General features: G+C 37.7%; 2 protein-coding genes and 2 long non-coding RNA genes across 4 annotated transcripts; 3 read left to right on the top strand and 1 right to left on the bottom strand.

Moving 5' to 3' along the window:
- Nucleotides 1-4197: 4197 nt before the first annotated feature.
- On the top strand, nt 4198-4854 carry LOC149680170 (uncharacterized). Its single transcript, XR_016365607.1, has 2 exons — nt 4198-4441; nt 4512-4854. It is a non-coding gene; the product is annotated as an uncharacterized LOC149680170 (long non-coding RNA).
- Nucleotides 4855-15725: 10871 nt separating this feature from the next.
- Nucleotides 15726-16338, bottom strand: LOC149680171 (uncharacterized). The gene is made up of 2 exons (XR_016365608.1): nt 16134-16338; nt 15726-15891 (listed from the first exon to the last, which is right to left on the bottom strand). It is a non-coding gene; the product is annotated as an uncharacterized LOC149680171 (long non-coding RNA).
- Nucleotides 16339-42503: 26165 nt separating this feature from the next.
- Nucleotides 42504-44095, top strand: LOC149680172 (uncharacterized). Its single transcript, XM_089834553.1, has 5 exons — nt 42504-42656; nt 42741-42833; nt 42900-42962; nt 43029-43124; nt 43206-44095. Exons 1-5 carry the CDS (start codon nt 42641-42643, stop codon nt 43991-43993), a joined length of 1056 nt encoding a protein of 351 aa, XP_089690679.1. The 5' UTR covers nt 42504-42640; the 3' UTR covers nt 43994-44095.
- A 1971-nt stretch (nt 44096-46066) lies between these two features.
- LOC149680173 (uncharacterized) lies at nt 46067-46760 on the top strand. The gene is made up of 3 exons (XM_089834643.1): nt 46067-46222; nt 46295-46454; nt 46527-46760. The coding sequence occupies exons 1-3, from the start codon at nt 46067-46069 to the stop codon at nt 46697-46699; spliced, it is 489 nt and encodes a 162-aa protein (XP_089690769.1). The 3' UTR covers nt 46700-46760.
- The last annotated feature ends 25329 nt before the right edge of the window (nt 46761-72089 follow it).

Raw genomic sequence — 72089 nt, forward strand, 5'->3', positions numbered from 1 at the left:
GGGAGGATGTAACCAGGAGCCCGTTACTAGGGTTCACCACCAGAGGGAGTAAGCTATACCGATACCGGAGTTTCCTGCTAGATGGCCCAGAAAGCTGAACCTTGGACCTGTCATCTGCTCACCTCCGGATTGGCTGATCCCCGGAGTCCCGAGGGGATATAATTCAAAGGTAGCTCGGGAATCAGGGCAGTTGGAGGAGTACCGGAGTTAGAACCAGTTAATGTTATTTTATAAACTAATTGACTTTATTACTTGTTTACTGCTATTAACGGAATATATATTAATTATTTATTTACTAACGGAATGCATATTTAAATTAACCGGATTAACGTTATAATAAATACATTTATTAACTTAATTACGTAGTCGTGTGTTTTCGGGTCTCTGTGGAAAGCGCGCGATTACAAATTATTATGATATCATAGAAAATTATATTGTGCCAAAACTTTTACTGGTAATTTGAAACCGTTACGCCTTTGAGTAAACCCCGGTGGGCTCTTTAAACCTCGGGTATAAATCAAACCATACCAAACCTATCCTAAGCCTAACGCACTACGAATACTATGTGTTAATCTCTACGCCTACTCTAAATCCCGAAGTTGACTTTCCAAGTCTGGCGCCGTACGTTTCCTATTTGCATAATGATTCTTTCGGTATGTTTAGTATTCTTGGCAGGAAATTTGAATTTTCCAAGCCTTGTACAGTTTCGTTTTCTTTATAGTTCCTATTTTTCCCGAGTCTTAAAAATAAAGTCAGACAGTATGTTTTCCAGGGCATTAAAATGAAGTTTCTGTGATTAAACTAGATGAGGAAGAGAGTTACAACGGTATACGTGCAATTTCTAACCAACACAGATTAAATCAATGCTTTAGAATGCAAATTAAGCGTAAATACGAACCGATAATGGGCAGTGCCATCCTAAGGCATGAGTTATATGGGCTAAAGCCCAGGGCCCCGCATGAATTAGGGGCCTTAAAGTTCTTCTTCGAGAAGTAGGCAATACATAACTATCACCGTTACGATTCGAGGAAAAATTAAGTTGTGAACAAACTTTCTAACCAAATGAAGCTCATAGCCTACACTAGCCTCACTAGGTACCATGGCTAAATCCACCCTTCACAGATAGATTCGCACATGTGTACAGAAAGAAAAGTATACCTAGCTCAAGCTGAAGTCATGTAATCGTTCTTTTCTCTTACTCCGTTGATTTTAATATGGGAGAGCAAAAGTTTTTAAGTGTCCCGACCGACTGAAAAATCAAAACCATAGTTCCCGTTCGTAACTTCAAAGAATAACTCTGATTAGTAACAAGTCACCCTATTTGGCTTTAGCCTAAAAAAACGGTTAATTAAATTCAATCAACTGAATGTCTTTCAATCCCAACCGTTTTTTGACTTAATGACTTCACTTTACCTATTCTGGTAATTTATACGTTGCCTACGTTAATCAAGGCCTGTGCACGGTGCCGATTTTTATGTTTCGTTTGGCAATTGAAGTTTCCGAATTCTCTCACCGAGAGCGCTGTTAGCTGGACTTGAATTTGAAATGTTGATTTTCGGGCACGTTTTGGTCCAGCTCGTTATGCCATCTCGCGGTAAAATAGATAGAAAATAAGATGTTGCGTTTCTTAAAAGTCGTCCAACTACCGCGCACAGGTCTTGATTAACGTAGATAGCGCTTTATACTTTAGCATTAATTTTTCTGAGGTATCGAAATCTTTTCTAATTTTTTATTTTTTCTTCATATCTAAACCAGGGATAGATTTAATTTTAGAAGTAGGAATGGAGAACGTTTAGTATTTACTTCAGTCCAACTAACAGCCCCGTAGAAAACCCCTCCCTCAAACACGTAAAGAAAAGATTAAATTATCTTATTGCCACACTTAAACTACGTTCTTGTGATGTTGTTGACGGGGATGGTGAAAAATAGGTAATTCCTTTTTACCTCTGTCGCTATGACCCGCCTCTTCTTTCATACCCGCCGTCCCAAGGAAGGAGGTCCAGGACTTTGGCGCGCGCCCAGATTACTCTGTTCTTCATTCCTACTTCTAAAATTCAATCTATCCCTGCCTAAACTTCTAAATCGGGTAATATTCTCAATTTTTATTTTGCTGAATAATCTAGCCTCTATTTTTTACGTTTTTATTTCAAACACTGAACTTTTTAAGCGAGTTATCGCAAGTAATAACTATCGTCCAAAGGGTTGATGCCAACCTCGTGTGTTCTATGAGAGCGCGAGATCTGAATAGGCTATTATTTATGTATGCCATCAAACCTTGACAATCGTTGGATGTCTCGTGAATTCCGCTCGTGCTTATAAAAAACAAGGTGGGCTAGTTTATTTTTTAACGTCTTTAATATTCAAGAGAGTGATAACTTATCGAAAGGGTTAAACTGGTCTGACGACTTATTTTTAAGACTCGGGAAATATAGGACCTATAGAGAAAACGAAACTGTACAAGGCTTAGAAAATTCAAATTTCCGGCCAAGAATACTAAACATACTGAGAAAATCATTATGCAAATAGGAAACATACGGCGCCAGACTTGGAAAGTCACCTTCGTGATTTAGAGTAGGCGTAGAGATTAACACATCACTTTCAACCTCTTTTTAGTCATTTATCAACACTTTCAACCTCTTTTTAGTCATTTATGAACACTTTCAACCTCTTTTTAGTCATTTATGAACACTTTCAACCTCTTTTTAGTCATTTATGAACACTTTCAACCTCTTTTTAGTCATTTATCAACACTTTCAACCTCTTTTTTAGTCATTTATCAACACTTTCAACCTCTTTTTTAGTTATTTATCAACACTTTCAACCTCTTTTTTAGTCATTTATCAACACTTTCATCCGATTTTTAGTCATTTATCAACACTTTCAACCACGTTTTAGTCATTTATCAACACTTTCAACCACGTTTTAGTCATTTATCAACACTTTCAACCACGTTTTAGTCATTTATCAACACTTTCAAACTCTTTTTAGTCATTTATGAGCACTTTTAAGCACTTTTCAGTAATTTAACGTCATTTTCTATCATGTTTAGTCATTTAACGACATTTTCTATCATGTTTAGTCATTTAACGACATTTTTATTAATATTGAAGTCATTTAACGACATTTTTATTAATATTGAAGTCATTTAACGGCACTTTCAACCACTTTTTAGTCATTTACAAACACATTCAACCATCTTTTTCTCAACCCTTTCATAACGTTTTATTCATTTAGCAACACTTTCAAGCACGATTTAGTCATTTAACATCACTTTCAACCACTTTTTTGTCAGTTAATGAAATTTTTAAATCACTTTTTAGTCCTTTAGTGACATATTTAACCACTTTTTAGTCATTTAACGACATTTTCATCAAAGATCCGAGGCTTAATATTCCGCTTATAACAGTGTTTACCAAGTTTTAATTATTCTTATGCTTCGTTTCGGAATCGAGAAAGGCACACTTAAATTTTGCTTAATTTAGAATATGTGGTTTATTTAAAAAATATAATAGTTAATTGGCTTCATCCCGAGTTCGACTAAAGTCCTAATCAAACAGTTTGGACAGAAAACAGAAATTCCTATCGCATCACATTTCTGCTTCGGCGTGAGATTTGAAAATAACAACTTTGGGTTTAAGTGTAGAGATTTAAAGAGAGTATTCGCAGTGCGATAGGCTAAGAATAGGGTAGGCTAGGTTTGGTTAGAGTAGGTTTTATATCCGAGATTTAAATTACCCACGCAAAGGCTTAACAATTTCAAATTTCGCGTCAAAGTTTTGAAGAAAGTGTTTTGAATTTCCAGTTTTTCTAGAATATTTTAATAAACGTAATTAATATTAATTATTTTCTTCGACAATTATTTAAGTTAGCGTGTGTTGCAACCTGTTAAGTCAATAAAATTATTATTAATGCATTAATTAATATTAAGGTTTGAATCCGAACGTATGCCGTCTGTCACCATTCCCAAAATATCGTAGGATATAAGACGTTCAATTTCTAATATATTCTAGGAGAGCGATAGCTCTCTTAGATAAGACCTCATACCGACTTTAATGTATAAGGATGGTTTTTTGATTGGTTATAACTTTTTTTGTATCGTATTAACTGCTTTTGTATCGTATTAACTGCTTTGAAAAAATTCCACAGAACTACAATTCGGGCCCTCAATATGTGGTTAAAATTTCCACCACCCATTAGTTTATTGTATAAAAAATAAAGTTGCTAAGGGTGGTTTTCATTTCCATAAAATTAATCAGCCCTTTTGGTGAAAAAGTTAAATTTTCCCATAGAAATAACATGGAGTTTTTTTCAAATTTAGCCATTTTGTGGCCACCTTTTTGACATGAAATATTCGTTTGTTACGTTTGGGAACGGTTTGATATCAAAATTTAAACCTTTTTCTAGGACCATTTTTAAGGTTTTTGAGAAAAATTAATTTTAAGTATGTTTAATTTTAAATTTTAAAAACTACCCCAATCTGCGATATTTAGATGGATACACTGTTTTATTAGGAAATATCAGCGCAGCCAATATTGGCCTTTTTTAACGTATAGTTGCCTCATAATAATCCGATTGTTTCTTCTTAATGCCTTTTGGTTGGAATGGCCTATCGATAGTGAGATAAGACGGCTTTAATATTGCTGCAGTGACGTTGACGCGGCCGCTACAGCGACGCCATCAAAACACACGGGTCTAAATTGTCGCGGATATAGTCAAATTCAAACTAGCTTAATGGACATTTTAACTTTTCCCTGCTAATTATTCTGGATTACCAATAAAAGATAATTAAACTAGACTCCCAATTAAAGATAAATAAACTAGATTACGAATTTAAATAATTAAAGTAGTTTACCAATTAAACGTTCTTAAAATAAATTATCAATTAGAGTTAATTAAACTAGACTACAAATTAGAGGTTATTAAACTAGATTACGAATTAATGGTTACTAATTAAATTACGAATTAATGGTTACTAATTAAATTACGAATTAAGGGTTACTAATTAAATTACCAATTAAGGGTTACTAATCTAGATTATCAATTATGGGTAATTAATCTAGATTACCAATTAAGGGTAATTAATCTAGATTACCAATTGAGGGTAATTAATCTAGATTACCAATTAAGGGTAATTAATCTAGATTACCAATTAAGGGTAATTAATCTAGATTACCAATTAAGGGTAATTAATCTAGATTACCAATTAAGGGTAATAAATCTAGATTACCAATTAAGGGTAATTAATCTAGATTACCAATTAAGGGTAATTAATCTAGATTACCAATTAAGGGTAATTAATCTAGATTACCAATTAAGGGTAATTAAACTAGATTACCGACGACTGGTAATTAATTCAGATTACCGACGAATGGTAATTAAACCAGATTACCGACGACTGGTAATTAAACCAGATTACCGACGACTGGTAATTAAGCTAGATTACGGACGACTGGTAATTAGGCTAGATTACGGACGACTGGTAATTAAGCTAGATTACGGACGACTGGTAATTAAGCTAGATTACCGACGACTGGTAATTAAGCTAGATTACCGACAAATGGTAATTAAGCTACATTACCGACGAATGGTAATTAAGCTAGATTACCGACAATCGGTAATTAAGCTACATTACAGACGAATGGTAATTAAGCTAGATTACCGACGACTGGTAATACCGACGACCGGTAATTAAGCTAGATTACCGACGACCGGTAATTAAGCTAGATTAACGACGACCGGTAATTAAGCTAGATTACCGACGACCGGTAATCAAGCTAGATTAACGACGACCGGTAATTAAGCTAGATTACCGACGACCGGTAATTAAGCTACATTACCGACGAATGGTAATTAAGCTAGATTACCGACGACTGGTAATACCGACGACCGGTAATTAAGCTAGATTACCGACGACCGGTAATTAAGCTAGATTAACGACGACCGGTAATTAAGCTAGATTACCGACGACCGGTAATTAAGCTAGATTAACGACGACCGGTAATTAAGCTAGATTAACGACGACCGGTAATTAAGCTAGATTAACGACGACCGGTAATTAAGCTAGATTAACGACGACCGGTAATTAAGCTAGATTACCGACGACCGGTAATTAAGCTAGATTACCGACGACCGGTAATTAAGCTAGATTACCGACGACCGGTAATTAAGCTAGATTACCGACGACCGGTAATTAAGCTAGATTACCGACGACCGGTAATTAAGCTAGATTACCGACGACCGGTAATTAAGCTAGATTACCGACGACCGGTAATTAAGCTAGATTACCGACGACCGGTAATTAAGCTAGATTACCGACGACCGGTAATTAAGCTAGATTACCGACGATCGGTAATTAAGCTAGATTACCGACGATCGGTAATTAAGCTAGATTACCGACGATCGGTAATTAAGCTAGATTACCGACGATCGGTAATTAAGCTAGATTACCGACGACCGGTAATTAAGCTAGATTACCGACGACCGGTAATTAAGCTAGATTACCGACGACCGGTAATTAAGCTAGATTACCGACGACCGGTAATTAAGCTAGATTACCGACGACCGGTAATTAAGCTAGATTACCGACGACCGGTAATTGAGCTAGATTACCGACGACCGGTAATTAAGCTAGATTACCGACGACCGGTAATTGAGCTAGATTACCGACGACCGGTAATTAAGCTAGATTACCGACGACCGGTAATTAAGCTAGATTACCGACGACCGGTAATTAAGCTAGACTAACGAAAAAAAGTAAGATAAGAATTTTTTAAAATAATTGATGTTTTATAATGATGTCTTCAAAAGTGAAAATTTTAATATCTGTACTTCAGGCAGTTCATTTTCAAACCTTATCTTTTACACTTTCCAGTCTTTGTCTACAATGACAGATTTTATTAATATTAACAGTGATATGACATCCTAATCTTTGATTGCTTGCTTATCAGCAAGCCAGGGATTTTGAATATCACAATTTACTTTGACCTTGCTTATCTGATTGAAGTCCGACAAGGCTTAATATTTTTAAACTTTCCGCCAGCAATTTTCGATAAAAGATGACGTCAGAGAAAAACAAAATGGCGCCCAGAAAATAATACCACCGAGAAAAAAATGGCGTCGATAGGCCGGGAGTGTGGTGCACTCCTGTAAGCCAAGCTTCTGGGCGGCAAAGTTTGAGGGAATACGACACATGTCGGCGATCCTACCCTATAGGTGCCGGCTGTCCCGTGTCCGCCGGAGGTGACTTACCCCAATTTCACCTTCCGTCACCTCCCAAGTAAACCTCATTCCTTCCCTGCTTATACACATACGACCTAGCGGCCCTCGTCAGTGCTGGGCCGCGTAGGGTCTCCCGCTCAATTCTTCCTGGTGCTCAAGGCCTAACGGCTAAGCACTAGTGTTAGTAGGTGGTAAAAAAAAATGGCGTCGATGCCATTGAATACCACTGAGTTAGAAACGCCATTTACTACCTACTTGTTTGGTTCATTTCTGTACTATTATAAAAAGAGATAATCGTGCCAAACTGAGAAAGATTTGTACAGTAGGAACAACTTCATTAATTCTTTAACAAAAGCGAAGAAAATTTTTAAAATCCTCTTAATGCAGTATGCTCAGAGCACTGTAAACATCAACATACATTAAACTTCCTCTACTAAAAGACTTTAATTTTCTTCGAAGTATTTCTGGTTAAAATTGGTCTTTAATCTAAAACATTAATCCCATATTTGTTCACTAGGGAGGGTATCTGCTGTCGTGTTATAAGGATTGAAGCTACAAATAGTAGCCTCTGTACTTTGATTCAAACTAATGTCTAGAAAAACCAACAAGGTAATTTTAAGAAAGATGGTTACGGATACATGGCACCAGCGAATGCAGGACATAATGCCGTTTTATCAGGGTCAAAATGCCCTGGACAATATCCCTCCGTATACCCCCAGCTACAGGAAGACACCCCAAAAATGTGTTTACGACAATGAAAGAAAACATGTTTTATAATAGAGTAGCAAGAACTCCTATTTCACCAATGACAAGTATATTCTTAAAGGTTTTAAGAAAATTCTTAAAGGTGTTAAGAAAATTCTTAAACGTGTTAAGAAAATTCTTAAACGTGTTAAGAAAATTCTTAAAGGTGTTAAGAAAATTCTTAAACGTGTTAAGAAAATTCTTAAACGTGTTAAGAAATTATCCAAACTAAAGCCTGCCTAACCAAACCTAGATTAACACGAATAAAATTAATATTTCTCCTTTAATATCAGAAAACTTTAAAATTTCTATTTTAGAGTTGAAAAAATTTCGCGAGTTAAGCAAAAAAGCTGGAAATTTTTGTGTCAGAAAATAATAAATTTTATCTTCTTTTAAATTTAACATGATATATTAAAATTAAATAATAGCTTTATATCTTTTCCTGTAGATAATTGTTTGTTGTTTTAGTTTCATTGATTTTAAATAAATTGTTACTAACATCGGTTAATTTACGATATTGGCCAATTTCAATTAAACGGTTCAAAACCTTTAGGATAAGCTTAGTTTTATAATGAGTAAAATTCTAATTTTAAATAAATTTATGGTACATAATATACCGTAGATAATTAATTTATCGTAGTGTAATTTATGCTGAAATAAAAATACGCAATGAAAGCGGAAGTGACGTACATATGGGGTGGGTAAATGTTCGGCAAAAGATTCAATTGTCGATTTGGATTTGGGTTAGAAAAATAAGAAAATACGGTTTTAAGCACCCTCCCCATATGGACTGGATGTTGTGCTCCTCATAACAGCTGTCATATTAAACATGGCCGCGCTTTCAAAAGATCTCTCCACACAATAGCCCAGAAATATATATTCTTTGGCATAGATGGCGTTACTGTTAACAATAATTTTACAGTGGCGGGAAATGTGATTGCATCAAAACATAAGGTGAAACTATCAGACCAAAAATACAAGACCTAACAAAAAGTTAACAAATAAACAAGTAAGACCGAACTGAGAGAAATCCAATGCGTCCCATTTTGGTTGTTGTTTTAACAAAAGTATACACCACAAACTGCATTTGTCATTTATCCGAAAACAACATCTCTACTCCGCTCTTATAAACTATACTACTCGCTCTATATAAACTATGAAATGTGTACAGTCTATCGACTTCATACCAATCATCATTACTCGTCCTATACTAACATTGACAATTAAAATTTAGATAAACCCAGGCTTTTCTTAAATAATTTAATAAATATTATTGATATTAATTATTTTTACCGTCAAATATATTTTGCCTTTCTAGTTAAATTGTTTAAAGAAACGTTACTTCGATATCATTTGACACTATGCTAATATTGACAATTTCTATCTAACGAAATAAGATATTAATTAATTTTCCTATACTGACTTCAGTATGTACCGCAAGCTGCTTGAGGCAATATTTCTCCTCCTATATTAACCCTAGATAGAGTTTCCATGGTTTTTAATACAAAAATCTAACGTTTTACTGTTACTCGCTCGTTATTAACTGTGATATTTACAGTATACCAAACTCATCACGTATTAACTACTCTCTCTTTATTAACTGTGATATTTACAGTATACCAAACTCATCACGTATTAACTACTCTCTCTTTATTAACTGTGATATTTACAGTGTACCGAACTCATCACGTATTAACTACTCTCTCTTTATTAACTCTGAAATATAAACAGTGTATCGACTTTATTCGCAGCCTTCATTACTTGTCCTATATAAACTTTGACTATATGGTTTCAGAGCTGTGCTAATTAGCTGACAACTAATTGAATTAGAATTAGCAATTAGGGAAATATTAATGAACTAATTAACTAGCCAATTAGCAATTGGGGAAATATTTATGAACTAATTAATTAGCCAATTAGCAATTGGACATAGAAACTAATTCAATTCAATTAGAAATTAGACATTTATTTATCAAACTAATTAATTAGAATTACCATTTTCTAATTAAGGTAAAAAAGAAACCATAAGTAAACATAAAAGTTTAAAAGTGCCCATGGATTTAGTACTTTGGTAATGCAAAGTTTAATGTTTTAATGCCATTGAAAAACGAGTACGGAAGCCATGAATTATTCTCGAAAAATGAGACAAGCCTCGAACCTTCCGTCATGTTAAAATTTTTCTCATTTCTTCATTTTCTTGCCACAGTTCCTATAATGGACTACTGAGTAGTAAATACATGCGCACTGCTATTAATTCGAGTAGGTAAAACAGTTGAAATTTCGAAATGGGGCAGTTGCGAACTACGAAATTTTCTACTAGTACTAGTATTCTCTCATATTTGAGGAGCTGAAAAATTTAGAGTTGCACTAAGCTTTCCTCATTGATATAATAAGGCCGTTTTCATATTCAAATAGATGAATCAAGAGTTAATTCCTCGATTTTTTTACAACAAATTGGCGTAAAAGACTAATTGAAAATCCAATTGGCTAATTAGTTAATCCTAAATCTAATTAAATTTTAATTAGATAATTACCTTTCCGATTCATACTAATTAATTAGAATTACTTCTCAATTAGCACTAAGGTAATTAAAATTCAATTACCATTTTCAATTAGTAAATGTTGCTAATTAATTAGAAATTCAATTAGCTAACTAATTAATTAGCACAGCTCTGTATGGTTTTAGTTAACACAGGTTTTTCTTAAATAATTTGAAAAATATTATTGATATTTATTATTTTAATCGTCAATTATGTATTGCTATTCTAGTTAAATCATTTAAGGAAACGTTAATTCTATTATCATTTGAATCTTCGCTAATATAGACGTTTTAAGTGCAACATACGCCCTTTGTTTCGCCCTACACAATTAGGTAGTATATAAAGCTGTCGAACCACAGTTAAAAGTAAGAATAACCGCAATTGCGAAAACCTTTGGTGGCCAACCCACCTTTGGGAAGCTAGACGTTTCATGTAACCCTAGCTGCTCCCCGTGAATGTCTTCAACCCGAAGATGGAGTTAGAAGCCAACGAGACAGATTGGTGTCTATGTGGAATAGACGGAAGACCAGTAGATGGTGGTGTTTAGAAGCCAGTAAGTACAGACTGGTATCCGTGTGGGATGGGCAAAGACCAGAAGATGGTGTTAGTATAGGGCGCTGTCGGTTAGCTGTGGCATAGGGGCTAGCCACCACCCCTCTATGCATTGTAAAGGCGTTAGATAAGTGACACTAAGTCGCAAGATGACTTGGTCCAATTAGCTAGCTGAGCTTATAACTCAAGTAGAGGAGCCATTTCCGTGACTGCGAATGCAGTTCGGAAATGGCGAACACGTTTGCTCCGATTTGGAAACTGCGAACGCGGCCACGTGGGTGTAACAACAGACACACACACACAGACAGACAGAAAAACAGACACACACGATCGTTACAGAACCTCTCCGTGACATACGTCACTCAGAGAGGTAAAAAGATGATAAAAGTCCCTCTTTTGTATTCGAATACTTAAATAGTATAGACCGCTTGTAACATGTATTTAATTACTATATTATTTGAAAATTAAAACACGTTCTCCTTAGAAAAAAATAGATTTCATGATAAAATGTTTTAGGAAAATGGGATTGTTGAAAAATCTGAGGTAAGTAATTATTTATTTCAATCAATATATAGGAAATAAATCCATTACTAGTAAATCAGGAGATTGAATTAAATTCTAAAGAGTAGAAAGTTCAATAGAAAAAAAATAATACCCGCGCTTCAGTCAACTGGAAAAACTCTAATCGTTTTGTTTTTTAGGCTTGGGTAAACCGAGTCTTTTTTATATAATAATATTTGAACTCAGAGTTTACAACTTAATTTATTTATAATGCATTTACATAATCAAATCGCAGATTTAGGCGTAGTTTAAAGTAAGTTTAATTTCATTTAAGTCATAGATTTAGTATTGCATTGAATTGTACCCAAGCCAAAAGAAACGATTAAAATCGTCACTGACCTTTAATTGTACCAAAGATCTCGTAAGATTAGTCTTGGAACTACTTGTTAGAAAACAGCTTATCATCTCACGCATTAGAGAAAAAAATACTGACATACGTAAAATTTAAAAATTATATTAAAATTTCTGTAAATTTAGGGTATATAAGGCGATTGATTCACAATAAATGATAAGAAAACCAGCAATTAATCCTAACGATGGGATTAGAAGCCAACTTCGAAGTGCGAACGCAGTGACAGACGCAATGCACGGACACATCCAGTTTAATACCTCTCCGTGACGTCATCGTCACTCAGAGAGGTAAAAACGGGGACGAGATTGACAGAAGAAAAGGGCCACGTAATGTAACCCCCACACATATGACGCTTTTATAGGGAGCAAACTCTGTGATAATTTTAATTTAAACAAAGAGTCATAAGTTACTTGACTAAAACGATCGATATAAAGCAATTAACGTTTTTTAGGGCTTGCTTTTCCTTTTCAGTTGATTGCTAATAACGTATGTATTCTGAATGATATAAATGTCAAGCTTTATTATAATAAAAATAAGTTGGAAAACAAAAATGAATCTCTCCGAGACGAGACAAGGGCTATATACCCACTTGAATTTCTCAAAACTAAAATCAATTGGTCTATAAACACTACCCTCTCGTTACTCCTCAACAATATTCTTAGTAATTCGTCATGATTGTTAACGTTTCTTAATATTAAAGATAAATTATCTCTAAACGCTCAAAAGGGAACGTGCAACAAAAAATGGTAGCTTACCAGCGGCAATCTAATTGCGGCCACGACTCTTGGTTCTATCACGTGGTTCTATCATAGAGAATATACAATTGAACCTTTAACAGATGTTGAATTCATTTCTCTTTACATTTTTTTGAAACTGCTTCCGGCACGCGGTTTCTTGAATGATACGTGGTTAACTTTGTCTCAATATAACTTCGAGTAATATTGTCTGCTCCTCTACCGTATATACTCTATGGTTTTATTGAGGACATAGTATTATTATTTAGTTGTGAATTTAACTTTCGTTTCACTCTGGAACCTTTAGGCTTCACTAAAGATAGGACGAAACAAAGCCATTTCTAGTTTGGGCCTGAGGGTGCGCCTTCAATTCTAAATCTAATCCGAACCAATATAACAGCCATGGAAGGATTACAATAAATCATTAATTTTCATTGCATCTAGCTTTGTTTAAGTCTACATTTAGATTACATAAAAATGTAGTAAATCTAAATTAAAACGTAAACACCGCATTGGAAATATTAATATCAAAAGATGTTCTTGAATTATAGAAATGAAACAGAGCTTTATAGCTACAAAACTACGAAAAGAATCGTAATGCCGAATCAAGTTAATAGGTACAGATTGATGTGTATGTAGGATAAATTATAAATATTAGGTGAAAAAATTGGAGGATAGCTTGCCCATGCAATGGCTAGTTAGTAAGTGGAGTGTAAGTGAGATAGATATCGTATTGTAGTATAATATTTTCCGAATTTCTGTGAACAGCGAACGCGGTCCAGAATTTGTGAACAAAGTTTTTATTTTTCTCCATTTTTTAGCCAACTGGGAACGCGGTGACTAATACACAGACAGACACGTCCAGTATTATACCGCTCCTTGACGTCATCGTCAGTCGTAGAGTAAAAATTGACGAAGAAAAATTAATTTGGGTCAGAAAGGGACGCTTGACTGTCCTACGATTTAAAGTACATGTTTGACATCTGATACTTGAGATTGAACGGCAGCAGAATAAAGCAGAGTCTTCATGGAATGTCGCAAAGAAGACAAGTTGAGAAAACAAAATAAACCTCTCCGAGTTGAGACGTAATTAAGAGGTTTTTGATAAATAATTAAATACATTTAATTGATATTAACTACTTTAATCTTCATTAATTTACCATAGTTTGTGGGAAATCGTTTTATGAAACTTTATTCCTGAAATAATTTTAAGTATAGCTATTGTTGACTTTTTAATTGAAGCGAATGCCTTTTAAACAATTTTTGTAAATTTAGGGTACATAAAGCGATTGATTAACAATAAATTATAAAAAAATCAGCAATTGCGTGAACCATTGGTTGAAGTCGTGCCATTGGGAAGCTAGACGTGTCTCGTTAACCTAGCCGATTTACCGCGTACTTCTTAATCTTAAGGATGGTAGCAGAAGCCAAAAATTGCTTTCTGCGAACTAGTTTGCTCCGATTTGCCAACTGCGAACGCGGTGACAGACACACACACACGCATGGTGTAATACCTCTCCGTGACGTCATCGTCACTCTGAGAGGTAAAAATGTTTCAAATAATATTTTTCAAATCGGGATTGTCAGACATTTCTAGTTTACGAAAACTTTGCTAAGCGTAGGTTAGTTTACGCACGAGCATCATCATTACTTGAAAGCACGATAGAGCGTAACATACAAAATAAGTAGAAGTGATTTTCAAAGAGAAGTTTTTGTATTTTGTCATTGTTATTGTACATTTACATTGTGACTAGTGTAACTCGCATAGAGACTCGTTTATGTATCCCTTGGCATCCAATATACATTTCTAATTAAACCATGTTTGTTTTGACTAAGCTTCGAAGGCTGGCTTAAAATTCCATGGGACGAATGAGAGAAACTTGTTCAGCTCGAGATATAAACGGATATTCAGAAGCTAACGCTGTTTATAACGAAAAGTATGAACTTAAAAAAATGGAACGAATCTTGTGAATGCCTGGGAGGTAATAAATATTTCAGTACTTTTAAAGTCGCGCAATGAATTTTCTGTTGTTAGTTAGATATTACCACTCTGCAACAGAGTACAAGTACAACCACTTTAGAAGATTTTTTCGACTTACGTAAAATAATTTACATTTTTGCTCCAAAGAAACAGTATCATAATGTTTTTAAGATCCATAATTTACTACGCCATTTAAAGCGACTGTATTCAGATTTAATATTTTTTTTTACATTTCTTATACTCGTTGTTATATTATAGTTAATTTTCGTAGTTTCATTAGTTATATTAATTACAATAATTTATATATTTAACTGCATATTTAGTTATCTATGTAATTGTTTATTTCATTAAATCCTTTTGCTATAGCTCTTTCAATAAATTTCTCTCTTCGTGGTTTCCCCCCCGACACGAGAGAAGAGGGGAAACTTTGATAGCAAATTTCTGGCATAGCGCACCCGACCACGCGCTTCACGAGGCAAGCTGCTCGCGCCACCGTCGGTTAAAAAAATCGGTCGCGCCATGCCGAAAATCCAGTTTTTAACGGGTTCTTCTTTGGGAAACCGATGAAAACTTATATTTTTATTTGAAAATGTGTAGCTATTGCATTCCCCGGGAATGCGACAGGTATTTCTCCTAACACGGTTGCACTGCTTGAGTCTGTGCTTGAAGTTTACATATTTCAAGTTTTTCTTCAATATCTCACTCCAGAATGAGTAGCAGACGACGCGTTCTTCAAAACCACAAAGATAAATATGTTGTCTATTCTGCCGCGAAGCTGCATCTCCTGTCCTCGCGTTAGATTATTACTCCTACTTGAAACTTTGATAGAAAATTTATTGAAGCAGCTATTAGCCAGGAGTTTTTCTCGTTTTTAAATAAATTGATAGTTTTTCACTTTGAAAATATTAATTAAAATGGTTTTTGCATATAATTGCCGTACAGAGAATACTTTATATTCATTATACAGTGCAAATCTAGGTTCTAATCGATGTTTTTTTAAACAAATTCTGATTAATTGCTTTGCATCTTTTCCAATGGACCAATATACAGGGTGTATATGAAATGGACGTAGGAGCGGAAGTATTTGGGTTCCTGGGGCCAATATGAGGCGAAACTGTGGTATGACATTTTTTCGTACGCCAACCCATTTGGAAGTTACTTGAACCTAACACTTGCTAGTTTGCATAAATCACAGCATGTTGACTTCATCTAAAACAGTAGGAATTAAGTTCAAGATAGGATGATTATTGCAAATTAGTGGTTGCCAGCTAAAAGAAAAAAGCCTCATAGCCATAGAGTCAATTTTCAAGGAGTAGAAAGTTGTACAGTTGTTGACTTATAACGAACATCGTTGTAAAACAACATGTTACGATTAGTTTGTTGAAACAACTGACCGATACTAACGGGAAACTGACAGCGATAACTAGCGGAAACTATTAAGGAACACCTACATATTGCTTCATTCTTCAAGCAATCGAAAGGTTGTAAATGCGTTCATTTTATTTTGTGTACAAGACTACATATCCGGCGACGTCTTGTTTCCATTAAATTAGCAAATAATTTTTACATGCTTTAAAACACTTTGAACCTTTAAAAGAAGTACCTTTTTTACCGTTTTTATTGGCAAATTTCATAGAATAATTCTAAGGTGTAAGAACGTACATTTCCTTATGGGTACATTACATTGCATCTCGCATTGCACGTAGGTCTCCTGTCCTTCTCAACGCTGGCAGATTGCTACCAGTTAGCAAACGTCATTAGTCTAAAGTTTTAGGGAGGTCTGCAAATTTACTAAGGTTTAATCGTTTATTAATTTATTTGCGAAGTTTTTTCTTAGTTTTAGGTTAACCCTTCACTTTTGGTTTTTTCTCAAATTTTCTTTAGTTTTATTTGCGATCATCCGTTCGGTTCCGAGGTTAAGAACGAAAATTTCTTCTTAAAATTTTTCTTTGCTATTACTTCTGGTGGTACCTCGTGATCAGTGTAGGCCAATCACGAGCATTTCAACCCTTTCTTGAACAAGTTAGTGGTGTGTGACCTAGAGAAGGAATGCTAGGTTTCATGAAGCCCACTCCTAAGTACGCTATTCAGCATAGCGTACCTAATTTGTTACGGGTGAAGTTTCGGGTGAGGCCCCAAAAAAAACGCCATTACTCCCTCACTGTAATTTTTTTTGGAGAAAGGAATGTTCCCTTTTTTGGTCACTTTGAACCATTACAAATTAATTTGTAAAATTTAATCCTTAACAGGCGTTGCCCAACATCCCATCTCAAACATTCGCCCACTAACATTTATTCACGAATACCGATTTCGATAAGTTGCAACATTAACCTAATCTTTAAACTAAATGCAACCTTTCGATTGTTTGAAGAATGAAGCAAAATGTCGGTGTTCCTTATTAGACTGCGCTACTTATCGCTGTCAGTTTCCCGTTAGTATAGGTCAGTTGTTTCAACACACTAAATCGTAACATGTTGTTTTACATTAATGTTCTTTATGAGTCACCAAGTGTACAACTTTCTACTCTTTAAAAATTGACTATAAACTCTATGGCTGAGGGTTTTTTGTTTTAGCTGGCAACCACTAATTTGCAATAATCATCCTATCTTGAACTTAATTCCTACTGTTTTAGACGAAGTCGACATGCTGTGATTTATGCAAACTAGCAAGTGTTAGGTTCAAGTAACTTCCAAATGGGTTGGCGTACGACAAAATGTCATACCACAGTTTCGCCTCATATTGGCCCCAGGAACCCAAATACTTCCGCTCCTACGTCCATTTCAGATACACCCTGTATAGTTAAAGGCATCGCGAAAAAAAAAGATTACAAGTATGACCGCGATGCATAAAAAAACACAGGTAGTTAAACAATCTGGATATAGATAAAAAACAACCGTTATTATCTCTAATTTCCAACAGTCCCTCTTAAGATCGGTGGTTTCAATCTTCTATCCAGGTGGTTATTTAATTATTTCCAGTCCCAGGGCTTTAAAGCAGAAGAGGTGCTTCGGACGGAACAGGCTCTTTGTACAGATGTACGCTGGCATTTCCTCTGTTGGTAGATACCGCAAGGCTATATGTCCCTGGTCGTAGGTGTCTCGATTGAAGTGGTTCCGGATATCAATGTGCTTGGTTCTGGCATGGAAAACAGGATTCTGAACGAGTTTTTGGTCACCCTGGTTGTCGTTCTGCAGCTCGATCGCCTGAACTGATACTCCAACTTCGTTGAGACGTCTTTTGAGATATATGGCTTCTTTAGTTGCGTCGGACATTGCCATATATTCTGCTTCTGTACTGGACAAGGCAACGTTTCGCTGTTTCTGTGCTTCCCAGGATACTGCAGCGCCAGCTAGTTTGAAGACATATCCAGTATATGACTTTCTATCTTTCGGACAGCCTCCATAGTCTGCGTCAACAAAACCCTGGATTGGCAATCCGGTCTTCCGATAAAGCAACCCATGATAAAGAGTTCCCTTCAGGTATCTCAGAACTCTTTTCCCGGCAATCCAATTAGTTTCGTCATAACTTGTGTTGAACTGGCTCAATGCGCTGACTGAATAAGCCATATCCGGTCGTGATGACACTACCAGGTACATGAGAGAGCCGACCAGAGATTGATACGGAATTCGACTGATGTCTTCTGCTACTGGGTGTTCTGGATTTTGCAATTTGTTGTTGGCATCCATTGGAGTCGCTATTGCTTTGGAGTCTTGCATGTTGAAACGTTTCAGGACCGTTTCTGCATATTTCGTTTGGGAAATCCGGACGGTATTTTGTTTTAGATCTTTGTGAAATTCCATTCCAAGACAGTGATGGGTTGGCCCCAGGTCCTTCATATCGAATTTTCTCCCAAGTTCAAGCTTTACATCAATCATCCAATCCGGGTTGTTGCTTGCAAGGATCAGATCATCGACGTAGACTCCAATGATCATAACATCTTCCGCGACTCTTAAAACGTATAAGCAGGGGTCGCTCTTTAATGGTGTCATTCCAATCTCCGAAAGTCTTTGATGTAACCTCTTGTACCATTGACGGCCCGATTGCTTTAGGCCGTAGAGGGATTTATTGATGCGACAGACTTTATGTCCCTCTTCTTCCAGGTCCCAAGTTCATTTCTTTGCTCTGGCAATGATCGACTTGTCGAACCGGGTTGACTTGACGATTTCTTCGAGGGATTCTGTCAGTCCTTCCGGGACGACCATATGTATTTCCTCCTCGAGTTCGCCATTAAGATAGGCCGTGCCGACATCCATTTGGTGGACTTCCAAACCGATTTCCACAGCAAGGGCCATAAGCAGTCTTATGGAGCTGGATCTAATGACGGGTGCGAACGTCTCTTGGTAGTCGATCCCTGGTCTCTGGGCAAAACCTTTTGCTACGAACCTGGCTTTCATTTTCTTTAACTTCTCCGCTGGGTAAGTACGTCGTTCGGAAGGCGAGACGATTTCCAAGGACCTTCTGGTTTTCCGGACAGTCAACGATGTCTCAGGTTTCGCACTTGATAAGCGAAACGAACTCTTCCGTTACTGCTTTCCTCCAATCGTTTGCGTACGGAGAAGCCAGGGCTTGCTTCATGGACAAAGGCTCTGATAAGATGGCTAGGTTTGCAAACTCATCGGACAGGGTTTCTTGCTCGTCAGTAGCCTCTTCAGTAGACTCTTCTGAGACGCTCGGAATCATGTTGAAGGATTTCTTCGGTCGTCCGGGTACTCCAGTTCTTATTTTCTTTGGTCTTCCAGGACCTTTCATCAGAACGAGGGTTTCTGAGGGTTCTTCGAAGACTTCCTCGTTTTCCTGGGCATTAGATTCTTCCGGGATTTCATCTTTGAACTCCTTTTTGACTTCTTTGAATTCTTCTCTGCCTGGCGGTTTTGCAACGTTTGTAGTGGCCGGGACTTCGATTTCGCCTTTAGCTTTGCTTCCGTATTTCAGGTTGTCCTCTGGAGTGACGAAATCATCATATCCGCCTTGTTTATTAAATTCTCCCTGGAACTTGACATTTCGCCTTCGGTAAATTTGCTTCTCAGACGGAATCCAGAGTCGATAGGCCTTCGAGACTTCAGAATAGCCGATGAAAACGCATTCTTTGCTCCTGGCTGCAAACTTCCCCTTCCTTTTATTTTCGTCCAACAGCAAAGCTTTGTCGCCGGAAATCTTCAAATGTTGCAGGGATGGCTTCTTTCCGGTCCATCTGCTAAATGGTATTTCTCCATTTATGCTCCAGGAAGGACAACGGTTTTGAATGAAATTAGCCGTGGCCATCGCTTCTGCCCAGAATTATGGTGGAAAATGCGCTTGTATCATCATACATCGGGCCATGTCCAGGAGTGTTCTGTTCTTTCTTTCAGCAATGCCATTCTGTTCCGGGGTGTATGGTACGGTGTGTCTACTTTTTAACCCAGAGTCTTTCAGGAATCTGTCGAATTCATTGTTGCAGTATTCGGTTCCGTTGTCGGACTGCAAGGTCTTGATTTTTCTCCCGGTTTCCACTTCAGCTCGATGCTAGAATTCTTTGAAGGCTTTCAACACTTCGCTCTTGTGTTTTAAAAAACTGACTTCACTCCACCGGGAATAATCATCAGTGAAAACGACGATGTACTTGGCTCCGCTCATCGACGTTACTCTCATCGGCCCGCATACATCAGAGTGTACTATTTCCAGGACATGTGAGGTTCGGCTATCTTTGGTTTTCGGGAACGGCTCCTTCGATTGCTTTCCTTTGATACAGATTTGGCAGATTCCCAGGCTCCCATCTTTTTCAATGTTGAGTCCCGTAGCCAAATTCTTCCGGGCCATTTCCTTTAAACTTCTCTCGTTCAAGTGACCGAGTAGGAAATGCCAGTTACCCAGGTTGCTTCTAGGCTTTATTCCCGCTTGCACTGCATGGACCATTTCGTCAGCCTTTCTCAGGAAATAAAGGTCTCCAACTCTGTCAGCAACTGCAATCACTTTACCGGTTGCCGTTTTAATCCAGGCCTGCGACTTCTTGAATGTGACCTCACGTCCTTTGTCTGTCATCTTGGCAATGGATAGGAGATTTGTTCTTAAATCCGGGACATGAAGGGCTCGTTCCAGGCGAAGAATTCGATTGTCACTACCATTCGTTGCAGGTACTCTTACTTCGCCAACACCTCGTATCTTCGTTGACCCTGCAGTGGCCAGGTTTAAAGATTTCGTGGTCTCTTCGTTATCATTGAAGCGATCTCTGTTGGAACTCATATGTGAAGTGGCTCCGCTGTCCAGGCACCAGGTATCGTGATCAGCCTTCAGGTGCAATGCGAATTCTTTGTCGGCCAAATTTTCTGCCAGTACATGATGGGCGTTTTCTTTCTTTCTGGTTCTTATGCCTGAAACATTGTCTCTGTCGGAGCAATTGGCTACCTTGTGGCCGGGTTTCCTGCATCCATGACACTTGAACTTGAAGGTCGTGCTTCCTCGTCCACGTAAACCTCTTCCTCTACCCCTTTCTGCAGTTGTCCGGGAAAAGTGGTTACTGCCCATCATCGCATTCTGCACGGGTTCGTCTTCCCTAGATAGCTTGGCGTCCGATTCCTCTAGGATCTTTATTTTAAAGGCTTCCGGATCAGGTAACGTATCCCTGGACTCTATTGCGCACCGGAAGTTCTCGTACGATTCTGGTAGACTGTATAACAACATAATGGCCAGTAGGTCGTTGTTTACAGCCACTCCCATGTCAGCCAACTTGTCTACTGCATCGAAGAATTCTCTGACGTGGTCCCGGACATCTTCTCCCTCCTTCATTTTCTTGAGGGTCTGTTTCTTCAGCAGCGTGGCTTTCCGGGCAGGTCCACTAGACTGGTAGATGGATTCCAGCTTTGCCATAGTTCCCGTGAGGTTGTGCAATTCTTTACTTGCTTCAACTCCGACGGACTGATCGACAAGATTAGGTCCGCTCTTGCTTTTCGATCATTAATTTCCCAGTAAGCAACCGCCTGGGCGTTGCTTTCCGTTCCCCGCACCAGAGTTGGCCTCGTTGAAGTTCCATCTACGAAACTCCCAGAGGTCGTTCTTTTGAAGCAGGGCTTCCACTTGCATTTTCCAGGTATCATAATTATCTTTAGTTAACGTCTCGATTCGTCCCAGGTGATTTACGGCCATTCTCCGTCTGACTCCGCACTTTAAAGGATAATCTTCCCGGCGTTGAACTTCGTATGACTTCTAAACCTTTGCGCAGCGGAAGCGTGCTGGGCCCATAACCTGTTGTTGTTTGACGCAAGAACGACTCTGGGACTAACTGGTTACGAACTCTTTATTAATTTACTTAAAAACATAAATATTAATTTCCGGGAACACAACTGACTGAACACTGCTATCTGAACAACTGACGACGTTATCGGAATGTTATCCGGTTATTTAGTTAAAGGCATAGCGATAAAAAAAAGGTTTCAAGTATGACCGCGATGCATAAAAAATACAGGTAGTTAAATCTGGATATAGATAAATAACAACCGTTATTATCTCTAATTTCCAACAGCTAAGCTCATCAAGAATTAACTTAGACGTATTGTTCATTCTCGAAACAAACATCTTTTTAGTAGATCGAAGACTGAATAAATAATAATGGCGGCGAACGATTGAGAAGATCCGCTAGATTTCCCCTCTAGATGGCGCTATTCACCGCTATTTTTACGCGTTCTGTCTCAGTATGGCTTCTGACTAGCTTAACGATAAAACCTACGGGTACGTGTAAACTTAGCACACGTACTCGTACGCGGTTTGGAGGTGTCAGCTTAATCTGTCTAATTGGTTATAAATAGGTCGACTAACTTCCGTTATTACACGTTTCTTGAATATACAGCTTCTGCCGATAAAAGTGATAAAAATGTTTTAGGGAGTATGACCTTTCACCAAGAAGTTATATCAGTATCTTAGAGAGAAAGTATAAGATGCCTCGTATTCGCGCGCCATAGTCCCAGTCCCCCTTTCAAAATACAAGGGGGGGGACGTAAAAGAAGGCGCCGGGCTATTTCGCCTCTCCTCAGTCGGAAAATATGACTGTAATTTTCGTCGCTTGCGTCGTCGCGCTGACGTGTGTATTCAAGAACCTATGAGATGCTGGTTGTAATCTAGAGACGAGGATTGACTCCGGACCTACGTTTGGACTGGAGATAAAGCTGGAAATCTGGCGAATTTATACCTTTTCTCTGAGATACTAGATATAACTTCTTGCTTTCACATCGTACGAATGATAAGGTACTAAATATAATACAGAGAGGATTTTGGCGCCAAAATTTAATTGAAAAAGCTGAAAGATAAAAAAATGTGAAATTTAAATTTGGAAAGTGGCAAAGTATGTCCAAATGAATTTGGCCATTTCGATAAGCTATAGATTGATCAAATTAAAACCAATATTTAAAACATGTTTTAATTATGTAGAATATTTAAAACATGTTTCTATTTATGTGGGATATTTAAAACACGTTTCTATTTATGTAGAATATTTAAAACATGTTTCTATTTATGTGGGATATTTAAAACACGTTTCTATTTATGTAGAATATTTAAAACATGTTTCTAGTGATAAAGATTTTTCACTTTAAATTATTCTTTAATCTAATAAAACACGTTTTTATTTATGTACAATAACTAAAACATGTTTCTAGTGATCAACGTTTTTTCACTTTAAATTGTTCTTTAATCTAAGCTTGCTGTACGTAAATATAGCATTGAGATTTAATATTGGCTAGTAACTACGATGACTGTTTGCTTTTAGTAGCAAGTCAAATTTCATGTCAAATGTTTTGGTGATCTTACTTCTCCATGGTTACTAAAACACAGCTTTTCAAGACTGATCATTATCTTTAGGTGCAATTTGCGAGTTTTCTTTCTTTATCAAGTTCACTATTAATGTGCCTGTATGATTTGATAATGTATAATTTCTGGTGTAAATTTATTTAAGTAACTATAAGTGCATCTCGTCAATTTGGTCGATTCTGGATTATTACTTTTCAGCAAACAAAATCCAATTTCGAAAACATCACGTCCTTAAGCGCAAATTATGAGAACAAAGGAGCCCATTAAAAGGAGGGTGAAAAGGAAAATCGAGAGATTTTTAATTGATTCTTCTTGTAATTTTAAGACCAGCCTGCATAGTGAAACATTCAGGAAATACATGCGAATGATCTTAAGGATAATTTAAAATTAGGACCTCCGACCAATCGCGTAACTCCCTGCCTTTTTGTTAACAAAATTCTCGTGCCACGATTGTCACATCGAGCGCAAATTTTATCAGATCTCGCGATAAAATCATTCTGCGTTATTTCCTGGATGTTTCATTGTGCAGATGTGTCTTTTATAATTAGTAGAAGAATCAATAAAAAAGCACTTTATTTTCTATTTCACCATCCCTTTAAAAAGAAACGCAATAAACTTAATAGTTCGATATAATAATAAAACATTGTTTCACAACATAGAAGATAATGCTTAATATATTCTAGAGCCCTATTTCTTTCGACCCTATTGTTCCTCTAATGAAACCATTAGAGTTGAAAAAAATCGACTGAAAATTATAAATTTCTTATAAAATTTGGCTGTACATTGCATGTTATCTCACGACTCTTTACGTAGTAGTAGATTCAAAGCGACGCTGGGCATATGGTTACATTTTAATGTTTTTAGTTTGAATCTCACTTGTTTTCGTAGGTAGACCTCTCTTCTTTATCTGGTATAGTTTTAACGCTCCTGGCCAATTCGACCGAAACCCATTCGACAGGATCCCATTCGACCGAAATGTAGCCGAATTTGGTGGTAAACTATGGCAGTAATTTGGTCTAAAAAGCCTCTATAGTTATGTTTTGGTAAATGTATATTATTTGAGAAGTCAATGAAGCTACCCATCAATATTTGGAAAAGGCGTAACATTGTTAAATGATTTATAAAATATTACTAACCGAACTTAACCTAACCTAACATAACCCAACCTAACCTAAAAAACCGAAATAAAATACCCCAGCTATAACATCCAATTTGTAACTCAACCTAACAATGCTATATATCCTTAATACTGCTGAATTATAAATTGGCCTTCTAAATTCAACACCTGCAAGGAAATTAAATTCGATTATTATCGATTATTCAGAATTATACTTATAATTCGATTTTAGTAAACTCACCTTAATCATGGAGATTTGAACGAAGATTTTCAGTGTGACGATCTGACGCTTTGCCACTAGTAGCTCAGAACTTTTAGGGTTTGACCTAGAACATTTGAACATAAAGATGAAAATTGAAACATGTTGTTTTCTACCCAACATAAAATATACTAAAAGTTCCCTGCTGTAGATCGCGAGCTTTCGACGTCATCTTGGAAAATGGCCGCAGGGAATGCCAGCTACAATGTATTCCACGTTTTTCTTCAAAATTATGAAAAATGGTACACATTATGATTGGAGCCACATGAACATCACGGCAAACTTTGACAGGTCTGTGTTCAATAATTTGGTCGCTATATTGGAAAATCGCCGCCGTGAACGCATGTGGTTGGAAAATTGTGAAAATTGATAAATATTATGATCAGAGCAGTGTGAACCTCATAGTAAAATATTGAAGCCATTAATCAGATAGTTTGGCCGCTATGTTCGAAAATGGCCGCCATCAATGTCATTTAGATACAGTATATGGTTCAAAAATTATGAAAATTGGTAATTATTATGCTGAAGACCGTCTAAACTTCATAGTTGAATATTAAAGACGTGCTACTGATAGTTTACTCGCCATCTTCTAAAATGTCTGCTGGAAATACTAAATATATTTCAAATATATAAATCATTTTGAAATTCCTATATTGAGTAGATGATTTTCATTAACTGAATAAACAACAAAAAATGGCCATCTCGAACTTGAAATTATCAACGCTATCTTTAAAAATGGCCACTCGAAAATTATTGCCTAAATTCTCAAAGAAAGAAAAGTTTTTCAAAGCTCTTATTCTCAACATGTAGATTAAGGAATATAATTTAATATTTGGTTTATACATTCTAGTGTTGTTTAAGATTAGATTTTAGACAAATTTCTAACATTTCATTCATATTCATCGTCATCCTGAAGTTTTTTCATAATATTTGCATGTCAGAGGCCTTAATTAGGCGCTACACCTAAGCGCCCCTCCCCATCATATTCCAAATTGAACCTGAGGAACCGCCGTCATGGCACACGAGATCGGCCAGTGTGACCGACAAACGCCACTTGAGCTGGTGACAGAAGCTGGACACCGTCAGCGGCGAGCCCAGTCAGGAGGTGGTCGTTGACAGGGAAGGATTAAGGCAGCAGAAGACTCGAGGGGACGGGGAAGTTCTCTCCCAGCACAACAGTGCCATACGGCAAAAACAAATAGTGTATCCGCGACCTCTAGAGGGTTGCCAATAGCGGGGGCGAGCCAAGGCAACACCTGGATGGGGGCTAAGCAGCCGGGCAAAACCTTCACGGAATGGGGCAAGGAACGGTCTGAACCAAGGGCGAACCCAAGGAACTCCCGAACCGTCACACCGAACTCGGGCCCCCTCCGCCACGACAAGTCCTTTGAATTAAAAAGGTTAAAAGAACACTTCTTTAATTTACGTGCTGTAATTGGGTGTGGTTATGATAAGGCGTGGTTTAAAGTAATGACAGATAATCAACATCTTAGAAATTTGTGTCGCTTTTTTAATGACCATATTGCATCTAGGGAAGCCATAGCTGCTGCCGAAGAGAGATTTCTTTTCGCTTTTTTTAAGGTGATAATTGACACGTCACGCTCCATTTATGTAGATATTACACGTATAATGGAACCGTTGCCACATATACTGTCAAGACCACATTTGATCTCGCTAAGTTTCATCCAACAACCGACGCCGCAAAACTTTGTACGCAGAACATCTTGTATAAGAACTGTGAATGTAGACGATCTGTATTAGCTTGCTGGGCAATGTGTGGTCATTTTCAAGGCATTAGCCGTAATAAAAAATCTTTAACGACACTAGAATGTTTATACCCCATATAAAATGGTTTTTCCTAACCAAAATCCGAGTTATATGGCAGAATTTAGGATAGTAATATTTCAGCGACCATTTTTGAAGATGGGTCGATAATTTAGACTCGAAAATAGTTATTTTTATGGCGTTTAATACGTTCATGAAAATCATCTACTCAATAAAAAAATATCTAAAATATTTATATATCGGTAATATATTTGCCATTTCTAGCAGTCATGTTTGAAGATAACGCCCAAACTATCAGTAGCACGTCTTCAATATTCAAGTATGATGTTAAGAGGGTCTTTAACATAATTATTACCAATTTTCATAATTTTTGAACCATATACTCTATCTAAATGACATTGATGGCGGTCATTTTCCAACTTGGCGGCCAAACTATCTAACTAATGACTTCAATATTTTACTATGAGGTTCAAACAGCTCTGTTTATAATACCTATCAATTTTCATAATTTTCCAACAACATGGTGAAATATACTGTACCTAGCATTCACGGCGGCCATTTTCCAAGATGACGGCGAAAGCTCGCGCTCTACAGCAGGGGACTTTTAGTATATTTTTTAGTGGGTCAAAAACAACACATGTACCAATTTTCATCCTTATGTTCAAATGTTCTAGGTCAAGCCCTTTTTCGGCCCATCTGTCCTGGCCTAAATGGTAAATCGATATCACCACTCACTTGGCTCAAGTTCGGCTCGAAACCAATCTGTTTTAAAATACATATTAGCATAGAAATTTTCGCGGGAATAAACTGATGTTTAAACCACTCCAAAACGATGCCTAACTTTCTTCAACATAGATAACTGATCCCTTTTGTCGGATTTTATGACGAAATAGTGCAAACAGCGAGCGATCTCAGAGCAGTCCGATGGAATTCACTATTTGGCACTAAAGTAGTGCCTAAGAAGCTACCAGATTCGATGTCATAGAACCTCAAATCGAATAGCGCTTATATGCCGAACGGTTACCACACCGACGACATCCGGTGCAAAGTACCTTTACCGATATTAGCGAAAACCTTCTTGATTTCGGTAGTTACGTCGTGCAAGACCGTGAATGTAGAAGAAACCGTTTAGTTGCTAATAATGATAGAGAAGTGGACATCCTAGCACGTTTTGTAGCCAATACCCATAGTAGAGGGTCGATTTCATTACAACCGTAGTCTCTCGAAGTCTTAACGTTATTGAAATATACTTTTTCAGATAGTAATCCACAGGATGACCCTTTGAACATGTTGTGGTTGCTGCATGATTAAAAGCAGTCGAGGGATGTTACTTTTGGTAATACCAGGAATGTATGGGGGGTTGGAATGGCTAAGGTCAAATCCTAATCGGCGTGAAATGATCTTGGAAACAACTGGCGTGGCTTAATTTACGCTAGTGACGTCATGGCCTGACGTAAAAATCGTATTTATCACTTAAATTATTTTCATTCATTTATAGGCTGCCAAAAAACTTGTTTGCTATGATTCTCCACCCTCTACCCTAGGTCTACTCTGCCTAGGCTGAAAGAATCGAATATGAATGCGAACGGCGGCGAATCAGCGCATTTATCTTTAAAAAATCAAAAAGGTCACTTCGGCCATGCCTTTTTCAACGAGTCATGACATTTTTCGCCTTCGGTAGACAGCTAAACAGATGTAGGGGGAGGAGCTACACTTCTCAAAATAAAAAAGGACTCGCCTTATGTTTCCACCATCAAGGGTACGAGAGCCCCCTTAGCCTTTCCAGCCCCTACATACCTATTACTGAGTAATTGAAGCTTTTGGAATGTCTTTTCTTAATTTCATCTTTCTGATTTTAGGAATATTTTTGAGAAGCGTATCATATCTTTACGGTAAAATACATAATCTGTAGATGCTTGACTAACATAAGTAAAACTTGTCCATTTGCTTGCACGCATGGTACCATAAGAAAATAATATATAGCTCTCTAGGGGGCTATGTATTATTTTCCTATGATAGTACATTATCAGAAGTTAATGACTTCTTATCCTTGGAAGTATTGCACACTAAGGATTTATATAGTATCCATCCCTGCTAGTCAAAATTGCCTATGGCAATCGTAAAAGAGGTCAAAAGTTTCCTCCTCACAAGAAAAACGATCTAGTCTACAGAAAAAATCCCACACTGCGAGGCTGTGGCTCTCAAACTGTGGGGCGTGTTTAAAACTTCTTCACCGCCAATCGTTAAAAAGCCGTCTGTCTAGAACTCTCTGAAAATCCATTACAACCCCTGGGCCTAGGACCCCACGCTAGTTTGAACGGAATTTCTAGCAGTCTATTAAAACAGCTGTTCTTGTCACCGTTTCTGATTCGTTACCTAAAGCACAGGACACACCTTAAAGTTTCGTTACTTGCCCGCTGCTGGCGCGCAAATCAGCCTGCCAGCTCAAAATGAGAGAAACGCCGTAGGTGGCGCGATGATCGGACCTAATAAGAAGTTGGCTAACAGGGTAGGTTCCGGATATGGTTAGAGTCCAATACTTCCCAGGTTAAGAAGTCATAAACTTCTGACATTATCTAGATTAATCAACCCCGAAAAACCATTTGATTGCGTGCATACTTTGGAAAACAGCAGGAGCAAAAGCTGAAAATCCTTACGTTTATTGTAACCTCTTACACATATTAAACGGCTCCGTGTTCAAACTAAACCGTTTTATAGTCTGGAGGATAACTGTCGATTTTCAATGAAATCATGCACTTTTTCAAGAAAGCATGAAACTTGGTATAAAGTTAGTTTGAAGTATATTAAGTCAATTAAAGATAGGTGGCATTCCGTATCTCTGTTGTGACAGCCGTGACAAGCCTCAAAAAGAGGTCGTGAAGTTGTAAACTCACCTAACATCATTTTAGGTAGCACCCCCTCGAGATACGCCGCCTTCGAGCTATAGAGAAAATGTAGGGGTCGTGTATAAAGCAAAAATCTCTCCGATTCGTAGGAGATCAGTAATGAATGAAAGAAATTTTCAATAGAAAATTAAACCACGCGCTACAAAACGAAAAAAATAACTTAATTCTTTACTCCTATTATTGAACATTTTAAAATAACAATTTGGCAACATAATTAAGTCATAATTTCGCTACATAGTCATAATTTCGCAACATTTAAAAATAGAACAACTGTCAATGTTTTTAAGTAATAATTTGAGAATATTTTAATTATTCTTCACATTTTAAAGATTGAAAAATATTTTTATGATACAGGCACTCAGTTAGAAATTCGGTATCCCAATACTGCTAGTTCATGCTTATCTGAAAATTCATGGTAAATTTTGGTATTGTGGTAATAGAATGGGTGTTTTCTGGTTTTTTAGGTTACTTACGGAGTTTAAGTGGATCTTTTGCGTGAAAAAAATATCAGGACTTCATATCGTAGTTGTTTAGTGAAGAGCGTGGTTCACTATGCAGTTACCGGAATTTTTCTTTTATAAAATCGTATTTTAGTTCCCGTCATAATGATCGCTTATGGTTGTTAAATCCAAGTTAAATTATACTTCGGCTTAATTTTGAACAAATTCGTGTTTGTGAAAGACGATTCTCTAAATTAAAAAGGAAACGAAGAAACCGAGATAAACTGGGAAATATGCTTCTTATGTCGAAAAAATACCACTGAGATCCTGACTTTCCCTGGCAATTATGAAAATAGTTTTAAAGCAGTTGGCTATAGAATAATTTCCGAAAACCATAGAAGGTTTTACACATGAATGTTTAAAAAAAATTGTTTACAACTCTAATAATATTTATGGTTAAATATTTTTTTAATAATAGTAACAGTTGTTACATAGAGTTGTGCTTATGCGAAATTATGCCTTTAATTATGTTATTTTTTCGTTTTGTAGCGCGTGGTTTGATTTTCTATTGAAAATTTCTTTCATTCCTTACTGATCTCCTACGAGTCGGAGAGATTTTTGCTTTATACACGACCCCTACATTTTCTCTATAGCTCGAAGGCGGCGTATCTCGAGGGGTGCTACCTAAAATGATGTTAGGTGAGTTTACAACTTCACGACCTCTTTTTGAGGCTTGTCACGGCTGTCACAACAGAGATACGGAATGCCACCTATCTTTAATTGACTTAATATACTTCAAACTAACTTCATACCAAGTTTGATGCTTTCTTGAAAAGTGATTGATTATTTCAGCTATCCTCCAGACTATTAGTCGATATTAGCAAAGAACGAGAGCAGTACGTAGCACTCAATCTCAGCCTTAGTTTCGATAGCGTAATTCAGTGAAGAGAGATGAATTTCTTCATGATTGCTCTAACTTTTTGCGCTGTGGCTGTACCACTTCAGGAGACCACGGCTGAGAGTCATGAAAGGTATACTGCTTGAAAAGTTTTTCTTCTTCATTGATAAGTACACCTAATTTTTAAGTCACAACTGCATGACGTGCATGCATTTTAAGATACTGCATGAAAAGTAACTATTAAATACATTTCAACGTGAAAATTAACTAAGCAATGAATACTTGAAGCATTTTCAACAAATCTGGATTTATACGCAGATAATTCTGTTGGAGTAATAGACGTTTCAGATCTTTAAATTATGCATTACAATTTGAACATTCAAGGCATTATTCATTGTTTTTAAAGAGGCATAATATACCTAAAATTTAAAGTACTATAGCTAAGCCCTTTTTAGCGTATTAAAATGACACATTAAGTTACTTAAGCGGGTTTTCACGTTTATCCTTGGGATATTTACGGGTTGGTCTTCCATTTCGATGTAGATGTAAGAATTTGCTAACATTTTAGTATCAGCTTTATAAAGAATATTTAGAAACAACATCAATTCTTTATTGTACAAAGAATGTTTTACATAATCTAACTTTCTTTGGTCGAAAAACTCCTATTTTTTCTGAATTGATAAAAAGTATGGTAATAGTAAAGGGTACAGCGCATGTATTTCAAAACGTTATCCTTATTAAAAATTTTGAGGGTGAGTGTTAACTCATTTCTCGCAAAATTTATGTTTAATAGAGTTAAGGACTTAAGTTTTTAGATTTGGTGAATCTAATTTTCATACGCCGACATTTAAATACTTTATATAAAAAAGCTTACAATTTTACAATCTGTTGTCATGACAAATCCGTCGTCGTGGCAACGTGAACAAAACTTCCCCTCCCTGTGAAAAGGGAAAGTAAGGGTACCAGACTACTGTAGCCCCCTATCATGTGCATATCGTGCGATTAATGATGCTTCACGGGAACCGTTAAGCTACGTTCGTACTAGGCAAACATTTTCGCACGCCAAGCTAATTACGCGAAGCTCCCCAAATACGCCAACAAAGTAGCCTATCTGCACTTTGTAATATTTGGCGTTAAGAACGCCGGCCGCTTTGGCGATAGAGGACAAATATGTTCAGCACGCTCACGTACGTGTACCCAGCGTACTTCCAATCAGCAAGCTAGTTAACGTCACGTGGGACATTCGGCGAGCGTTTGCGTCATTCAAAAGTACACTTATCGTTTATAACAGTATATCCAAGGAAAACATGTGTTCATATAAATTTAATTAATGGATATTTACACGAGGCACCCAGCTTTCCAGAGATGTTTCCTCTGGTATTTTTGGATTACACTTACTGCAATTTACCCAATCTTTGGACTTCATTTACCATTTCTTCGTCATTAAACTTAAAATATTTAGCCATATTATCAATGAAAATCTGGTACCACATCCCTCTCTAACTACTCTTTCCTCTATTCGATCGACCACATTCTAGCTCGCACAACACCACCGTCCAAAACTACTAACCACACCCCACTACTTCGACTTTCTTCGCCAAATCAACAATAAGCCTATTTAAGTTAAACAAAATATAATATAAATATAATTGATATTATTTTAATTTTCGGACAGACGGACAGACACACAAAGACTCGTCCATTGTAATACTTCTCCGTGACGTCATCGTCACTCGGAGAGGTAAAAACGGGTTTTCCCCGCTGTGAGTTACTGAACGTAACCCTAATGTTAGGTTTTTCGCATCACGTCATCACTGATGTACATACTTGAAGCGACACATGACGCACGCTTAACGTTTGGCCATATTGCGAAAATTAAACGATACTATAACCTCAGCAGAGAATTCCCTTCGCGAATAGTTTTACGTTCTGAAAATTCAGGTTTTTCCACCTCTCTACTTTTATTTAATACTTATTTTAGATTTATGTAGAGAGCCGTTTCAGTACTCTATTCATCTTCTAACACACGCACAAACAATATAGCAAACCAGTAACACCAGAAGCAGGATAAGGGACTTGAAGTAAAGTGCTTCAGCGTTGGTAATAGATCCCGGCACTAGTTAGTGAACAAATTTGAGGATTTTATGCCGCTTCCATCGCGCCTACAGTAGAAAGAAAAAAAATGGTCGAGTTCCAAAAAACTTTCCTACCCCCTTCCCCTCAATTTAAATCCGCGGAACATCGACGCGGCTGCTTGAATCTAGTTCGGCCGTCTACCGCCGCGAGTCTCACGTTTTGGAGGGCAAATTCAAAAACCACTACCAGAGGGCCAACCGTTGGTGTGTTATCAAGAATATTCACTTTCGTAAAGTGAAGAATTTGGTTACCTCGATACTTCTAGTGCCTTATCTTACTTCTGATAGTGTAGATAGAAGAAGTATATGTATTCCTCATCCAAGCAACAAACGTTCTAATAAAATTACTAAATTATTTACAGGAACCAGACGTTCAGGATTTTAATGAAACCAGTACGTAACATATAAAGCTCTAGATCATAAGTAAAATTACCGGGAGAATGAAGTCCAAGAACAAGATTAAATTTATTTATTTTTATTATCGCCAAGAATTTAAATTCACGTAAATTACCAAACCTAAATATTCGGTTCCCTACCATTGGACCGAATTCCCATTCGACCACACTCCCGCACTTTTGGCGGACTTCGAAAAGTGGAAAATAGCCTCACAAGCCTGAACTTAACGAAAGTGTTCATTGCTAACTTCTCTCCGAAAATAACCAAAGAAAATGTACCAAGAGGAGTAGAAAGTTTAGCCTTTCACAAGACTTTTGAAAAGCCCGGCCACGGTTTTGGAGTAGCTAGATCCGGTTTTTATGCATTGGCTAAGCAGCGACGCCTTTTATTGGTTAAATTATGTCGGCTGCTTATATTTGGTAGTGACGAAGGGTTGATCTCTGGTTTTGGTTTGACCGTTGACGTTCAAGAGCTAATTTTTAATCAGACGACACGGTCACGTGAACAACCGGAACTTTTTCTCAAAATTCAGAGCCGATCCCTATTTACAAAGTTTCTGCTCTCCTTGACATATTTAAAAAATCTATATGAAAACATAGAGATGTGGAACTGACGATATATTTAAAAACGGTATTTACCGGGCGAACAAAAATAACCGTTCAGTCGGTTATTTTTGCTAATTTATATTTTCCTGTACCTACAATCCACTACTTTAAACAAGAACGAATTCAGGATACTATAAGAACGTGGAGTAGTATGACCGTGAAGTCATACTTCTTTCGAAAACCGTTATCGCCTTCGTTCTAGGTAACGCCTTAAAATCCGTTTTTAGCGCCATCGGTGGGTTATAAATCAATTAAAGTGGTTAGTATCACATTCAGCTTCTCTGGCCTTAAGTTTGAAATATCCGTTGTACTGTATGCCCCGGATAAATCTGCTCTCTGATAGAAAAATCTAGATTTACCGACGTCAAATCACCGACTCTCATCTCTAAAAACGCAGATATACCAGTCTGATATCATTGTTCTTGTTCCACGCCTAAATTTTTAGCCACATAGTATGACGAATATCTAAGATGTGGGTATTAATTTGACCTGCCCTGTTGTTGTTGTCGGTGATTATTACACTGACTCGACAATTATGTTTAAAAAATATATATTTGTTTCTCGTTTTTCTAAATAGGTTGCTAAAGGGAAAACGGACTATGAATATCTTATATTGAACAACAAAACAGTTGATGTTTATGAATTGCAATTGTTCGCGAAATATTCGTACATTTTTACAAATATTCCAAACGTGACGTGAGTTGCATTTCTAAATAAAATACAGTTATACTGCGAGATCAGGTGCTTGAAATACGTTCAATGTATAGTGATTTCATTAATGTGCTTGGACAAACAAGCTTTATTTCATACAAAGCTATTTAAATTTAGCAAATATACAGTTATGATTACGTAATATTAATCTACACGTAAGTCAAATACTGTGAAATAGCCGTTCTATTCAAAAGACCACCTAAAATTGAAGAAAATAAAGTAACACACGGCCGTTATTAAAAATGGTAATTATTTGTTAGCAGTGAAGTTTCGGTGTACAAAATTGCTTCGATAGCATCACGAAATTCCAATATGACACTTCCCATTAATGTTATTTAAAATGTTCAATTCTACAGGGCCGGTAGGCCCTTGTAGATATTACTTGACACAAAGAACGAATTCAGGATACCATAAGAACGTTGAAACAAGGAAATGCTGGCGCCATGACCATAAAGTCATACTTTTCATAATATGAGGGAGGGGCCTATTTTTGGGAATATGGGAAATGGAGTCTCCTAGGTCTAGCAGTGTCGGTGTCGGTGTCAAGAAAAAAATTGCTAAAATCGTTAATGATGAACTGATATATTTAAAAAGAGTGGTTATAAAGAATCTAGATTTTTCTATTAGAGAGCCTGATTTATCTGGGACAAAGTCAGTACAATGGATTTCCCAAACTTCGCCGTGTAGCGCCAGGACTTAAGGCCAGAGAAGCTGAATGCGATACTAGCCACCTTAACTGGTTTATAACCCACCTATGGCGCTAAAAACGGATTTTAAGGCGTTACCTTGAACGAAGGCGGCAACGGTTTTCGAAAGAAGTATGACTTCATGGTACCAGGGGACAATGTTACCATTCCACGTTCTTATGGTATCCTGAATTCGTTCTTGGCGACACTAACAAGGTAACTTTACGCGAAACATCCCCCAAAATATCATACAGCATGCAATACAAAACGATGCCAGTTTTTTATTGTACTACTAATGTTTGCGGGAACATATTGATATCGTTTCTCGCCAGTCGCGATAGATCGAAAGAGTACTTAACTATCTCTTCAGTTCAGTTTTTATCAGTTCAGTTTAAGAAATAAACCGAACTGAACTGAAAACTGATCAGTTTAGAGATGTGCAAACTGAAACTGAACTGAAGCAATCAAATCAGTTTAGTCCCTAAACTAAAACCGAAAATAACTGAACTGGGGAAACCTTACTGCAGTTGTTATTAATAAAGAGCAATAGTTCTGAAATTCAGGTAAATAAGTGGGTAGAAAGTTATCCTCTCGACATTAGAGGTTTCTTAAGTTTTTAATAAATCAATTAATGAGTATAATGGATTTTCTCTTCTGCCAAGTTTGAATGATGCTAATTTGGAGAATATGAAACCTGATCACGTGTCAAACTATAACTTAAAAACTGTTATTTTTAAATTTTCCAATGAAATTGTAATGTTATTTCTTTAGTCGAAGCATAAATATTAATTGCATTTTTTCGAGAATTTTTTAAAGAGTTTGTCTATGGTTGTTGAATGAGTGTGGTGAATGATATTCACTAATTGGAATGAAGCATAAGCCAATGAAAGATAAAATATATGCTATATGATCTTGTTGGGTTAATTTCTCAACAAATTATTAAATAACTTTATATGAATAATCACGGTTTTTCTCACGTCAAGCAGGTCTAACAACGCTTGGTTTACCTTTAATAGAAATATAATGAAAAGTAATATTCTTAAAGTTACTGCTTATTTGGAGACTTTTCCTTCCGTTCTCTTTGCAAAATTAACTATATCTGAAGCGAATATTATTCATCCGAAGTATTTTATACTATTTGCAACTTGCCTTTTCTGCATTCGCATTTACGAAAATATGATAGCCATATTTTTCCATTTTTAATCAACAAAATATTTGCGCGAACAATGCAAATATATATGTGCTCTCGAAATTACAAAATTATCGATTATATGAACTGTTCCATCTTGAGATAGTTGAACTACTTCCAAGTCTACGAAGCGTTTACTTGGTATATTACTTCGCCTATAATCTTGCTCCTCTGCGGTTTTCCCCTGTGATAAAATGGACTGTTATTCATTTCAGTCCTAACACACTCCTTTTGCGTGTTATTTCTAACACAACATTTGCTCGAGCTTGGTGAACAATTTGTTGGATTGATCGTTTATTTTCATGGACTAAGTATAAACAGTACCAATGACAATGGGAACCTAGGAATATTTGCATTTATTTTCGAATAGATAGCTATGACATTATTTGTTCAAGTCTTGATGGCTTTACTCTCTGTTTGTATTAAAATGTGCAATCAAATGGAAAATGCTTTGTTAAGGTATAACAAACAGCGAAGTTAGATTGGCTTTTGGGCCTCCTTTCGATTTAAATTTTAAACGAAAACGACTACAGTCAAATTTAAAATGTTCTGAACGGAGCGATTCATTCAACCTGAATCGATGATCATTAATTAACTTAACACTTTGTAGTTGCCATCTGAGCTAAGTATAGCTGGGTTCTGTTTCCAGCAAGGATCATAAACTGCACTGACCTGAAGTGTCTACCGGGTAAAATGAATAAATTTGTATTAGCAAGTTTTTAGGTTTTGGCGAGAGCACGGGCATTCAAGACATGATATAGATAAAAATATTTCTTTTTGAATTTTTCGTTAAACCGAAAACCAATAGGATTTTAGATTTTTAATACGAAATGTTTTATTTTTTATAATATGTATTTAATTCTGAATTTTTTTGGCTGTAATTATTTATTGAAACGAAATTCTCGGATTTTGTAACTTTAATATGTTTGATTATTTTTATTTATTTTCTTTGGATTTCTTGTAACGTCGAAATTACCATATATTAAAATTTTTAAATAATAATGTTGGTTTTAATCAAAAATTTACTATTCCAAGTTGTTCTTAACAACACATTTCTAAAAGTTTAAATTAATTTCTTTGATTTCTAAGTCTTTTTACTCGATCTTCCCTTGAACACGTCACAATTGAAACGTCTCGCGGAAAAGTCAACCGCGAGAATAGCCGGCGCCAGCGCCGGAATCAGTCTTGGAACCATCGGTGAACCAAATAGTTTCACCCCCAGTGCCAAGAGGCAGCAGGTTAGTCCACTCTGCTCGACTGGGGAAGTGGATGCTGAATGGCTTAGTGAAATCAAAACTGGTAACGGTTTTGTCAGAGCACATCGTTAGCGACGGCTCAAGTGCGGCGTACTCCCGAAAGAGCTTCGTATGGCTGTAATCCCAAAGTCTTGGAACCCAGAAGCCACTAATGTTGAGCCTGTAGGCCCCCATGACAGCCTCCTCCTCAATGAAGAGATGAAGAGGAAGCATGTCAAGGAGCACCTCCAGGGAAGCAGTTGGGGTCGATCTCATGGCCCCCGTAACACCAATGCAGGCAAGCCTTTGAAGCTTGCGCAGGGAAGCCTGCACCGTCTTAAGCCGGACCCTTGTCCACCAGACAAGTGCCCCGTAAGATAGTACGGGTCTGATGATCCCAGTATAGAGCCAGTGTACAGGCTTGGGGTTGAGGCCCCAAGTCTGGCCGACAGAGCTCCTGGTCCTCCAGAAGAGCATCTTGGCCTTCTTAATACACCGATCAAGATGCGGCTTCCATGTGAGCCTGCAATCAAAGGTCACCCCCAAGTATTTCACCTCGGAGGACTTTGTCAGGACCTGGTCAAAGAAAGAGATATCATTGAACAGATCCTTAGTATTCTTCCTCGTAAAAGGAACAAGGACAGTTTTATCAGGATTAACAGTGAGGTTGACCGCCTGACACAATTGCTCCACGCTAGAGAGAGCAGATCTCATAAGCGCGGTAACAGTATCCGGGAACTTCCCGGTAAAGACTATCGCTACATCGTCCGCATACCCGAAGCAGCTACAGCCCCCAGCACCCCCGAGCCTCCCCAAGAGTTCGTCCACCACCAGGCACCACAACAGGGGGGAGAGCACTCCACCCTGAGGGCAGCCCCTGCTGGTAGTCACCCCTAGAGAGTCCCCAAGGAGGGACGCCGACACCTCGCGGTCGGTAAGCATGGACTTGATCCAGCGGCCAAGAGTGTCGCTGATGCCAAATCTCTTAACAGCTTCAGTAATAACCGAGCTAGAGACCTTGTCAAAGGCCCCCTCAATGTCGAGGAAGACGGCCAGTGAAATTTCCTGAAACTCGAATGCCCTATCCAGGCAATTCGTAAGGTCGTGAAGGGCCGTCTCAGTGGATTTGCCTTTTTGGTAAGCAAATTGTGAAGAAGAGAGAGGAGTTACCGAAAGTACCTCGTCTCTAATGCACCTGTCCACCAGCTTCTCCAGAATTTTGAGGAAGAAGGAGGTCAGGCATATGGGCCTAAATGCCTTCGCCTCGAGATAGGAAGTCTTCCCGGGCTTGGGAATAAAGATGACCCTAGAGCGTTTCCAGTCACTAGGTATGTGACCGAGAGCAATGCAGAGTCTGTAGATCCTGCATAGCGGAGAGGAGATGTGGTCTAAGCCCTCCTGCAAAAGCAGAGGGAAGACCCCATCGGGTCCCGGAGACTTGTAGGGCTCAAAACAGTTGACAGCCCACCGAAGCTTGGGAATCGTGACAACCTGTCTGGCTACAAGCCAGTCTTCCCTCTTAGCCCTGTGCAGGACAGGGTAGAGAGAGTCAGGGTTTGTTGGATTGATAAAAGTAGAGTCAGGAAAATGGACCTCCAGCATGTGCTTGAGAGTCTCAGCCCCAGACTTAGTGTACACACCGTCCCGCAGCTTAATAGCATTAAGTCGATGTGAGCTGTCGTGCGCTAGAATCTTCATGACCCTAGCCGTAGCAGGGACATTGGAGACTTGCTCACAGAAGGTCCGCCAGGAGTCCTTCTTAGCAGCTCTAATGGCCCTGTTGTAGGTGTTAAGGGACTGCCTGTATCCAGCCCAGTCACCCGTGCGCTTGGCTTTGTTAAAGACCCTGCGCGTATATTTACGAAGCCGGCTGAGGTCCGCGTTCCACCAAGGGACAAGCCTCGAGCGGTTGACGGTCTTAAGTGGGCAGTTCCGGTGGAACGACTCCATGATGGAGCACTGTAAATCACCAGCAGCCCTATCAAGATCCTTAGGTGAAGTAAGTTTAGGAGTGTGACCCCCTCCGTAGCGTAGGATTAGGTCTTCCCTATAGCCAGCCCAATTGGTCCGTTTTGGATTGCGTATCTCCGTCCCCGCCGGGACAGAGGTAGTCGCGACAGTGAAGCAGATGTGCCTATGATCCAGGGTTGGCACGCTGGTATCCAGTCCGGTTTTATGCACCTGGATTAAACCGGTTTAAACCACGATGAAAAATCCAGTGGATTTTTCAAAAAATATAATAATAGAGTACAGTGCAGGCACCATAAAGTGAGATGGAAGGAAACGTGTGACCCACATGTCTTTACCTCTTTATTTCATCGAAATGGTCGATTCCCATACATTGTGGGTTAGTTTGACGCGCCCTCCTCCCACTGACCCACCCGAAACTTGAGACTGAGTTGAATTTAGAAAAATCTTTATCAGACCCTGCCCTATACACCGTTCCATTAATGGGGGTAGGAAAACCGTAATAGTCGACAAAGATCAAATAAAAATATCTAAATGGACTAGTCAAGCTTTCACTATTTTGTGGATTTTACATTTAGTTGGACCGGCAGGCTGGTAACGTGCACCGCGTTTCGGCTATCGGCTATGCCTTGGCTTCATCTCCTGATTCCCGAAGCCGGCTATCACTCGTAGCAGTAGCCATAGACCACTCGATGACGCGCATCACGACGCAAGCTGCTCGCGCTATATTAAATATAAATTAATTTATGGTATAGCGCGAGCAGCGCAGCGTCCGCGAGCGCTGATCGAGTGAGCTATGCTTTGGCTAGATAAACGTGTTCGCAACTTTAAAAGCCAAGTCTAAATGTGCTCAGTGCTTATAATCATGGAGATCGGTTTCCTATCAGAAACCACACTAAAGGCCTGGCATCCGACAAAGACGGCTCATTAGACACATGCCAGTTAGACACGGAGGACACGAGGTTCCGTGGCTAGCGTGAGGTCAATGACCTCCCTTCTATTAGAAGTAACAAAAGTAGGTTCATTGTTTTGATTAAGAATATAGAGTTTACAACCAACTAAATATTCTAGTAAATCATCACCTCTCCTGTTGCAGTCAGAACTGCCCCACGTGATGTGATGAGCATTGGCGTCACAGCCAATGATTAATTTGTCCCCTCTCTTTTCACATTGATTGACCAAATTGATCACCTGAGTTGTCGGGAGAGAGTCCGCGTCATGGGCAAAGTATGCAGAGGCAGCCGTGATAGTCAACTTGGCATGCCCAGTGGCCAGGACTAGCTTCACGGCCGCCGTGTCCTGGGACGTGTACAGCGGTAGAGAGATACAACAGAGATCCCTCCGAACCAGAATACACGCCCTAGGTCTAGCAGCAGTATGGTCATAAAATAGTGACCCCGCCGCGTCAAGACCGAGGATTTTGCCATGGTCCTTAAGAGAGGGGATCAGAAGGGACCTAGCTACACCTCATCGGTCCCGAGAGGGCTTGTGGCACCTCCCCCCCCCCGACAGGCAAGCTCCCAGTCCCAAGATCCTCCCCCTCATCAGGACCACTAGAACGCACATCGGCTGAATCCCGAAGGGTCCCATCCGATTCTTCCAGTAGGGTGGACTCATCCATGGAAGCAAAATCTTCCGAATGAGCCACCCCCACCCCCTCTGTGCCTAGAGCGACACCAGCGAGCTCCACAGCGAGATCCCCCTTCTCGCTAGTCCCACCCCCTGCCGTAGACTCGGCTGCAGTGGTTTTGGTGGTTTCCGTGTTCTAAAGGAGTTTGAAGGAACCCTTGTCCACTCCAGTAAAGCCCACGAAACCAGCATTATTAACGGCTTCCAGTGAGGAGCCATCAATGAGCAGTACCGTACGGCCCTGTCCACGTACGTCCGGATGCATTTCCAACGTTCGGTGGCAAAACCTGCAATAAGGGCCTTTAGGCGCCGAAACAGCACCGCCGGCTCTTTGGTAATCTGGTCCTTGATGCGAAACATTACCTTAAACGGCTTAGGGAGTTCGCTAGCTCTTATTACTGAGAGCACCGCATCCCCCACCACCGAGTAGGCTAAGATTTCCTTCAACCATTCCCCAGTGAACGAATCCTCACAGGAGTATACCAGGGCCCCGGCCGTCAGGCTAAAATTCGCAAGGTGCGGTAGACGGCTCCCCGAAGGTATCCCATCTAGCGCCCCTAGAATCGCCTTCTGGATTGGGCCCACGTCTTCCTCCGTGATAGCCTTTTTTAACAATGGCCATCTTTTCTGCGCTGGCGGCGTCACTATAGGACTTAGCCTTTTTTGCCGCCGCCTGCGAGGTGCTGGGCGAGGGAGTCGAGTCCTCCGTTCTAGGCCTCTTCAATTTGGTGCCACGTGCCACCGCACCCCCAGCGCGGGTGGAGGCCGTTTCAGACCCCGATTGGCCTTTTCCCGAGCAATCTGTCGTTTACGGCGACGACGCTCGGTACGTTTCGAAGCCTTACCAGTCACACGCACCGATAAATCGGCAAGAGTATCGCTGGATACAGGCCCTAGCGTAGTGGTATCAGTGTGGGTTCTGCTCTGAGCAGACCCCTGCACCGTAGGTGTTGTAGTTTTAGAGTTGTTTTTACCTCTCCGATTGACGTATGTCACGGAGAGGTTCTAATTTCGACGTGTCAGGGTGTGTGTGCAGATGTAACACGCCTGGATATTGAAGATAAATATCTTAACTTTTCAAATTAAATTTTAGCTGATTATAGTCAAGCACGGGCGAAATTAAAAAAATCCGAGGTAACCTCAGATTTGGCAAGCGAAGTGGAGGATGCTGGGAGGGGAAAGAGACGAAGGTTCACGGCCCAAATTTGTTCTTCATTTGCGAATATGGAAAGTTCTGAAGGTTAGTTTTGAATTACAGTTTGAAATTATATCATAATTTTTAGCAAAATTTTCTTATCTTAAAATTGCTGTTATATTCATATAGATGACGAAACACTTTCGCGTAATAAAACTAAATCTGGTAAAGGGAGAAAACTTTTACGGTTACCAAAACCCCCTCCGATACCTTTAAATGATGGTAAGTGAACGACATTTTAGACCGTGTTAGTGTGTTTTGCTAACACCCAATTATATTACATTACAGTTGATGGAAAACTTTTGCAAAACCTGACAACTTCAGAAACGAAAAGCTACAGCAACACTGAAAGTAATATTCAAAGGTCACTTTTACCTATATAAATTTATGCTTATATAACCTTTATTTTATTTGCAGGCAGTATCAAGAAAACTGGATTAAAAAATTCTAAAAGGAAGCTCAACAACAAAACTGAACTAAATGAATCGCATTGGCTACGAAAAACAGTAAAAAGTACTGCACTTGAAACTTTCAACAAAGGGACAAAATCAACCACTAAACTTGATTCATATATTAATTCGACCCAAATATTAGACATTAAGGACAAAAAAATTTTGGCACGAAAATGTATCAACCGAGACAATCTGCAACAAAAACATGACGACAGAGACAATCTGCAACAACAACCTGACGACAGACACAATCTGCAACAACAACCTGACGACAGAGACAATCTGCAACAACTACCTGACGACAGAGACAATCTGCAACAACTACCTGACGACAGAGACAATCTGCAACAACAACCTGACGACAGAGACAATCTGCAACAAAAACCTGACGACAGAGACAGTCTGCAACCAAACCATGACGACAGCGACAATATGCAACCAAACCATGACGACAGCAACTATCTGCAACAAAAACACGACGACAGAGACATATTACCCCCGAAACACGATGTCAGAGACACGTATGCTCAAAGAGATGCATCAGCCCTAAAATGTGACAACTTGGATCTATCAGCTCTAAACGATGATGGTGAAGGTGTATCAGCTCATAACCAAGGCAAACAAAAGCAAGACTCCTATGATATATCATATCGAAAAAATGAAATCGGAGGGAATGCTGCAAAACATGACAACAGAGACTTTTCCACATCAATTGTTAACCACGGGCTAGTTTTCACTGCAAACAGCCATATTTTGACCTTAGAACAAGATTTTACTCGCATATCACATTCCAATGCAACAAATGTTTATGAAGATGATTTGCCTTCCTCAAAATCTCAAGACCAACATTCATCCACAGAATCTCTCTCAATTACTTCTACTTTAAACAATAAGCATACGGCCCTGTCCTTAAAAAAAAAACTCCTGTAAAGGAGGTTGTAAAGTGAAAACTTGTACAATCCCGAAAAGATCTTTAACGCTCAAGGACAAAGCTTTCCGCAATATTAATAAATCAAGAAACTTTGAAAAAAAGAGCAACGCAGTGTTCTCGCCTTCAAAAGTGAGAAAACGTAAAAGTTTAAAAGCCCTAATTTCACCAACTAAAGAAAGAAGGGAAGACGTAAGTCTCGAGGAGACTACTCCACAAAGGCGAAAAAACTTGTTCAGAAATCTCGATTTTTCACCCTTGAAAGATGATGGAAAGCATGAAATTTGTCAAGGAACTAATGGAATATCGGAATTTAACCACGAAAGAGGGCGTACTCTACATAAAAAGGCTTTGCAATTAAACGAAGATTTAGATCGTCGAAATTTAAGACAAGTTTCTCCTTATTCTCCTAATCATAATCTGGATCCTAAATATACAAATATGAAAGAAGGAGCTTTTACTGAGAGAAGTTACGAGGCAACAATAATGGAGAGACAGACTAAAGGCCAAAATTTCGACTCAGGTAATATCATTAAAAAAAGGTTTTGTTGGTGGAGACAAGGTAGATTCCACTATCAAAGATGACAAAACAAGATTATATAAGTTATAATTTTTTTCCTACACTCTAAGAAATTGGAGTGTGATTTAACACCTTTATAAGTACTTTATATGGGTCCAAATTTGACACCGTTACAGGTGTACATTTACACCCCTGAAAGGGTTTAATAACACTTATTTGAGCAATTGGTGGCAAAGATAAGTATAAAATTGTGCAACAGAGGTGCAGTTTAACACCTTTTTAACTCTTATATCGCACTGAAAGTGAACTTTTACTCTCATATTAGTGTTGTGCAACTCCTTAAAGGGTGCGGCATAGCACCTTTCAGAGTGTCGCTTCACACCTTTAAGAGTGTCGCTTCACACCTTTAAGAGTGGGAGATTTTTGGGTAGGATAGTAGTAGAAATTCTAGTACTTTTCCCATAGACTTAAGAGCAAAACCAATGACGTAAAAAACACTATAGTAGCTACATTTCGACCACTCATGAGGCATAACTCAAATATCGAGTATGGTTTTCCTGTTTAATTAAATTTTGATTATCCGCCATTCCGCAGTATTATTAGCAATCAATGCTATATTCATAGCAGGGTTCCATCTTGAGAGAACTTCATCACCTATAGGGAGGAAAGTTCTCACATGCAGAACTATACCTCTTTAAGCGAGGGTTGTTGCACATAAAGTCATTTTTATTTTTACGGGTTTATAAACTTCTGAAAAAGGCAGAAAGTTTTCAATTCGTACAAATGCAGAGGGTATTAAATTAGTTTTGGAGGCTATAATATTCAAGCAGTAGATATAGACGTTCTTGTTAAATTTAATAATCTCTTTTCACTAAGAGTTTTTCGAGCACCAGAAACGCGTTTAATCTAATTTGCACTACAGATTTTACAAAAAAAAATCCATTTAGTACTCTAATTTTTCTCAAAATAATGATTAAGCATGTCACAAAAGCAAGTGCCCCACTTTGGATTCTCAAACTGGCCCTACTGTGAGGCCAGTATCTAACCTAGTCTCGTTTTTTAAGAGTATCGCTTAACACCTGTAAGAGTGTCGCCTAACACGTTTAGCATAGTTTTATGAAGGTACAACACCGCCAGATTACCAATTTCTTTGTTAATTTTATTTAAAGGATAAAACTGTTTTCTTTCATGAATATCATCTTTAAAAAAAGGTTTAACAAGTACGTTTTTCAATAATTTTTTACTGTTTGTATTGACTTTAAAACATTAATGAAAAATAAATGAAAGACCTTATTTAAGAAACCCGCAGTATTATAATTTTTCATGTTTAATTTCGAACGGTGTTTCAATAGTGTTATTTTACACCGAATTTACACTTTAAATTGGCCTCTAAAAACTCAAGGTAATAAAACACCCTTTTGGGTGTTTTTACGGTGTTTACACCGTTTTAACACCTTTTTAACACTTCCATTTCTTAGAGTGTAGATCGTAATGACGAAAAATTTAAAAAAGCTGTCATGCTAATGCAGTAATGCTCACAGATCTTAACACAAAAATGGATTTGCTACTTAATCACAGTAAAGAAACTTTTAGTGGAAATCGTACAGAGTTCTTTGATATTGAAGGGTTTCCAAAACTACCAATTAGTTCACTCAAAGACCTGAAAACTGTTGAAAGTCTTTTGGACAATGACGAGATACGAAAACAAGCTGTATGTGTTTTTGGTATTTCTTCTTAACAATATTTTTATAAATAATTATTTGCAAAAACTCTCTTTCCCGAGATTATGAATTTTTCAACTTTTGGAGGTAGGAAACCATCTGATTGCTGTAAGAGAATTTTCAGCAAAGTAATAGCACACGAAATAGTACTCAAGTTTAACTGGGTTGGTTCGCAACAGAAGTTTTCTTTCGCCGAATTAAAGCTTAAGAACGTCATAGTAGGTAATGATCTATCAAAAGTAGCGCGTTAAGTGGAAAAATTAATTTATCGGCTACAAATACTTATACTTCTAGGTGCAATACAAACGAATTTTAAAGGCATTAAAGAATTTGTAGTTGAAGGCACTGTTCAGAAATTCTTAAGAGGTGCTTCAGATCGAAATGGAGGGCGGAGGAGACGTGCAAAGAAAGCTGGAATGTCAAAAGAAACTAGCGAAGACGAACACTATAATGTAGATGATGACTAAAAATGATATTTAAATGTGCAATAATAATTGAGGAAAATAAACTTGGATAAAAATAACGAAAGGAATTGTATGGCTTGAAATCTAATTGAAATTAGAATGATTAGGTCAATAAATAATTGCAGGAAAAAGTAGTGTACAATAGTAGGGTAAAAGGGTTGATGGGTGGCGATATAGTGGTGGGTAATTGTAAGCATACAAGATGAAATAGTGGTGGAAACGTTAAGGTCTACCGGTAGTTTGAGTGTAGGCCAACTAGGTTGATGAGTTAGGATTTCATGATGGTTTACTGTAGGCCTACCAAGCTTCTAAATGATGGACACCTGAAGGCCTGCCAGGTTGACAAATGATGGTCATCTGTAGGCCTGCCAGGTTGACAAATGATGGTCATCTGTAGGCCTGCCAGGTTGACAAATGATGGTCATCTGTAGGCCTGCCAGGTTGACAAATGATGGTCATCTGTAGGCCTGCCAGGTTGACAAATGATGGTCATCTGTAGGCCTGCCAGGTTGACAAATGATGGTCATCTGTAGGCCTGCCAGGTTGACAAATGATGGTCATCTGTAGGCCTGCCAGGTTGATAAACCTGGATACCTGTAGGATTACTGGATGGTGGAGTGGCGAATAAGTGATGGGTTAGCGAATAGATGAATGGTGGCTAGGTGTTGGCGTAAAAGCTTAAAATATATGGCATAATGGTGGCTGTGGTTACGGGCATGTGCTGGATAAATATTTAAAACCCGGCACCAAACCAACTGCTGGCCAGGTAGGACACGGCCAGTTATGACCCAGCGCTGCACCAACACTGACGGCCTGAAGCGCGCCATCACGTGGCACTTTTGTGCTGCTAGGGCACAAGTACCTACAAGCACCCACAAGTATCTACAAGCACCCACAAGTACCTACAAGCACCCACAAGTACCTACAAGCACCCACAAGTACCTACAAGCACCCACAAGTACCTACAAGCACCCACAAGTACCTACAAGCACCCACAAGTACCTACAAGCACCCACAAGTACCTACAAGCACCCACAAGTACCTACAAGCACCCACAAGTACCTACAAGCACCCACAAGTACCTACAAGCACCCACAAGTACCTACAAGCACCCACAAGTACCTACAAGCACAATTTTTTGCAGTCCCAAAGGCAGTTGGTTACAGTATTTATTAGTGTTGGGGACCTTTTCCAACTTAACTTGTTAGCTCACACAAAGCTAGGTCCCCTTGTTTTTCAACCACCACGAAATATGAACCAAATAGCTTTAAAAGTGCTAACATCATAAACTGACTCTTTACACTGCTTAAATATCGCAGATTGGAATGGTTTTGAAAATTTAAATTTAAACATACTTAGACTTAATTATAGTCAATGAAAATTGCTTAGCGGAATGTTAGGTGTTGTACCTTCCATTTAAAACCGTTTTCAAGTCTAACAAACGTATAGTTTTTCTATAATCGGAGTAACCGGAATGTTTTTTTCCAAATATTTTCCCATGTTATTTCTATGGGAAAAATTCCTGTTTTTCATAAAAAGGTGTGAAAATTTTATGGAAATGAAAACCACCCTTAGCAACTTTATTTTTTATAAAATTAACTAATTAATGTATCTCTTTGAAATTTTAACCACATATTGTGGGTCAGAATTGTAGTTCTGTGGAATTTTTTCAAAACAGTTAATGCAATAAAAAAAACTACATCCAAACAAAAAACCCTCCTTATACATTAAGAGCAGTATGAAGTCTTATCTAAGAGAGCTACCGCTCTCAGAATTATTGTAAACTGATGCAGCCTGAAGAATAGTACATTATTTAAATGTACTTTTAAAAAAAATCATAAACACGATCCGTTAGTAGGTCACATTACTATATAATGATCGCAGAAAAGGGTAGTTTTAGAAACCAACGAATACAACTGTATTGTTAAAAAATGCTCAAAACCCAACACAAACACTGCTATTTCCCAAAACAGCAGCCGCTATTTCTAAAACAGCAGTTTTTAAAAACTCCCCTGTTTTTTTTGGAATCGTGGTTGCTATTTCGAGAACTGCTCTACGGAGAACTCTCATATGAGGTACACCCGGATCGCCAACACCCTCTTCACTTGCCACTGGATCGCCAACACCCTATTAACCTGCCATCGGATCGCCAACACCCTATTAACCTGCCATCGGATCGCCAACACCCTCTTAACCTGCCACCGGATCGCCAGCACCCTCTGCGCCTTCCATCGGACCGCCAGCACCCTCTTCTCCTGCCATCACAAGAGCGGATTTCATAATCGCGGTCCTCATAAAAACAGTTCCCTAAATAGCGGTTCCCGAAATGGCAGTTTTCCCCATACAGCAATTACCGTTACAGCAGTTCTCTAAAGAGCGGGAAAATAGATATGCGAAAAACCATAGTTGTTTATTATGGTGTAAGCTTGCCCAGCTGGGTTATATGAACTCAAAAAGAACTAGGTTGATATTTTGGTTAGGTTAAAGTTGATTATTTCAACTAAATATTATTAGGTCAGGTTAAGTTTTGATTCGTTTAGTTAGACTTAGGTTAGTAATATTTTGGAAATGGTGTAACAATGTTACACTTTTTCCAAAAACCTTAATGTTTTCAATTATCTTCTTCCGAAATAAAATAACCTTTCTCGAAATATAATATGCCTTTTCAAAAATAATACTGTTTACAAATATCTAATTCCGAAATAAAACAACCTTTCTCGAATTTTATTATGCCTTTTCCAAATTATTGTAAACTGATACAGCCTGAAGAATAGTGGGTCAGTCCAGGCGAAATCAGGCAGTGTCCCGACGGCACCATCACCGATTTTGAGGAAACTTTAACCAGCTGAAATATAGACTATTTCATCGGGAAATCCAAGTTTTCAAGTTAAAATTGAATCTAGATTTTAAGATATGGATAAATGAAAAACCATCACATGGGGGAAGGAAACTTTTCACCCCCAATTCCCGCGATTTTGACAGCCAATATCTAGGTAATAAAACCAAATACAACCTTACAACCTTTTTTATTCTTCAAATGGGTGGTAGAGCCTAGATTAAGCTAATAATAGTTTACGAAGAACTTTTTGTTTTATTTCTATAAATCATCAAAGTGCTCTTTGAATTCAACCAAACGCGAAAAGTAGCCTATAACTTAATATCTCCCGATTCCAAAAACCAAGCTAAAATAAATCATAGATAACGCTTTCTGGTAGTAATTAAACCGGGGAACACGAAAAAATTTCTAGATTTATGGTACGACCAAGGGATGCGGTGACATTTGACTTCGAACACCGCCAAGATTTGAAAAATAGTAAAAACACGGTGGTCTTTGAGGCCGTGCCAAGGTACCACCACAATTGAAATATGCACCAAAGTACAAACCATCTGAAAGCCCTTGTTTTAAACTATAACATATCAAAAATCCAAGGATGATATAGAATTCTATTGGTTTATACTTGTTATTCCTATGCACCATAATGTGCTATCCACATGCACCATGTTTAGGCTATCCACACGCACCCTATCTATCAGTCCATATCAGTATATAGTTTATGTAATGCTATACCAGTATTTACTATTGATTGAGATTAAAGTTAGTTCTCTCTAGTCCACCACGATGTTAAGTTAGATAAAGATTTCACGATAGATGAGGGACGTGATGGTAGTAGGTTATTAAATTCCTTTGAGTTGTTATTTTAACATTAATTATGTTTTAATATTAGTTAATAAATGGTTATGTTTGATTTTAATTGAGCCCGGTTATTGAAGTAGTATAAGTCAGCCTAAGCCTTGAACATTATGTCTAATAGAAAGATACTGCCTACCCCTTCCCTCAACAAATTCCATCGTATGTAAACGCGACATCAAACCTGAAAGAAAATCTAAAAAAAGTTAAAATTTTAAGTTAGCCAAAACAATTGGAAAATGATTATGAACGCAATATAGATAAGAAATTACTACTTTTATTGTATGAAATGTGCAGTAACAATGTTGTTTTCTTTCAAATACACCTAAATGAATGTTGTTGATGGATGGGGCACTGGTTCTGTGTTAGCTAAATTGTTTATTATGATCATATTGATTCCTCTTTCTGTCTCAACAGTGCAGCCCCACTAGTCTTCAGCCTCAAGTTGTCTGCTAGCTCGCCTGCCAATATTTTAGAGTCATTTCAGGTTTTTTAACTGGGTTGTACGAGTATTATGTTCCTTTCTTTGCAAGTGTTAAATTAGAAAATGGAGACTGAACTAAATATACCAAATGTTGATGATGGTTGCTGTTCTTTTGGCCTTCATTTAAACGAGAGTTACTACGCAACAGACTTTACCCGGAATAAAATATTTGTAGATTTAAGTTCGTTATCCGAAAAAAACAAAGAGCTTCTTCATCTTAGAACTGGACTTGCAATTAACGAAAGTGTGACACTTTGTTTTCATCACGAAAATAAGTTGATATCAAAGTTCGAAAGCCTACAAAGATATTGCTGTGACCCTTTCGGAAAACATAAGAAGTTCATCTCTGCAAATCTTCGAACAATTGTTCCATTTTATGCAATTTCCATAAATTCCTCAAACCAATTTGCTGGCAAAAAGCTTCTACCAGGACAAAAACTATGCGTCAACTGCCAAAAACTATGCTCCAAAGAATTGGAAGATCACGAACTTCCATCAAGTTGCGGAAGCAGGGAAATGTTCATGCCTGAAGAAGAAATTAAAAAAAGTGACTTAAACTTGAGTGTGGCAGCTGTTGGGCAGTCACCGGTAAAAAAAGTTAGTGCTAAGGAAAAACCCGGATATATTAAATCAAAGATTTCAAAACTAAGTACCTCGTATGAAGATGCAATGGGAAAACTGATTGGTGAAAGTTCTACTGAAAAAAATTTACCTGCTTTTTTTCAAAAATCCTGTAAAAACTGCGAAGGATTAACTAATTTAACGAAAGACCTGAAAATCAAAATTAATAATTCTACATGCAAAGAGAAAATAAATTTGTTGACCTTAGTTCCAGAGAGTTACACCCAACAAGAAATAATTAATGAATTTAGCGTTTCCAAATATATGGTGAACACCAGCCGGAGGTTAAGACGGGAAAAGGTTATTCTACCTGGTTGCCCCCCTAAGCAAGGGAGAAATCTCAAAAGCACCGTAAAAGAAAAAGTGATCAACTTTTACAACAGTGACGAGTATTCAAGGATGTGCCCTGGAAAGAAGGAATGTGTATCAGTTAAAGTAGCTGGTTAAAGTAGCTGGTACAAGACAGTTGATGCAAAAGCGACTGATGCTGGTAAACCTTAAGGAACTACACGCCTCATTCCTGAGCTCAACTGATGATAAAGTTAGATTTCATAAGTTCTGTGAGCTTCGACCAAAGCACTGTGTTATTGCTGGGAAAGCAGGCACACATTCAGTTTGTGTGTGTGAGTATCATCAAAATGTTAAACTGGCCCTCTACTCTTTTCCAAATCAACGAATTTCATACAAAGACTTATTAGAAAAACAAGTGTCTGACATTTCAAATCGAAACTGCATGCTGAACCAATGCGAAGTTTGTCCTGGCTCTGAGGCACTGGAAGCGTACGTTGGAGCTGTCTTTGATGATGATGACTTCATAGAAGTAAAGCAATGGGTCCATACCCACCATGCCTCATTGGAGAAATTTCAAGTTTCAGCCATTGAGTATGAAGAAAAACTTTCCGCAATGTTCAAAGTTTTAGCCCCGCATCACTTCATTGCGAAAGAGCAGGCTAGTTTCCTAAATATCAGCAAAGATCACCTGCCGGGAAGTGAAGCAATCGTTCTACTTGACTTTGCTGAAAACTACACTTTTCTAATACAAGATGCTATTCAGGGTCATCACTGGACCAACACATAAGCGACACTTCATCCATTCGTAGTATATTTCACAGATGAAACTGGATTGGCTCATTTTAATTTTTGTATCATATCGGATTACCTTCATCACAACGCAAATACTGTGCACTCTTTTCCAAGAAGATTAACAACGGAAATAAAGGCATCCCTTCCTATGATTAAGAAGGTGACATATTTCAGTGACGGAGCAGGCAGCCAGTATAAAAATTACAAAAACTTATCGAACTTATGCCACCATTATACCGATTTTGGAATTCATGCCGAGTGGCATTTCTTTGCTACGAGCCATGGAAAAAGCCCCTGTGATGGGATTGGGGGTACTGTCAAGAGACTTGTTTCCAAAGCCAGCCATCAAGCAGCGTACGCTAATCAAATTCAGAATGCCAAAGAAATGTATTTGTACGCAGCTTCAAACATAGCAAATATAAAATTTGCGTACCCGTCCAAAGAAGACGTCCTACAACACGTAGAAGAGTTTAAATTGGCGGAAAGGTATGCATCCATTAAAACCATACCAGGAACTCGATCCCACCATGCTTTCATACCATTGTCAGAAACACTTTTAGATATGAAAAGAGTATCATCGGATGATTTTGCCACCAAGATCGAACTTTTCACTCCTCTCAGTAAAGCTAAACAGGCCGATTGGGATGAATGTAACCCAGGCAAATACGTTGCTTGTACCTATGATAAAGAGTGGTACATCGGAAATATCAAGGAAAAAAGCGTAGAAAACAATGATGTTTTGGTAACGTTTATCGAGAGAAACGGTAGAAATCTATCTTGGCCAGAAAGAGAAGACGTATGCTGGGTTCCTTTTTTGAACATAATAACTTTAGTTGAACTTAATAATTTTACCTCAAGAAAAAAGCTCTCCTTGTCATCTAAAGATTACAAAAAAATTCTATTACTTACAAATGGTAATTCAAAATGATACTTATTCTCAGTTATAATAACATTAAATTTTTCACACATGTAGTGTATGTTTTTAAATGATAAAAAACCTGTGCTAATAATTCATTTCATACAATAAAAGTAGTAATTTCTTATCTATATTGCGTTCATAATCATTTTCCAATTGTTTTGGCTAACTTAAAATTTTAACTTTTTTCAGATTTTCTTTCAGGTTTGATGTCGCGTTTACATACGATGGAATTCTATATCATCCTTGTATTTTATATGTTATAGATTAAAACAAGGGCTTTCAGATGGTTTGTACTTTGGTGCATATTTCAATTGTGGTGGTACCTTGGCACGGCTTCAAAGACCACCATGTTTTTACTATTTTTCAAATCTTGGCGGTGTTCGAAGTCAAATGGCACCGCATCTCTTGGTCGTACCATAAATCTAGAAACTGTTTCGTGTTCCCCGGTTTAATTACCACCAGAAAGCGTTATCTTTGATTTATTTTAGCTTGGTTTTTGGAATCGGGAGATATTAAGTTATAGGCTACTTTTCGCGTTTGGTTGAATTCAAAGAGCACTTTAATGATTTATAGAAATAAAACAAAAAGTTCTTCGCAAACTATTATTAGCTTAATCTAGGCTCTACCACCCATTTGAAGAATAAAAAAGGTTGTAAGGTTATATTTGGTTTTATTACCTAGATATCGGCTGTCAAAATCGCGGGAATTGGGGGAGAAAAGTTTCCTTCCTTCATGTGATGGTTTTTCAATTATTCATATCTTAAAATCTAGATTGAATTTTAACTTGAAAACTTGGATTTCCCGATGAAATAGTCTATATTTCAGCTGGTTAAAGTTTCCTCATAATCGGTGATGGTGCCGTCGGGACACTGCCTGATTTGACCTGGACTGACCCTAGTACAATATTTAAATGTACTTTTAAAAAAAATCATAAACACGATCCTTTAGTAAGTCACTTTACTATTTAATGATCACAGAAAAATGTAGTTTTAGAAACCAACGAATACAACTGTATTGTTAAAAAATGCTCAAAACTCAACACAAACACTGCTATTTCCCAAAACAGCAGCCGCTATTTCTAAAACAGCAGTTTTTAAAAACTCCGTTGTTTTTTTTTTTGGAATCGTGGTTGCTATTTCGAGAACTGCTCTACAGGGAACTGCTCATATGAGGTACACCCTCTTCTCCTGCCACCGGATCGCCAGCACCCTCCCCGCTTGACACCTGATCGTCAACGCCCTCTTCTCCTTCCGTCGGATCGCCAACACCCTCTTCTCCTTCCGTCGGATCGCCAGCACCCTCTTATCCTGCCACCGGATCGCCAGCACCCTCTTCTCCTGCCACCGGATCGCCAGCACCCTCTTATCCTCCCACCGGATCGCCAGCACCCTCTTATCCTCCCACCGGATCGCCAGCACCCTCTTATCCTGCCACCGGATCGCCAGCACCCTCCCCGCCTGCCACCGGATCGCCAACGCCCTCTTCGCCTGCCATCGGATCGCCAGCACCCTTTTCGCCTGCCATCGGATCGCCAGCACCCTCTTCTTCTGCCACCGGATCGCCAACACCCTCTTTGCGAGCCACAGTATCGCCAACACCCTCTATGCGAGTCACCGTATCGCCAACACCCTCTACGCCTGCCGTCGGATCGCCAGCACCCTCTGCGCCTGCCACCGGATCGCAAACACCCTTTTCGCCTGCCACCGGATCGCCAACACCCTCTTCGTCTGCCACCGGATCGCCAACACCCTCTTCGTCTGCCACCGGATCGCCAACACCCTCTTCGTCTCCTCTAGGAGATGTACTCAAGCAAGGCTTTAATGAAGAATTATTTCTTTAAAATCAATGGTTTTCGCAATAATATAGACAAAGCCAAGATTATTAATAACTCCATATTGATATTTATTTTCTGTTTGACACACAACAAAAGGAGCCACCATTTCAATCGCTGAGTTAATGAAACGTGCAGATTCCATATTTATAAGCGTAAGGAGACAATTTAATTTTAAAGAAAAAAATATCACAAACAGATTTGGCGGGATATGGCATTTTTAAATTTAGAACAATGTCTTGGTCACTTAAAGCAAGAAATTCAATGACATACTAGTCACTGTAGCAAAAAAAGTTAAAACATGTTTAGTGTTATAATATTGTAAAACTGAGTTACAATTAAAATAATTTTTTAAAAACCAAATATTCATTTTATTAAAATCTAACTTATCTAATATTGGCGACAAGTTTACAATACCAGCTGCAATTAAAAACATTGGGTTAATGAAAGACGTCATCTCCCAATCCAGTTTTTCATTAAAGATTGAAAAAAGTTTTAATCTTTGTATCACACTCTTGCTTTTACTATTTTCAAGTTATCGAGTGATTTCGTTACCTTAAACTGTTTAGATTCTATCAGAAATGGTGGCATGAAAAATTCAATACCTTTTTATAAACATTCAGTCTCTATTCTGATTCCTTTATCTACCATGCATGCGTCTACATAGGGTGTTAATTTGTCCAATACTCCACTGTGCAAAGTGATAACTTTGTTGGATGCTCTTCCTACATAAGCTCTACTGAAAAAAGAAATAAAACCAGCCAACCAAAATTTTAAGAGTGTGGTTACATTTATAATTTTAATAAGACAAGATTGTATATTTAAGACAATTTGATTTCTCTATTGGAATTTCAGTACAATCCAATACCAACACAGTTTTTTCAAAGCTTTTAAAACATTGGGGCATGGTATTAATGATTTCTTCCTTTGAGCGCCATTTAAAAACTTGCGCGACAATAAACACTGTTTGTTTAAAGTATCGGCGGCTACTTGTTTCGGACATATTAAACATAGTAGAGAGAACCCCGTACGTCAAGTTTAGTTAAATTTTCGTTAAAACAAGAAGAGAAAGTCCTTCTATTGGGATCTGAGTTTTAAAATTTATTAACACTGTCATAGATTCCACAATGGCGTAAAATAATTTGAAATTGGAGATTCCGGTCATAGGACTTAAATCGGTGTCAGTTTTAACTGAATTCATAATATTAAAGGTTTCAGAATAGTAAGTGTTGACTTGCACTGAAACATCTTTTCTCTCTTGATGCAAAGACTCACAAACCTCAGTTGCGAGAGCATTCAAACCATATTCAATATTTGCTTGTTTGTCTGTGGATTCTGGGGCATCTTCTTTTTCTCTTTCTGAACTCGACTGGCTATAAGTTGAAGGTTTTGCATCGCTTTTAAAGTTTCTTTGTCGATAATCAAGCATTTTCTTCCAACCATTAACTTTCTGGTATCTTCAGAAATAATTTTGTCGTCGGTCAATATAGGCAAACATTGGGAAAGGGGAAGTTCCAAGCTTTACTTTCCTTTTCCCTGTCGGTATATCTGAAGTAACAAGTACATTAAATCCCGGTCTTCAATTCTTAATACTTAAAGAAGAACTTACCATGAAAAAAGTAATCAGTCTTCTTCAAATATAAACTACAAACGACCATGTGATTTCAAATATGTTTTACAATTTTTAGGACGCGTTGCCTCTGTTTAAGCAACTTCATTTCTTTTGGGAAACTATGCACACTTAAAGCCGGGATATTTAGTTTTAATCTAGAATTACACTGTGGGACACAGCAATACTTTTTGCTAGGCGCCATGTAATGATTCATAAGATAACTTAAGCCTAACGAAATATACAATATCCATATGTATATACACTGTACATACAAAATACATTCGCTACACGCAATACAGGCTATACAGCTTCGCCTTCGTAGATAAACAATACTCCGTTAGAGTAGTTTCCAAAACTACTTCTAGGTGTCGCGTCACTCTTTCGCGATAGCCAATAGAATTTCGGCAACGTCATTTTATCCCTAATTTTAAAACTTGTCAAGTGCTGTGATTGAAAGTAAGTTCAAGTAAAAATGTCATAATTTTCAATTATTTTTAAACTTCGGCGTATAAAAAGAATTTACAACACTTAATTTTGTTGCCGAGTTTAAAAATACTTGAGAAGTAATGACTTTATATTTAAAAGAAAAATAATTTTTCCTTTATTGATTTAGGCTTAGGAAAATGGAGAAAATGTTTAGTATCCAAGGGTGCAGTGTCACCAATAATAATTCAGTAGGAGGAGGGGGACGAGGACGTGGACGTGGTGGACGGCGAGGTGGAAGGGGAGGTGGTACGGGGGCAAAGCGCCCCGGTGTTAAAATTTGTTATAATTGTAGAAAGGCGGGCCATTTGGCTCGCAATTGCCCCGAAAAAAATGTGAGTTAAATACTTGTTTAAACTTATCTCGGATTCCTAACGTTTCTCGGCGCAACTGTTATTGATTTAAATCTATCTGGGGTGATATTTGTAAACATGTAATTGATGACATTTAGGAGGAAACGATGAAAGCTGTGATATTTTGGTGTCTGATCCAACGTGATCTTTGACTTTCTTTAAATTCTTAAAATTTCTAGACTTTTCCCAGACTTCGTTTAAATCCATAAAATATCAAAAGTTTTCCCAGACTTTTCTTAAAAACCTAAAATTCCTTCACTTTTCTCAGACTTTTTTAAAAACCCAACAATTACATGAATTTTCCCAGACTTTGTTAAAAAGCCTAAAATTCCTTGATTTTTTGCATATTTTTTAAATCCCTAAAATTTCTTGACTTTTCCCAGACTTTGTTTATATTTTTAAAATTCCCTCACCTTTCCGAACCGTTCTATAAACCCAAAATATGTTTAACATTTCCGTGAGTTTTTCCGACTACAAATTCTCAGACTTTGCTTAAATTCTTAAAATTCCCTACTTTGGAATTCCGGAACTTTTCCTTATTTTTCCTGATATGTTGCAACCCTGATTGAGCTATGCAATAGGGTAGTTTTTGGCCAGGTTTGAAACTAGGAGAGTAATCTTAGTTAATGGTAATGAAGTTTTATTTTTTAAAAAAGCGGCGGAAAAAAAGAAGAAAAAAATGAAGAAAAGATGGAGGAGGGGCCTAAGAGCAACGAAGTTGAGAAGAAGGAGGAGGGTCCCAAGAGTGGCGAGGCCTTTTCCACCTAGGCGAAAAAAAAAAAGATTAATTTTAAATGTAAGTCATAGTAAATGTTTTTACTGTTTTACAATAGCAAGATTATATCAAAAATAATAATTTTTATATTATGTTTTATGTAGGTCCAATATGAATTTTCAAAGATATATTTTTTTTTGTTAGAATATTTTTAATTTTTTTTCTCAAAATTGAATTTTTTTATACTTTGAGTAATAAATAATATTGAAACTAAAGATGTTTATTTCCGCCATTATTTTATTGTTATAAAAGGTGTTCTACATCAGTTCTTTGAATAAGAATATCAAGTTTTTGGTTTAAGTTAAGAATAGGAAGGAAAATCCGTGAAATTAACTAATATTATTTCAATATGTTAGATTTGAGGGAATTCATAGCTTACACGCAAGGAGGACTCATACCATTTGTACAAGGAAACCAGGCAACTTAAGAGTGTGAAACGGTTGCTTATGCTATTTTACACTTGAAGTCGCATGATCTCCTTATGTTAATGGTAGGAATCCTTCATGTCTGTAAACTATGTATAGTCAAGGCAAGGATAAAGGACGCGCGTGGAAACGCTCTGCGTAACGTAGCTTTATGCGTGCTGACAACCAATAGCCCAGGACTTTTAGGGTTTGACCTAGAACATTTGAACATTTAGATGAAAATTGGTACATGTGTTTTTTTTGACCCAACAAAAAATATACTAAAATTCCCCTGCTGTAGAGCGCGAGCTTTCTCCGCCATCTTGGAAAATGGCCGCCGGGAGTGCCAGCTACAATGGATTCCACGTTCTTCTTCAAAAATTATGAAAATTGGTAAACATTATGAATGGAACCACATGAACATCGTGGCCAAATTTTACAGCTCTGTGTTCAATAGTTTGGTCGCCATATTGGAAAATGGCCGCCGTTAATGCTAAGTACAGTATATTTCACCATGTTGTTGGAAAATTATGAAAATTGATAGGTATTACAATCAGAGCTGTGTGAACCTCATAGTAAAATATTGAAGCCAATAATCAGATATTTTGGCCGCCATATTGGAAAATGGCCGCCATCAATGTCATATAGATACAGTATATGGTTCAAAAATTATGAAAATTGGTAATAATTATGTTGAAGACCGTCTAAACATCATACTTGAATATTGAAGACGTGCTACTGATAGTTTGGGCGCCATCTTCGAAAATGACTGCTGAAAATGCTAAATATATTTCAAATATATAAATCTTTTAGAAATTCCTATTTTGAATAGATTATTTTCATTAACGTAATAAACAACAAAAATTGGATATCTCGAAGTCGAAATTATCGACGCCATCTTTAAAAATGGCCACATGAATATCATTGCCCTAAATTCTGAAAGAAAGAAAAGTTATTCTAAGCTGTTATTCTCAACATGTTGATTAGAGAATATGATTTAATATGGGGTTTATACATTCTATTGTTGTTTAAGATTAGAATTTAGACAAATCTCTAGCATTTCATACATATACATCGTCATCCTAAAGATTTTTCATAACAATTGCATGTCTGAACCCTTGATTAGGCGCTACACCTAGTTGGGGGCCTTATCAGCGCCCCTCCCCATCATATTAAAAATTGAACCTGCGGAACCGCCATTATGGCACACGAGATCGGCCAGTGGGACCAACAAACGCCACTTGAGCAGGTGACAGAAGCTGGACACCGTCAGCGGCGAACCCAGTCAGGAGGTGGTCGGTGAAGGGAAAGGATTAAGGCAGCAGAAGACTCCAGGGGACGGGTGAGTTCTCTCCAAGCACAACAGTGCCATATGGCCCAAAAACAAATAGTGTATCCGCGACCCCCAGACGGTTGCCAATAGCGGGAGCGAGCCATGGCATTACCTGGGCGGGGGCGAAGCGGCCCAGCTTAAGAGAACATTTCATTCATTTACGTGCTGTAACTGGGTGTGGATATGATAAGGCGTGGTTCAAAGTAATGACAGATAATCAACATCTTACAAATTTGTTGCGCTTTTTTAATGACCATATTGCATCCAGGGAAGCCATAGCTGCTGCCGAAGAGAGATTTCTTTTCGCTTTTTTAGGGTGATAATTGACACGTCACGCTTCAACTATGTAGATATTACACGTATAATGGAACCGTTGCTACATATACTGTTAAGTACTCATTTGATATCGCTAAGCTTCATCCAACAACCGACACTACAAAACTACATTTTTTCCGAGCGTATCTTCAAGTCCAAAATAGCTAGGAAACGATCTAATCCCATTCACACCATTCTCCTTCCGGCATCAGATGATTTTGTAACACTCATTATTTGTACCTGCAGTCTGCAGAGCATCTTATATAAAGAACTGTGAATGTAGACGATCTGGATTAGCTTGCTGGGCAATGTGTGGTCATTGTCAAGGTATTAGCCGTAATAAAAAATCTTCAGGATGACGAGAAATATGAACGAAATGTTAAAAATGTGTCTTAAATCTAATCCTTAACGACACTAGAATGTATATACCCCATATAAAACGGTTTTTCCTAACCAAAATCCGAGTAAAATGGCTTTCCTTTTCTTTTTTCCAGATTTTAGGATAGTAATATTTCAGCGACCATTTTTGAAGATGGGTCGATAATTTAGACTCGAAAATAGTTATTTTTATGGTGTTTTATACGTTCATGAAAATCATCTACTCAATAAAAAAATGCCGAAAAAATTTATATATCGGTAATATATTTGGCACTTCGAGCAGTCATTTTCGAAGATGGCGCCCAAACTATCAGTAGCACGTCTTCAATATTCAAGTATGATGTTTAGACGGTCTTCAACATAATAGTTACCAAGTTTCATAATTTTTCAACCATTTACTGTATCTAAATGGCATTGATGGCGGCCATTTTCCAACATGGCGGCTAAACTATCTGACTAATGGCTTCAATATTTTACTATGAGTTTCACGCTGCTCTGATTGTAATACGTATCAATTTTCATAATTTTCCAACAACATGGTGAAATATACTGTACCTAGCATTCACGGCGGCTATTTTCCAATATGGAGACCAAACTATTAAACACAAAACTGTAAAATTTTGCCATGATGTTCATGTGGTTCTAATCATAATTTGTACCAATTTTCATAATTTTTGAAGAAGAACGTGGAATACATTGTAGCTGTAATTCACGGCGGCCATTTTCCAAGATGGCGGCGAAAGCTCGCGCTCTACAGCAGGGGACTTTTAGTATATTTTTTGTTGGGTCAAAAACGACACATGTACCAATTTTCATCTTTATGTTCAAATGTTCTAGGTCAAGCCCTTTTTTGGCCTATCTGTCCTGGCCTACAATGAATGGAAGGAATTTTCAGTTTCAAGATTTAAAATCCAGAAAATCAGCATTCTTTTCGTCTGTTGTCAGCACGCACAAAACTATAACAAACCTCCATGGTCAAGCTTTGTGTGTGCGTTCGAACGTCATCAATGATGTCAATCCTGTACAGATGTATATGTCAAGAAACTGCGAGAATGTGAATTTTGCCTGCCTCCTAGACAGCCCCGTATTTGTTTACCTCTTAGGATAATCGTGTAAAAGTGAAATAAAAGTCATAATTTTTTTTTGAGGTGGCTCAAATTTCCATTAAAAGGACAGAATTTGTAGATTCACTATTTAGGATTTAGATAAAAACGGTCTGGATATTGCAGGAATACGTAGATGAAAGATATGGAACTGTATATGCACCAACTCGGACTAATTAACTTTTTGCCAATTTTAGTTGTTGCTTAATACAGTACCATCAGGGAATAAGCTATAGCAACAGTCACAATAATCCCACAGTAACAAACATAACCATTAGAAGAGTTTTTCATTCTTGCCAACACAATGTGTTAAATTTTTATCATACCACGTGCTAAATTTGCGGTAACATAAAGATCATCTATAACATATGTTAATGAATGATTTGATTCTATAGTTTAGCAACTTTTGCTTCAATAACAGTAATTAAATTAAATACCTCAACAATTCATAGCAATTTAGACAAATAAACAAACGGCAATGTGAACTGTGGAGATAGCGAACAACGTAACCCTCCGTTGCTGACGCGGTTACGTTGGAAAAATCTGCGCTGATGTAAACATGGAAATTATTTGACTAATTAAATTACATAACGACACTGTCCTCCTGGATTAATCAGCACCACCGTTACTTATATTTATGAATTAACAAAATCCACTGTTGGTAACAAATAGTTAAACTGCGCTAACGTAAACACCACGACTCTGCCGTAGGGAAAACATATTAAAGTTATAGTCATCTTACCAGTAGTATTTTGAAGTTTTCACAGGATGAAAAGCACTATCTTTATTTCAACAGGCTAATAATTTGAATAGGTATGCCATTTATTACATCAAATTAGAAGGGCAGACGGAAAATACAGCATAAAAAAACCTAGGGTTAACCCGGTTAGGCTAAGTTTCTAGCATAAAATTGAGCAGACTATATACAGGATTCCAAAACAAATTAGAGCCGGAAATCAGCCTTTTTAATAATCTTTAAAGAAAGAGGAACAACACTATATGAGACTATAATTACATAGAGTAACTAAAATAGGGCAATGGCAGCCCTCTGCCTTCGGCTGTATTACGCTCCATGGGGAAATAACATGGGGTGCCATTAGTCTATAAAACTTAAGCCTTGGCCGTAAAGAACGTCGAAAAACTTTCTTCAAAAGATATAAAAACCTTTATTAACTGTAATTATTTACCTGAATTAATTTTTAGACGAAAATTCGACCTGATATCAAAGTCTTTGTTCTTAAGGGTGTTATAGATAATTAGCAAATCCAATCAAAGGTGTTCAAGCTCGGACAAAATACCAAAGTAATTAATTCTAGTTGCCTTACTGTCGTCTGCTATGAAATTAGGAATTTTCCACATAATAGCAAACGTTTGAAATATAACAACGTAACTTGTTAGCACCCACAAACCTAGGCCCTTCTAGTTTTCAACGAGAACGAAATGAAGAAATAGGTTTAAGCGCGCTATAAGGTTAGGCTGACTTCTGACCCAAAATTAATTTTTGACGTACTTTCTTAATTAGTTAAAGTACAATATTTAGACTTCATTAATTAAAAATCGAAACAGGTAAGTTTCTCATTTAAGAAATGCTTGTTAATTTAAAAGTATTCCGAAAACTAACTTCGCTATAGTTTTTCCGTATGGCCTGTAACAATTGCCTTAAAAAACCGAAAATATTTTAATGCTTTTTCTAAGGGAATCCAAACCCTAAAAGGTGTGACTTTTTCTTTAACATTACGGAAGGGTATCAAGTCATATCTAGAAGGGCCTACCGGCCCTGTAGAATACCATGTTATGTGCCCTCCCCTGGTTTCTATTAGGGATGAACCGGTACCGATACCATATCGGTATCGGTACCGATACTCGGGGTTTCCCGATAGTATCGGATCGGTTGGTTCGATAACGATACTAAACCGATACTCGTTTAAAATGCGTTATATGGCGCTACATGACATTTTTAGGTCTTTTAGTAACGTAATGATGGTGATAATATCTCATTTCTATGAAATTCAATCGCGACGAATTCTCATTTATATAAAAAGTACCTGAATTTAGTTTATCTAACAAATGATAAGCGAAAATCTTTCTTAGTACGCGCCTACTACTCTAGGGATGGACCGATACCATATCGGTATCGGTTGAAGTATCGGGTTTTGGATCATAGTGAGTAAATATTGGTATCAATCGGTATCGGTTCATGTTTGTACCGGTATCGATCGGTATCGGGTTAAGCCTGGTTTGGTTCCTATATAACCAAACGAAGTAAAATTTAGTTGAAAAGAAACAAAAATGTAGTTTCTCGATGCGCTAACCCTAATATCTAAAAACGTTTAAATTTCTATTTTAGAGTACCTTCTGGAGTAATATTTATCTTCTTGCGAAACGTAACCAGAGAAATTTAAACTAAAATATTAGTCGATATATTTTTCAGTAGATAATAAGTTGACATTAATAATTCGATTGCACCGAGTTTAAAAAAATTGGTATTGATATCTGCTAATTAACGATATTGGCCAATCCGTTAACAATAATTTTTCAAATATTTTCAATAAAACGGTTCAAACCCTTAGGAAAAGATTAGTTTTGAAATGAGTTAAATTAAATTTTACATATATGGTCTAACTAGCTGTTACCCGTAGCGTGTAAAAAGAAGTTCTATTAAAATTATATAAAAAATGGGTAGATTTTACTGATAACTAATATTTCTGTAGCACCCTAGGAGTCAAGGCACTCGGCGTTGCCCGTTAGCCCGTCAGGATATTTTTTATTACTTTTCATGCAGACATTATTCCCTAAAGAAGAGTTTTTAAATTTCTGGCCGCCATTTAAACAGATGGTAAAAAATAGAACCCGAAAGACCATTCAGCCCGTCTATAAAATAAAGGAAACCAGTGTACTAAATATCTGTGAAATCGGTTGAAACGCGTGGACGTTGTAGCACAGAGAGGATTTTTACATATTATGGCGCCATTTATTGAGATGGCGTCGGATTGGAAAAATCTTTCGTAAGCGCCTACTTCTTATGAGTAACGGTCCTGCAAATCTTTAGCCTTCAAGAGCAAGCGGTTTTAGCTGGGCATTGATTATCAATCAGTCTGTCTGTCAGGACTTTGTTTTATATAGTTATAGATTTATTTATTGTATATAATTTATTGCTTTAGCGAAATGTATAATGAAATTTATGTATACTAAATCCATTTCGGTTTAAAAAATAAATAGCTAGCATCATTTTCGAGCAATTGTTTTTGATTTTGGAGAAACTAATTTTCTAATTAAGCAACGTATGCGAATCGCCGAACTTATTTGCGAGAAAATAGCATACCCGGATCTAGAGAAAGTCGAAGTAAGTGTGACATTTCCAAAATTTAGGGATCTTAATAATATCATTCCTTATTTTAAGTCTCTCTAAGACAGTGATGGAGTGAGTAGAGGATTAGAATTAATTGCAGACCTGTAACATGTCTATAAATGAGGTAAAATTACAGTTCTAAATTAGCAGTTGCATTTCTAATTTTCCATCACTTTTGCAGACCTGTAACATATCTATAAAAACGGTCAAATTACAGTTTTAAACTAACAGCTGGTATTTCTACCTTTGCATGGCGTTTGCAGAATTGCGCTGCATATTTCTGCCAGTCTAGACAATTAACAGTTAACAAACAGAAAATGTAGAAACGGCAGTCAATTGCAGTTCTAGAATTGCTGTGAAATTTTCCCGTTTTTTGAGCTGCAGAAATGTAGCCTTAATGGTTACAGCGTGGTAGCGATAAAAAAGCGCGTATGCAGATGAATTACAGCTTAAAATTTTTGTACGGGAAGTCAACTTCGAGCGCTCCATAAATTTTTATCTGCTTCTGTTAGGTATTAATATTACTGCTTTATTTTCCTAAACTTTGAATAAGCAATTGGTTAGGCCTAAAAAGGCATCTTAAAAAAGCTTTACTCATTCATCTCAATAAGATCTTTTGATCTAATACTGTCACGTCTCGATCCTAAAAATATTTAAACCACCATAAAAGATAGAAAATTGAAACATTTTTGGTCAGAAAATTGAAACATTTTTGGTCATAAAAGGGCCAGTATTGTATATACAGTTATCAAAAGTTTATCAGATATGTTTCAATAAGTATGACACTGCCTATACTTCGTAATGCTAGAGACTTACTGAGAGCTAGTTCGAGAATGACTCGAGAATTGAATACACTCGGTTTTGCAGTCCAACTTCACCGATTAAGACAAGATCTACTATCACCATGGCGCTCGAAATGTGAAGGAAATTGCGAACCAAAGTACTTTAGCCGAGGGGTCCGTCATTGCCAAAAAATCCCGTACGCTCAGGGAAAAATCCAAAAACAAATCCAAAATTCCAGTGAAAATACAAAAAGGACTTTGTATTTTTTGAAAAATCCGAAGATCTTTCAAAAGTTTCAAAATATATAAAATTAAGTAAAAAATCCAAAAATCCACCGAAAATTCAGAAAAAAATCCAAAAATCCACCGAAAATCCAGAAAAAAATCCAAAAATACCGAAATTTTTTTTAGAAATCCAAAATAACATGTTAAATCCGGGAGTGTGTTCGAATTTTTTTAGAAATCCAAAATTTTGTGAAAATCCACAAAAAAATCCAAAATTTTGTGAAAATCCAAAAAAAATCCAAAATTTTCAAATTCACAAATCCAGGAAGACGATAAAAATTACAGTTAAAAATACAAAATCCTAAAAAAAATACGAAATCCCAAAACAAATTACGAAATCCCGAAAAAATACAAAATCCCCGAAAAAATACAAAATCCCGAAAAAAAAATACAAAATCCCGACAAAAAATACAAAATCCCGACAAAAAGTACGAAATTCCACGAAAAAATTCAAAAATCGAATGGTTTTTTTGAAAATCCTACTGGATTTTGGATTTTTATAAAAAAAATTGACAAATCCATATAAATAAAAAAAAATACGTAAAAATCCATAAAAATCCGAGGGATTTAAAAATCCCGTACGTTTTTTTTTCGAATGACGGACCCCTCGACTTTAGCGCTACAGCAGTTTTCCTGGTTGCGAATAGACGTAAAACAAGCCTGTCGGGACCCTTCCTTTCTGTTGTAATCGGTTTTTAGCTACAAGTTTTAAAGACTTTTTCGATTATGTTCTGTGAGTGTGTATGTTGTGGATGTTAGATAGACGAAAAGACCTTTTTAGCTAGATGTGGTAAGAACTTGTACATGTACCTAAACAGTTGGACCATCTCAGATGTTAATTTAGCAAGTCAGAAAAGCGTGTATTCAGATAAATTACAGCTTAATATTTTTGTAAGGGATGAGTACAAGTTGGGAATCCAAAATAAACCTCTCCAAGTTGAGACGCAATTTAGAGGCTATTTTTAAATATTAAAAAAAATATAATTGATATTTATTAATTTAATCGTCATTAATTTACCTTAATTCTAGTTAAATCGTTTTAAGGAACTTTATTCCTAAAATAATTTTAAACATAACTATTGTTGACGTTTGAACTCAAGCGTAAGCCTCTTTAAAATTTTTTGGAAATTTAGGGTATATAAGGCGACTGATTCACAATAATTGATAGGCAAACCCGCAATAACCCTGCAAAGCATCTGAAACGCGCCTGCAATGATCCTGCAAAGAATATGAAATGCACCTGCAATTATCCTACAAAGTATCTGAAATGCACCTGCAATGATCCTGCGAAGTATCTGAAATGCACCTGCAATGATCCTGCGAAGTATCTGAAATGCACCTGCAATGATCCTGCGAAGTATCTGAAACGCATCTGATATTATTCCACAAAGTATCTAAATCGCACCTGCAATGATCCTACAAAGAATCTCAAACGCGGCTGCAATGACCCTGCAAAGTATCTGAAAAGAGCCTGCAATGATCCTGCAAAGAATCTGAAACGCGCCTGCAATTATTCTACAGAGTATCTGAAATGCACCTGCAATGATCCTGCGAAGTATCTGAAACGCGGCTGCAATGATCCTACAAAGTATCTGAAACGCACCTGCAATTATCCTACAAAGTATCCGAAATACGCCTGCAATGATCCTAAAAAGTATCTGAAACGCGCCTGCAATGATCCTGAAAAGTATATGAAAACCGCCTGCAATTTTCCTACAAAGTATATGAAAAGCGCCTGCAATTATCCTACAAAGTATAGGAAATGCTCCTGCAATTATCCTAAAAATATCTGAAAAGTACCTACTATTATCCTACAAAGTATCTGAAACGCGCCTGTAATTATCCTACAAAGTATCTGAAATTCGGCTGCAATGATCCTAAAAATTATCTGAAAAGCACCTGCAATGATCCTACAAAGCATCTGAAACGCGCCAATAATGATCCTGAAAAGTATCTGAAACACGACTGCAATTGGACTACAAAGTATATGAAAAGCGCCTTCAATTATCCTAAAAAGTACCTGAAACGCGCCTGCAATGATCCTGAAAAGTACCTGAAACACGCCTGCAATTATCCTAAAAAGTATCTGAAACGCGCCTGCAATGATCCTGAAAAGTACCAGAAACACACCTGCAATTTGTCTATAAAGTATATGAAAAGCGCCTGCAATTATCCTAAAAAGTATCTGAAACGCGCCTGCAATGATCCTGAAAAGTACCAGAAACACACCTGCAATTTTCCTACAAATTATATGAAACACGCCTGCAATTTTCATACAAAGTATATGAAACGCTCCTGAAAAGTATCTGAAATGCGCCTGCAATTATCCTACAAAGTATCTGAAAATCACCTGAAATTATCCTACAAAGTATTTGAAACGCGCCTGCAATTATCCTACAAAGTATCTGAAACGCGCCTGCAATTATCCTAAAAAGTATCTGAAAAGCACCTGCAATTATCGTACAAATTAAAGTATCTGAAACGCGACTGTAATGGTCCTTAAAAGTATTTGAAACGCGGCTGCAATGATCCTGCAAAGTATTTGAAACGCGGCTGCAATTATCCTACAAAGTATCTGAAACGCAGCTGCAATGACCCTGCAAAGTATCTGAAACGCGACTGCAATTATCCCACATAGTATCTGAAACGCGCCTGCAATTATCCTACAAAGTATCTGAAACGCGCCTGCAATTATCCTAAAATGTATCTGAAAAGCACCTGCAATTATCCTAAAAAGTATCTGAAAAGCACCTGCAATTATCGTACAAATTAAAGTATCTGAAACGCGCCTGTAATGGTCCTTAAAAGTATCTGAAACGCGGCTGCAATGATCCTGCAAAGTATTTGAAACGCGGCTGCAATTATCCTACAAAGTATCTGAAACGCAGCTGCAATGACCCTGCAAAGTATCTGAAACGCGACTGCAATTATCCCACATAGTATCTGAAACGCGCCTGCAATTATCCTACAAAGTATCTGAAACGCGCCTGCAATTATCCTAAAAAGTATCTGAAAAGCACCTGCAATTATCGTACAAATTAAAGTATCTGAAACGCGCCTGTAATGGTCCTTAAAAGTATCTGAAACGCGGCTGCAATGATCCTGCAAAGTATTTGAAACGCGGCTGCAATTATCCTACAAAGTATCTGAAACGCAGCTGCAATGACCCTGCAAAGTATCTGAAACGCGACTGCAATTATCCCACATAGTATCTGAAACGCGCCTGCAATTATCCTACAAAGTATCTGAAACGCGCCTGCAATTATCCTAAAAAGTATCTGAAAAGCACCTGCAATTATCGTACAAATTAAAGTATCTGAAACGCGCCTGTAATGGTCCTTAAAAGTATCTGAAACGCGGCTGCAATGATCCTGCAAAGTATTTGAAACGCGGCTGCAATTATCCTACAAAGTATCTGAAACGCAGCTGCAATGACCCTGCAAAGTATCTGAAACGCGACTGCAATTATCCCACATAGTATCTGAAACGCGCCTGCAATTATCCTACAAAGTATCTGAAACGCATCTGCAATTATCCTACAAAGAATATGAAACGCACCTACAATGATCCTGCAAAGTATCTGAAACACACCTGCAATTATCCGGCAAAGAATCGGAAATGCACCTGCTATTATCCTACAAAGTATCTGAAACGCGCCTGCAATGATCCAAAAAAGTATCTTAAACGCGCCTGCAATTTTCCTACAAAGTATATGAAACGCGCCTGCAATTATCCTTAAAAGTATCCGAAACACGCCTGCAATTATCCTACAAAGAATATGAAACGCACCTACAATGATCCTGCAAAGTATCTGAAACACACCTGCAATTATCCGGCAAAGAATCGGAAATGCACCTGCTATTATCCTACAAAGTATCTGAAACGCGCCTGCAATGATCCAAAAATGTATCTGAAACGCGCCTGCAATTTTCCTACAAAGTATATGAAACGCGCCTGCAATTATCCTTAAAAGTATCCGAAACACGCCTGCAATTATCCTACAAACCTAGCAATTTCCGACTGTAACATGCATACAAATATCTGAAAGGTACCTGTAATGAGCCTACAAACATCCTGATTCCTTACGGGAGTTACTATTTCCCCTCTGTTTTCTAGCTGTAAGGTAACTATTTTATGACTCTAGAGTAGCTAAATTTTGTATACTGCTGTACTGAGTTTTCCAACGGAAGATATTTTTTCTGCAAAACGTCTAAAATGTTCTGCAATGCTCTCTGGAATGCATCTTAATTTTGTCTGAAGTTGAACCTTTTTCAGGTTTATTCCAGAATTTTTCCAGAATATTCCAGTTTATTTGCAATATATTGCAGATTCTAAAAAAATCTAAATAACAGCAAAATGCAGCCGTAAATTTTTGTACGGGTACTGTTTTGAAAACATTCCACGAATCTACAATCCAGGCCCTTAATATGTGGTTAAAATTTCAAAGAGATCCATCAATTAGTTTATTTTATAAAAAATAAAGTTTCCATAAAATTATTCAGTCATTTTGGCAAAAAAGGGGAAATTTTCCCATAGGAATAACATGGGAAATGTTTGCTGTGATAGCCAAAGTGACTCGACCATTTTTTGAAGCCTATTTATTCGATAGGTCTGAAAATGGTTTTTAATGAAAGGTCGAACATTAAACTGGTGCCTTTTGAAGTTTCATTAAAAACAATTAAGTTGAAGTATTGTTTTTCTTAATTTTAATTACATACTCTAAATTACGTTGTTTACCCTAAACTGTGGAACATACGACTTTTTAGTGGTATGGGTTAGGTAGTCGTTTCACCCCAATCATACGCCTTTATAGACGATTATACTAGGTTAGCGATCAAGGGTGATTGAACTAGGTTAGCGATCAAGGGTGATTGAACTAGGCTAGCGATCAAGGGTAATTGAACTAGGTTAGCGATCAAGGGTAATTGAACTAGGTTAGCGATCAAGGGTAATTGAACTAGGTTAGCGATCAAGGGAGATTGAACTAGGTTAGCGATCAAGGGTGATTGAACTAGGTTAGCGATCAAGGGTGATTGAACTAGGTTAGCGATCAAGGGTGATTGAACTAGGTTAGCGATCAAGGGTGATTGAACTAGGTTAGCGATCAAGGTTAATTGAACTAGGTTAGCGATCAATGGTGATTGAACTAGGTAAGCGATCAAGGGTGATTGAACTAGACTAGCAATCAAGGGTGATTGAACTAGGTTAGCGATCAAGGGTGCTTGAACTAGGTTAGCGATCAAGGTTAATTGAACTAGGTTAGCGATCAAGAGTGATTGATCTAGGTTAGCGATCAAGAGTGATTGATCTAGGTTAGCGATCAAGGATGATTGAACTAGGTAAGCGATCAAGGGTGATTGAACTAGGCTAGTGATCAAGGGTGATTGAACTAGGTTAGCGAGCCTCTCCCTCTAACACGTAACCTAAAGTTTATATTATCTTATTGGGTCACTCAGACTACGTTTTCAGGACGTTGCTGACGGGGACGGCGAAAAATACGTATTTCATTTTTACCTCTGTCGCTATGACCTGCCTCTTCTTTCACACCGCCCCCGTCCCTTGGAAGGGGGTCCGGAACTTTTGACGAGCGCCCAC

This window comes from Phalangium opilio, unplaced genomic scaffold (genome assembly GCF_054372755.1).
Source record: "Phalangium opilio isolate 3A_F unplaced genomic scaffold, DU_Popi_V2 ptg000039l_2, whole genome shotgun sequence".
NCBI classification, from domain to species: domain Eukaryota; kingdom Metazoa; phylum Arthropoda; class Arachnida; order Opiliones; family Phalangiidae; genus Phalangium; species Phalangium opilio.

What these genes read in the sequence shown, in the direction of transcription:
- LOC149680172 (XM_089834553.1), top strand. An exon ending in AAGCTACAGCAACACTGAAA is followed by an intron (nt 42,963 to 43,028) that starts GTAATATTCAAA and finishes TTTTATTTGCAG; the next exon opens with GCAGTATCAAGAAAACTGGA. An exon ending in GCTACGAAAAACAGTAAAAA is followed by an intron (nt 43,125 to 43,205) that starts GTACTGCACTTG and finishes CCCAAATATTAG; the next exon opens with ACATTAAGGACAAAAAAATT.
- LOC149680173 (XM_089834643.1), top strand. Translation starts at nt 46,067, where the DNA reads ATGGATTTGCTACTTAATCACAGTAAAGAAACTTTTAGTGGAAATCGT. An exon ending in ACGAGATACGAAAACAAGCT is followed by an intron (nt 46,223 to 46,294) that starts GTATGTGTTTTT and finishes CTCTTTCCCGAG; the next exon opens with ATTATGAATTTTTCAACTTT. An exon ending in GCTTAAGAACGTCATAGTAG is followed by an intron (nt 46,455 to 46,526) that starts GTAATGATCTAT and finishes TTATACTTCTAG; the next exon opens with GTGCAATACAAACGAATTTT.